We start from the raw sequence: 72089 nt of genomic DNA, 5'->3' as shown, positions 1-72089 counted from the left end.
CTCCACCCACACAAGGTCGTCTGGGTCCTGGACCACGAGGAGCACGTCGTCGGCGTACGTCGACAGGACCAGCCGCAGCTCCAGCTCCTGAAGCGCCAACCCTGTAAACTTCCGGCGGAGGAGACGGAGGAAGGGTTTGCTCGCCAGAGCGTACAGCTGGCCCGAAAGGGGGCACCCTTGCCGTACTCCCCGCCCAAAGCTGACCGGCTCGGTCAGGGTCCAGTTGAGCTTGACCAGACACTCCACGTCAGTGTACAGCACCTGGAGAAAGCCCATTAACTGGGGCCCGAAGCCGAACGCCCGCAGGATACCCAGAAGATACCCGTGGTCCACCCTGTCAAACGACTTCTCCTGGTCCAGGGACAGGAGGGCAAACGACAGACCATCCTTACGCCCCAGCTCCAAGAGGTCCCAGACCAAATACAAATTGTCAAAGATGGTCCGGCCCGGGATGGTGTAGGGGTGGATCACGTCCGCCTGCATAGACCCCAGCCGCAGCGAGATGGCCTTTGCTACGACCTTGTAGTCCGTACTGAGGAGCGAGATGGGATGCCAATTCCGTAAATCGCGGAGGTCCCCCTTCTTCAGCAATAAGGCGAGCACAGCTCGCCTGCACGAGAGAGGGAGGACCCCGCTTTGCAAGGACTTGGCCCAGACGATGACAAGGTCTGGGCCGAGGACGTCCCAGAATACGTGGTAGAACTCCACAGTCAGCCCGTCCATGCCTGGAGATTTATTAGTGGGCATGCGAGGGAGGGCTTCCGAGAGCTTGGCCAGAGAGAGAGAGGTAGCTCCAGCTGGTCTCGGTCGCCTGCGCTGACCATTGGGAGTTCGGTCCAGAGCACCCTGCGGGCATCGGCATCAGTCGGATCCGGGGAGAAAAGGTTACCGTAGAAGGCCCTGGCCCTTCCATGCATCTCCTCCAGATCCATGAGGGGGGTCCCATCCTCCACCAAGAGGCAGCTGACGTGCTTTTTGACCCCCCTCCTTTTCTCCAGGGTGTAGAAGAAGCGGGATCCATGATCCATCTCCCGAAGGAGGCCGATGCGGGATCAAACAAAAGTGCCCCGGGCTCGATGGTCCTCCAGGGCCCGGAGCTCCTCCTGCTTCTCCCAGTACGCTGCGTGAAGGAGTGGATCCTCGGGGCCAGAGGACGCCCCAAAAGACTCTTCATGGCCTGGAGGACGCGATGAAATTCCCCCCAGTGCTGGAGGGCAAGCTGCACCTTGCCCTTTGAGCCACGGGTGTCCAGCAGGAAACGGCGCAGCTCTTCGCTCAGTGCAGAGGGGGATGTGGCAGCCAACCCGTTGCCGTCCTCCGGTGAGGCCCCTAATAGATCTTTGCAGCCTGCAGAGACGGGCAGGCATGGAGCAGAACCCCGGCGCAATTGTGCTGGGCAGCCCATCCCCATCCCCGGCACAGTGCAGCCCCCATAATGTTGGGAAGAGGGGGCATGAAACCGCCCCCTGAGAATTGTCCATAGACAGATGAAACGAGACAACCTCGGGGGCGGCAATAATATGGGCGGTGACGGGGAAGGGGGCGAGCGACTAATTGGGGATGGAAATAGGATCGGGGTGAGGGTGGGGTCAGGGACGAGGACAGAAGAAGGGATGGGAGCAGGGGCAAGGGCTAATATTGGGACCGGGGCAGGAGAGGGTCGGGGAGCAGGGGTAGGAACAGGAGTGGGGACACTGATGGGTTCATGGTCCCCAACAGCTGGGCTATCGGGGTGTGGCTCCTCTTGGCCGGGAGTGGGGGACAACGGGACAGGGGTTAGAGAGGGGCCTTCACTGACACCGAGCATGGGAGCTGTGAGAAACACATCACCCGCAGCCACGGAGTCAGGCACTATGGAAACTTCAGTGGGGCCCCCTTCCAGAGGGGAAGCCAACCGCCCCGTCCGGGTGCTAGAGGGCATGCCCACAGGCTCGGGGCCCGACCGCTCGGCATCGGCCGTCACCTCTAGGGGCTTGGCTACCTCAGGTGAGGTGCCATCCGTGGCCGGGCAAATAGGGAGAGCCAGTGGCGCCCCCAGGACCAGAGCGGGGGCTACAGTTGAGAGTGAGGGGCAGGGAGAAGGAGGAGGGGGCAGGGGCATTGAGCTGCCGCCCAGATCAAGGCCCGCTGGTGGGGGGGGGTCGTCCTCCCCCTGGGTGACCGAGGTCAGACCCAGGGCCTCGATCTCCTTGAGTATGGAAGTAAATTCAGTCCCCGCAGCCCCAGAGTCCTCCCCGCCAGGAACCGGGGCAGTAATAGCCTCGCTATCGACAGCGGCAGGGGGCACAGATGGCAAAGGGGCCGGGGGAACTCCTACAGAGGCCTCCTCGGGAGGGGACTTAACAAGGGGGGCGGTGACACCTCCGTCTGCTGCCATGAGTGCCATAACCGGCATCTCTTGCTGGGCTCCCTCTGGGGGCGTGGCAGAAGACGTAAAATTGTCAGCCCCCCACAGCATTTTTTGGGGGGCCTCCTCTCCCTCTTCGTCAGAAGGGAGGGATCGAGCCCGCAATTTACGGGTGCTGTGCTTCCCCCGGACGAGCACCCAACCCTCTGAAGCGGAGGTGGAGGGCCGGTCGGCAGGGCCAGGGGGCAAGGGCGATCGTTTTGGGGCTCTGGGCGGCAAGAGTGGGACAACGGGAGGAAGGGAAACCTCCCCCTGGGGCGGGCCCTCTCCCTCAGCCGGCAGAGGTCTTGCCGCCCTCTCCTCCACGGGAGGAGTGGCAACGGCAGTGGCAGCCGGGCTGCCAGGGTCACCGGCGGTGACAGGGCCGGTGCCCTCCCGGGTCTCGGGGGTCCCGGATGCTTCTCCAGGCCGGGCCAGGGGGCAGTCCCTCCGGACGTGCCACGTCGCCCGGCAGAGAAAACACCGAGCCTCCCCTGTTGAATAATGGACCCAGTAATGGGCCCCCTGATAGGGCACCAAGAAAGACCCTTCAAGCGCCACTGCACCACACGGATCTGCACCTGCCAGCGGAAGGACAGAACGTGGCGGAGGGCGGGGTCCTTGCAGCCCAGCGGGAGAGAGCTGATGATAGAGATGGGTTTCCCCAGGGTGGAGAGGACAGGCAACAGGGCAACGTTGGGCAGGAAGGGCGGGATGGAGGTCAATACCACCCGTATGCCCAAGTCCTCCAGAGGTTCTAGAGGAACGAACATGCCATACCCTTCTCTACCGCCTCCTGAGTGGTGGCCTCCGATGCTAGGAAGAACACAACCTTACCATACATCTTGGAGGCTGCCACGACGGCTGTGGGCCCTACCACTCTCACCAACGCCCGCACGTATGTTTCAACGTGGGGCGAGGTGGACACCAGGAGGCAGCAGACGCTGTGCCTCCTGGTCAGTGAGGGGAAGGGGCCCCGGTTGCCAGAAATGGTACTGGAGGTGGCAGTCGGGGCAGATGGCGCGGCGGCATGCGGGGGGGGGGGGGCGGCAGCTACTTGGGTGTATGCTCTGGGGGCTAGGGATGGAGCGCCCCCAGAGCTGGTAGAGGGAACGGCTGGGGAGGAAGGGGCTGCGGCAGATGTTGGGGCTGCGGCAGGGAGGGCAGCCCCACCGACGGGAGGTTTTGTTTTCCAAGCGGGACTTTTGCCCTTTTTATTCCCCTGGCCCTTTTTGCCGGTGGAAGGGGCAGCCATGGCAGCGGTGGAGTCTAGGCTAGTGGTGGCCAAGAGGGTAGCCACTGGGGTGGGCAAGGGTGGTGGCAAGGGAGGAACTATGGGAGCAGTAGGGGCAGGAGCAGGGGCAAGGGTGGGGCAAGGGGCAGGGGTCTTCCTCCATAGTGGAAAGAGGCAGGAGGAGGCCCTAAATCGGGGGGTGGCAAGGGAGGAACTATGGGAGCAGTAGGGGCAGGAGCAGGGGCAAGGGTGGGGCAAGGGGCAGGGGTCTTCCTCCATAGTGGAAAGAGGCAGGAGGAGGCCCTAAATCGGGGGGTGGGACAATGGACAACTGCTCCTCCCCACTAGACGACAGGCAGGGGAGGAGGGTCCAGCAAACAGGGTATTGGAAATAGGGAAGGTGGGACAGGGCCAACCACTTCTCCCTGCTAGACTGTATGCAGGAAGGAGGGTACCAGCGTCGACGGGGGGGTAACAGTAGGGGGGCACCGGGGGCAGTGAAGAAGCAACCACTCCTCCCCACTAGGCTGCAGGCAGGGGAGGAGGGTGCGAACAACAGAAGGACACGGGGACAACAAAGGAGAGGGGGACAATCACGGGCGCAGGGCGAGGCGCTGGCTCCTCCGGCTGCACTTGGACGGGGAAGGACTACAATTTCATCAGGGGCGGTGCAGTGATCTGGGTAAACAACTTAAAAGGGGGGGGGCACAAGAGCTTCGAAAGGGGACATGGGCACACCAAACTGCGGGTTGGGCGGGGCAGCGGTCAGCAGAACAGCAAACAACTGAGGGCGGGGCAAGTAGACACAAGGAGAGGGACCAAACTCCTGGGGAAGGGCGGGGCAGGCAAAGTTACAACCTTGCAAGATTGGGGTGGGGCAGGCACACTAACAAACCCAGCAACCTAGGATGGGGTCATGGTGGGATAGGCAAACAACCAGGGAAAATTCTCCAGGGAGCTACAGGAGGAAAAAACTGGGCTGGGGGGTAACGGGGAGGCCCCTCACACAAATGCAACTAAGGCAAGATGAAGCCAAAATAACTGTGATTGCCCCAGCGTGAGTGAGACATGGTTTCTAGACTGCCTTCATCTTTCCAGGGCAGTATATCAACCTTTTCCTGTGCCCACAGCCCTGTTGCCTCAGCAAAACAGCCAGATTTATCACCCAGACCCTCATCATGATACCTGACAATGTAAGCCATAGGACTGACCGATTTAGAGAGGTCCTGTTCATTGATTAGAGTCCCCTCAGCCTGCAGTCTGGGATTGTGGTGGGCCCGCTGTGCACCCCTGACTCTCGCCCCTGCTTGCTGGGAGCTGATCAAAAAAACTAAAAGCAACAAGCTACAAGCCAAAAACTTGTGAGCAACTTTTATTTCCTACTTCTACCAGCTTGTGTTGTGACTTGAGTACTAAGTAGGGTGCTAATCAAGATTAGTGTTTAAAAAAGAAAAGAAAAAGAAGATAGTGACTCTAATGCTCATGAAAATTGTGGTATTGACAATCCTGAAGAATTAAGTGCTTTCTTTATAGAGAGAAGAGTTGCAGCATGAATTCTGGCTATGCAAGCTTCTTTACTACACCTTATCATTCGGCTTCAGATCTCCAGGGCCGTGGTGAGACGTTAATTCAGGCTCCATGCTCAGGTTCATGAGAGCAGATCTTTGCCTGTTAGGCCTTAGTTTTCATACTGATGTATGTTAAAACAAAAGCCCAAATGATCACTTGGTTCCACCATACTCTATGTATTGTAATCTGTAAAGAGCTATGAATGTCCTTTTGGGATATGAGATGATAAATGAGCAAGTTATTATCAACATAAATTGTCAGAACTCTTGACTAATTTTCTCATGGCTTTTTCATGTGTACATTTTAAAATGAACACTACAACTGCCTTACAAAAACATTTATTTTAAAAAGAATTTTCATCTTTCTTCATGTCTCTTACAGTGTAAAAGAAAAAACAAGGGAAAGGATTTTTACACACACTGCTCCTAGTTTTTGGGCTTGTCAACAGATGTATTTTATTTTTGTTTCCATGACTTCTAAATAAGAGCTAATTTTAGGAGACTAACATTTGGTTGGAATGTGATTGTGTACACTTCTTTGGAGAGCATGTATGTGTAGTACAGATTTTTTTGTACCGGGCAATAAAATGAAAATGGTTATCCACATTTATGGCCAGATTTTGCTCACACAGTAGCACCTCATGTCACAAGTAGTTTCACTGATTTCAGAGGTAAAGTATTATTTAACATGATTAAAGGGATCAAAATATCATCCTTAATTAAGAACACCTGACACATTCAGAGACTGCAAAAGTCACTTGACTATCTCATGTTTGTAATTTGCAGTGCTTCAAATAATATACCCTCGTTTGTTTCCCCTCATTTCATTTCAAGTCTGTGTATACTTTGGGTGGCAGAAGATCTTCTTAGTTTGGGCCAGATTCTGCCTCCCTTTACTCAGTCTCATGAGTTAGAAAATTGAGAGGAAGGATGGTCCAGTGCGTAGGGTGATAGCCAATGTTCCCTCTAATTTTTGACAGGCCATGTGCACAAAAAATGTCTTCTGTGCAAATCGTTGTGCGCACGGTGTTTTGCCATGTGTGCGGGGTTTAGGATCTGCGCACACACGCACAGCTTAGAGGGAACAGTGGACTAGTAGCCTGGGACTAGACACTCTATGGTCAATTCCCTGCTCTGACACTGGCTTCCTGTGTGACCTGGACAGTCTGAGTCTCTCTGTGCCTCACCTCCCATGTTGTAAAATGGGGATAATAACACTTCCCTACCTAACAAGTTCCAATGCATTAACGATTGTGAGGTGCTCCGATTCTGTGGTGATGGGGACCAGATAAGTAGCTAATCTTCCTCCTGTGGCAGGATCCCCATTACTCACAATGTAATAATACCTGGCAAACAAAGGATACTATTCAATGTGATAAAAGGAGCAGAATCTGCCCCTTCATTTTTAAAGGAATAACTTTCTGAACTAAATAGTGCTCCACTGCTCCTCCAGGCTCCAGCAGCAGCTTCTGCTCTTCCCACCGCCTGGTGGCAGAGGCTGGTTACTGCAGATAACCAGACTTTAGGTGTCTGGTCAACAGTGCTGACCAGGCACTACCAGGTTCCCTTTTCGACTGAAAACCGGACAGCTGGCAATTCTAGTTTGGGTGCATGTCCTTAAACAATCAGACTGTTACAGGAGGCTTTTGGTATAGGTGTAATTTGTTTAAGGAAGAAGAGGAGGGCTGCATTTTGTTAAGAAGCCAAGTAAAGAGAGAGAGAGAGTGTGTGTGTAAGGAGTGGGTGTGAATAATATGCATTCACTGGAGAATCCAATCCATAGCTGGAGAAACAGGCCTGGTTTTCAGTTACTCTGTTCCTGCACTTGGGGACAGAAGCTCCATCCTGGAGCCTGCTCAGCCCTGGTGTAAAGTTAGAGGCTGTAAAGCCACTCTTATTCAAGGCCTGCTTCCCGTGACCCCTTGGGAAGCGGATAGTAGCCTTAATGCAGTGCACTCCAATCTCATCCACTGGGGTCTGGAAGCAGTGCTGGAGCCTTGGTGCCAGTTCTACACCAGCTGGGAGGCCCTCTGTGCAGGGGTTATTTTCAGGGATCTGTTTCTGGCCTCTCCTGCCAGAGAGTAGTACACAGGCTTAGCATAATTGAGAATCAAGGTGTATGGGGTGGGAGAAATTTTTATTGAAGGATCTCATTTCCTATGAGAAGCTAAACAACCTGCATGATTTAAGCCCAGGCCTGGAACCAAGACACTGACTACACCTCTGGTGTTGGGAAAGTCTCCTAACCCCATCAGCCTGTCTTTCTCCATCTATAAAATGGGTATAAAAGTATGTATTTCACAGTGTTGTTGATTATTTTCATAATCATATTTTGAAAATATACATTACTATAAGTTCTAAGTATTGTTCATCTCTTTTTTTACACAACTCCCGTTCTGTGTGGGCTAACAGTGGGACGGTATTGTAGATAATGTGCAGCTCCTCTTATTAATAACTTATTTAATAATAATAATAGATGCTGGTAAATACTCAAGAAGGATTGTTAGAATAATTCTTCTCCTGCCAGACACACACACTTCTCCAGAAGATGAGTAAACATGTAATAGCTAAACAGAAAACTGAACTCATGAGATTACAAGAAACAGTTTTCACATAAACTGAAAGAAGGGTAACAATCATGACTATTGTGATGAAATCTAGAGTGGCAGTAAATGATGCTATTTATTATCCAACTACTCTACTGTATATTTTTGCTGAAAGCACAAATAACAGGACATTTGTTATGGGTAGTGAAGTGCATTTATGAAACTGCACTTTCCAGCAGCAAAACAACTTTCTTTTACCTGCAGCATGTATAACCAGAAATGGAGAGTGGTACTTGATTTTAAAAATACTGCAGTGCTACCTGCAGTAAATATTTTCCATTCCTTAGGCCACTAGCAACTTTCCCATCTATATAAGCTGGTCCCTTCAGCAAAAGTTCTGTTATGTTCACTAATGACACCCCTAAAATACAATGAGCACTTCTAGCTAAATTTATACAGAAACCACTTGCAACAAGTGGAGAAAGAGAACAAAGAAAATGAATGTTTGTTTAAATGTTCACCAGGCAATAGCTTTTTTGCATAAAGAATGCTCTAAAGCAACCTAATTGGGAAAGGCCACATATGTCACATTTGGCTATGATATTGTATGATTGTGGTACTGATTTAGAAACAAAGTAGGAACACAAAAATGTTGCTATTTTTCTGCACACTGGGAGATGCAAATGCTAGATGGCAGCAAGCATCAGTGAAGCCACTCGTTGTCAATTAAGGAAACCCAGGAACCATTTATATTCGAAAACAGAAAGGGCCAGAATCTGATACCTTACTTACATTGAGTAGTATCTTACTCTCTGAGCAGCTTCATAGTCACCAGTGGGACTAATTGCAGGGTAAAGTGTTACTCAATATTATAAGGGCATCAGAATGTAGTCCACAGAACATTTAAGATCATATCTTCCCAGGCTTTTCAATCATGTTTTCAACACAACTGAACTATCAGATCATGTTAGCAACCAATGTGGCAGCAGTTGGATCCATATGCTCAGAGTTCACACTCCATAGGCATAGACAACTTTTTTATTTTTGGGGGGCAGGGAAAGGGGTGGAAAAGGGGACTAGAGTTTTGTCTGTCCATGCACTCATTGTAGCCGTGGAGTTGGAAGATAGGTGGCTATAAGTCACTTTTCTGCACCTGTGATCCCAGGTCAGTCAGGGACCAAAACAGCCCTTAGTGTTTTTTGGAACAGCCCTGAAGATGTTCTACGTTAGGATAGCTGCAGATCTAATGTAGCACTATGCACTACTCCAACAGGCTCCCATGTGGCAGGGGGAGGGCAGGAGGTATAGAACTAGCTACACCAGGTTCGCATCACTTGAGGATTCCCCTGTTAGATGAAATTCTCAGCCTCCCCTTTAGTGCAGCTCTTCAGTTACTTTGCATGACACCACCATCCAAAGCAGATGCAAGAGGGCCCAAAGATTCAGCCCACTGAGATTAAAGTATGTCTAATGCACTAATATGAAAAAGATCTCCTGAAAAAAATCCAGTATAGATGGGTGGGCTTTGGAGTCAGATTCCACCTAGAAATTTATGTGCAAAGCTCTCATTAAAGTCACTGAATTATTCACATCTCAGGGAGGAATTTGGACCTTTGACACAATTCCTTTTTTTCTTTGGGAGCCAAACATTTTCAGTGGTAATGGAGAATATTATAGCCAGGATAAATATAATGCAGTTGGGCACTAAAATGAATAACAGTCCCTGCTCAGTTTGCTGAAGGTTGGCAGATGTGAGTTTCTTGTGGCTTGAAGAAAGAAAGCTATTTACTGCAAGTAGCACTGCAGCTTTGCTTGTATCTCAAAAAGCAATCACCCTATAAAGGGGATTGATATTCATATGTGGGCAAGACAATCAGATGGTATGTATCAACACATGAGGCTCAATACATCGAGCCCACAGTCTGTCTGTAATTTGGATGTTTTGTTGTCTTTGGAATTAAGTGTAAATAATATTTCATTAGCTTCTCTGTATGTCATATGCTTCATTATTAAAGGTGCTAAATTCCTGCCAGTCTGTCTGCAGGTTTTTGTCATTTCTAATTTTAAAAAGAATAAATAAAATTACTTGTCTTTCCATGAAGGACCTTTTAACTGAATTAAATTTTATAATACCAGAATACACAATGCACATGAAAGTAATTTCAGTTTGCAGTAATCATAAATTGTTACCATCTGATGGCTGTTTGGCCTATGCAGAATTAGCTGTTTGGTCTCTGGCCATTTTGCAATGGACTCATGTTTATATCACAACAGGAGCTAACAGGCCTCCTTATTGGTAATCTCAGCAAAGAGACAAAGGATTGAATGGAGACAGAAATGAGCTACCCTCTTACTTACAGGGTTTGATCCAGTGCCCATGGAATTCAATGGAAAGGCTCCTGTTGATTACACTGTCTTGGATCATTTCCATAGCCCCTCGAGGTGAGGGTTGACAGACTGTAGTGAGCATCTTAGGGAAGCTTCCATCACCAATGCCTATGATGTATCTGTTTTGTGGATTAACAGAAGACTTTGATCATTCATCAATTCCAAGCATTAAATTCAGTGAATGTTTGCATAGGTTCCTATATCCCCTCTTCCTCCATTGTAACAGTAGCGGAGTGCCTAACAAATGTTATTGAATTCATTTTTTCCCCAAAAATCCTGTGAGGTAGAGAAACATTCCTCAAATGGAGAACTGAGATATGAAGAAATTAACCTACTGCTTTCATACGCACATAAGGAAAGTTTATAGTGGAGGTAGGATTTGAACCTGGATCTGTCTGGGTCCTGGCGCAGTGCCTTAATCACAAAATCATCTTTCCCCACTCTATAATGGAATTTGATTGGTGTTAGGTGCCGAGGCACCCTTGAAAATCCCACTAGGTGCTTAGTTGCATCTTTAGGCAAAGAAGAAAAAAGAGCATTTTTGAATGAAAAATTTAAAAAAACAAAACAAAACAAAAAAACCTTCCATCAGCTGTAACTGTGGCTAATTAATTTTTATTTCCTTTGGGCATCAACCAGAGATGTTAAACTTCATATCCCCTCCTGAAATCTCTTATGAGATGCAGTTGCCACAGAATGACTGCTGCATTCCACTCCAGAGGTGACAGTACTTCAGTGATGGGTGCATCAGCTCGATGTATGTACCTGGTGGGCAAATGTATGTACCTTTGGGTTCCTTTGGGATAAAAGGCACTATGTAAATGAAAAGTGGTGGTGGTATGAATTTATTTGATCCTTTATTTCCCTTCTCTTCTTTTATGTAAGGACAGTTATCCTTTCCTTGTTTTCATTTTCTTCTGACATTGCATTTATTCTGATCTGCTCTTCTCATTTATTGAAAATGAAGAATGCTTTAAAATAACTGCTTGTTTACATTTTTTACTCAGAGTATAAAACTGTTGGTGTCATTGCCAATGATTAAGTATTTATAGAAAGCTGAACCCAAGGAAGAGGTGGGGAAAAGATGCTCGGTGGTTGTTGTTTTTTTAATTTCTGTGGAATTGTTATGGTACTGTGCTATATCTCCCCAGGAAGAAAGTTGCAATGAGACAAACACTATTTATTTATTTTATGTAATTATATATGAAATATATTAAAATATATGAAATATTAGTAACTACCTTCAAACAGTTATTTAGAAACCTAAATAAGTTGTCTTGTCCTTAGAAATGCTAAGCACCCACACCTCCCAGTGGGAGAGACTCTTTTCAAAGCCTCTTGTGAGGGACTTTGTCAAAGACTTTTGGAAAGTCCAAACAAACTATGCCAACTGTTTCTCATTTTTCTGCTATTTTCTTGTAGCAGTCAAAGAATTGCAGTAGATGAAAGACCTGATCTTCCTTTATGGAAGCTGTGCAGATTTGTCCTATCACATTATGTCTTATAATGTTTAAATGTTGTTTCAACCAGTTTATCTGGTACCGAAGCAGGGCTTTCAGGTTTGTGTTTCCTAGGGTTGCCCTTAGCTGACTTTAATGAAGTTACACTGGGAATGAATCTGCCCTGTTGAATTTAGAAAACTAGAAGGTAGGACAAAGATCAATCAACATCACTGATGGGTTGTCATTTAAATCCTGTTCTATGTTAAAGAAGTTAATACTGGTGTAAAACCAGTGCATATCCCCATGCTACAGATTTGATACACTGTATCATGGCAAAAATATTTTCATTAATGGTTTGATGCTGCTGATTGACATGATTCATCATGTCAAACATCTGCCCGCTAATGGTTCCATTCTGCTATTTGACATGAGGCATCATGTCACTGTTTTTCACCTTAAAAGAACCTCATGGAGCTGAAATGATTCTGTCAAAAAACAATGTGGAATATGCAATAACTGAATATTTGAGTGTTTTGGCATCTTACAGAATAAAGTAAAACACGTACTATTTTGCAAGCCTCCTGCATGTGCTACATTTAGAAATCACTAAATTACTGTACTATGCTAAAATATATCTTCCCTTGGTATAGTAAATTATATCATATTTTTTAGTTTGGTCCAGTTCTGCTTTGAGAACCAGAATATCTTCTTCACAAACCTAGCAACCTATAGACACTGTATAAAGACCACAATCCTCCTTAAGATTTAATGTAGATAAGTACTATTCGCTCTCACTTTATCTGAAAGGTGAGGAGCTGCATTCTGCCTTAGCTGAAGCTTCTGATTCGTCTTCAAGGTTAGCACCTAGTAGAACCCCTTTCATGAGATGTAGAAATTGTGAAAACTACTGTGGAGGGGGGGGGGGGAAATTAAGTGTTTTATGACCAACACATGAAGTATTTAAAATACATATATATGTAACTCCCTCAAGCCTGTAGGTCACTCCTGTCCAAAATAATTCTCAAATGAGATTTGACTTTTTCCATGATCTCTGTGAACCAGAATCTGAGTATGGTGACCCCAGTCCTGCAAACACTTTGATACACCTTCTAACCTTTGTCCATGTGAATGATCCCATTGCAGTTAAGTGATAAGAACTGAATGGGACTACTCACATGCATAAATGTAAGCACATATGTAAGCGTTTACGGCATCTGGGACGTTATCATTAGCAGGCACGGCAAAGAACAATAACTCAGTGCATCTCAGTCACTCCTTACCTTGTTCTCTGTCTGGCAGATACATCTATGGCCTGACAACTTCTGTTCAATTGGAGGGAGCCTCACTCATTCTAGATTCATTTTCAGGCACTATAAAGAGTTTCTCCTTCTAGGCCCGAAGGATTTGAGAGTGTTATATTGAGACATTTTTAAAAAAATCAAACCCCTGCCCTCCCGCAACATCGCTCACCATAAATTATTCCAACGGAGGAGCCTTGGTATACAGGACTATGAAACTAAAAGAAACCCTTCCAAGTAGCCCCTCTTCTGTCCCCTCCTTCCAACCAAAGAATAACAAGTGCAATTAGAACAAAGGTGCATGTAAAAAGAAAATGCAGTAAAACAAATCATCTACAATGAAACCTAGACTAAGGGACACATTCATCAGGCTACCTTATGCCTCACGCTACTTTAGGGTGTTCTAAAGGCTTCTTGTGCAATTTAGCTTCACTTATGTAAAGATCGCTTGGCCCACTTCTACTAGGTAGCCAATTTCTGATGGACCACCAAGGGGGTGAAGTAGGAGGTTTCTCTTCACTTGTGCAGAGAGAGAGAGAGAGAGAGAGAGAGAGCGAGAGAGAAGCAATGCTCTCATCTGAACTGGTTGCCAGTGGGACCAGAGGGAAACGAGCTCATGGCAGGATGGAGCCGAAACTTTTTCCGGGGCGTCACGGTACAAACCCTTTGCTAAGATACTCCATCGCTGAAGCTCCCTTTCGGGAGTCACGTTCGTGCCAAAGGCCGACCGCCCCCAGCGCCTGAGTGGCCAGGTGCAGCCCCGCTGCTAGCGTCTCTCTGCGGCTGGCGGGCCAGACTCCTGGCTGCTCGCTCCAACCCTCCTGCAGGCGCCACTGCCATCCTGGGGTGGTGGCTCTGGCTTCAGCGGCTGCCAAAGTGCCCAGCATCCCGCCGGACCACAAACTGACCAGGGGGCCGCTCCCGCTTGCCGAGGACACGCCCCCCTTTCTGGTCCACTCCGCTTCCGGCCCCGCCGGCCAGAGGCAAGCTCGGGTCCAACCCGCAGGCAGCGGGGCGGAGTTTCGGGACTTTGGTTCCTTCTGCCCCGCCTGCGCCGGCCGCTGGCCATTGGCAGCCCCTGGGGCTGCTCATTGTGCGTATGGTAATAAGCGGCGGCGGCGCTGCGCCCCGCTCCGGCTGCCCGCCCGGGGCTGCGCCGCTGCTGCTGCCGCCGCCCTCGCCGTTATGCGCCCGGCTCGGCCGCTGCCCCGCCGCCGCCGGGCTCCTATATAAGTGGGGAGCGGGGCCCAGCGGGCTGCTGAAGATGAGGGCTCCGCCGCCTCCGTCCTCTCTGCAGAGCTGCGCGCTTCTGGCCGGCCGCCCGGCCGCGGAGAGCCCAGCCCAGCGCCCAGCGGCAGGGGGCCGCGCGGGGCAGCGGCGCGGGGAGTAGCTGCAGAGCGCCGGCGGCCCCCCTGCCCCCGCGGCCGCTGCCATGAGCTGCTCGGACGTGGTGCCGCACCATTCCCCGGCGGCGTGCGGGGCGCCCCAGTATCTGCCGAGCCCGGGGGCGGCAGCCGCCTATTGCCCCCTTCCTGCGCCCCGCCAGCAGGTGAGCCGCCGCTCTCCCCGGGGGCCGGGGCGGGGGGCTCGCCCGGGCGCAGGGCGGGACCCCCTCGGGCCGGAGGAGCAGGAGCCGGGGTGTTGCGGGATCTCTCCATGGGAGCGGCCGCGCCGGGGGGAATCCAGCCCAAGGGGGCACCCTCTGGGCGGGCACTGTCAGGGCGCCTCGCTCGGGGACTTCCCAGCGGCCTGAAGGGGCTGAGGCGGAGCGTGTGTGTGGCCCGTGCCCGGCGCTGGCTGGCGGGGTGCGTGGAGGGAGGCTCCCTGCGCCGCGTGTGCCCGTGTCCTGGCCGGGGCCGGGGCCGGCGAGCTCGTGAGCGGCACCGCCGCGTAGCTGCCGGGCTCTTCTCTGCAGCCCCGGGGGGACCGGCTCGCGTCGCTGCGCCCCCACTCCCTGTGTCATTGCCCCCGAGCCCCTGTCCCTAGCGCGGGGGCACCTAGCAAAGGAGCAGGGAGCGCGGCTGGGCTGCGCTGCCTCTGGGATGGGCGCCGAGAGATGAGCGAGCGGGGCCTGCCATCCCCGCGGCGGGCGGCTCTCCAAGCCCCGGGGGCTGGCAGCGGGGGCCGCTTCCCCACACCCTGCCGTCAGGTCGCTGAGGGGAAGTGGCCAACCTGCGATGACAACCGGCAGAGAGGAAGCGGCGGGCGCCAGGCTCCTGGGGTGAGTGTCCCTCTGATCCCGGGGCTTGGGCTGAGCCCGCGGGGACGCAGGCAGGGCGTGTCGGTTGCGCCCGGAGACCTTGTGCCGCTAGTGGACACGTCGGGGCGATCTGGAAAGGAAAGCGAATCGCTCCGGGTTGGTGAGAGAAGCTCAGCAGCTGCCCTGGCTTTGAGAGCAGGAGTGAGTTAGCTGGCAGGGTTCACCAGTCCCGGGGAATGTACTTGGCGCTCCTGGGTACCAGCGTGTGAAATATACATGACCAGCTAGCGGAGACGTTTAAGTCTCTCTTCAGGATATCTCGGGTGTAACATCGGGGGGACGGGGGGCGAAGTAGGTGCTTAATTTGTGATGAAACAGGTGCCTGGGCTCAAGCTAAACCCCCCCTCCTTTTTTTTTTTTTTTTTTTTTTACTTTCGTAATTGAGGGGGGCAAGCCCGGAGGTGTCGCGGCTCAGCCCTGGCAAATCCTGACAAAAATTAAGCCTTGGCAGGTGTGTTTCAAAGAGACCTCTTTTAGGAACTAGCGAGGCGGGTTTTTTTTAAGCCTGGAAAGTCGTGTCTCATTTTAAAGGTGGGAGGAAGCCAATCTTGACCCCCCGTTCTCGTTTCCAGGCAGACCCCAGTAAGCCCCATCCCACATAAAGTCTGCTGCTTTAAATAAAGTATTTGGTGTTTTAATGTTACTTGTATTTGATAGTTGTCAAATCTACACTATGATTACAAAAATCACTATTCTACTGAGGCACCCGATGCGGACACATAGCTGAAGATGTTTTAGGGATAGGACAGACTACTTCATATGAAGCATCCTGTTTTCTGAATATGTATTTTGCTTACAAAAAGGCACGTAATTTTATACCCACCTAGCTTTACTTTCCAGTGTAGCTTTCAACTGGCGTAGCTGTTTAAAGTCCATAATATGTTAGTGGGGATAAGGGGAATTTTTGAACAAAACCTTGCTCTTTTGGAATATCAGCTAATTTTATACTTGGTGATCTGAATCAGGAAATTCTTATCAGGCTGACAGCATTTTTAGACTATGCAGTGCGTGGGTGAAGTGGGACTAATATTGACTTGGCCCTAACGTAGTCATCTGAGAATACATTTTTTGGTTGTTGCTGCATTCCATAAGGTTTTATCATTATTATCCATGAAGATTGTTTTCTCCATACATGGGAAGTGACCCCTAATATCAACTTGCCTGGGAGACACAAATATGGACAAAAACATTAAAATTCCTTCTGAATGTTATTGTTTCCTTTTTATTGTGTTCTGTGTGTGTGTGTGTGTGTGTGTGTGTGAGAGAGAGAGAGAGAGAGAGAGAGAGAGAGAGTTTTTGCAGACATTATAGGAAAGCTGACTTTTCCAGGTTGCTCATGTTGTTCACGGGCAATAGGAAAGTTTGGTGTTTTTATGCATTGCAACATGCTTTCAAATTGATTTTTCAAATCTAGGTCAGAGCTTGCAGAATGGAAGGATCTAACTTGTCTGGGAATTGTAGTTTTAAATTTTTTTCTTGGTGTCTGTAAGCGTACTTTAAAAATATGTACTGAAAATAAAAATGCTCCATTTGACTGGAAATCCTAAAAGCATAAAATTAGGGTTGAAAATGAAGTTTTAGGTTTTGTCTGATTTGGTTACATTGTTCTTAGGTCTTTGGTATAATGTACACAGTACTTTTTGTAAGGAAATGCATTAAACAGTCATTAGCTTTAACTAAACTACAGTTGGATGTAGCTGTTACTGCTGCTTCACACTTTAGATTGTGACTGGCTTCAAATGATAGAGAGAAAAATGAGCTTGCATTTAAGGATATCAGAGGTTTTAAATATGAATATGATGTTTGCTCATCCACTATAAGTTCCACCAAGTATAAAATGTCCCAGAAGCACCACAATGAAAGCTTAGTTGCTAGTAATCTTATTTTATTAATAAAGAGAATTGTTGTTGGGTCAACTTTTTTTACTGCTTTAACAATAAAAGGAATGGTGTTAAATATACAAGATGAGAGAACGTAGAGTTGAACCAATACAATTTATGGGTTACTGCAAATAAAAAAAAATGCTGTTATTACAAAAGTTATATCAATTCTTTGTTTTTAATCAGTTCGTCCCATTTGCACTAGCTGTCCTTAAATAGTTCACACTACTTCTGTTGGAATAAGAGGGTTCCTTATGAATTGTTGAAATTCAGGCGGTAGGACTAGAAAGTAGAGCAGTTCTAGAGCTCACTGAACCAGGAATTTTGGACGTTCGAACAGCAGTGAAGTTTGGAGCAGTTTATAAATTTACGTTGTAGTGCCCTGAAATCCAACACTTAAAAATAAAATACAAAAACTATATAATAGGTTTCTCTTCCATCTGTGCAATCATAGTGGAACAAATTGTTGTTCAGACAGTATTCCATACTGCACAAAACAGACAGGTTTCTTCAAAATCAGATTGCCAGGGATATTCACCCAATCAAGTAATTTGATTGCCTGATACTCCTTAATGCTTTATAAAAGTAGCTATCGCTGGGATTTTATTCCTCTTTTTGTGTTCACCATGTAATGCTCTTCCAAGTGCTTGGTAAAGATAAGAAATATTTTAAAGAATTTTCTTCTTTACCAGAATTAAGAGTTTTTTTTTTTTTTTTTTTGAAAAGTGCATTAATGGGACATCTTAAAAATAACTCTATATCAGAGCTAATGAGGTGGAGCTCATCCTTGACATTTCCAAGAACTCGACCTACCTTTTCCAGTGTCATTACACAACTGTTGTTGTGTTTTTTACTCAATTGGAAAAAAAATAAATTTTATGATAAAGAAGACTAATCTATAGTGGATTCCTTTTGGCCTTGGAGTTTCAGATTCTTTGCAGGGATTTGGTGGTGTGTTCCTTTTGCTGAAGTTTAAGCATCTTGAAGGATTTTTTTTGGGGAATAAAATCTGTGTTGCATACAAAAGTTTCTCTACTTGTTTTTGCTATCTGGGTTGCATCTTTTAATAGATCTAGCTAGTTCCTCAGATAGAGGAACTAATCTGTTTTACAGAAGATGAAGATCTAACCCATAATAACTATTTGGAAAGATAATCCTCACTTATTTTTATTGATATTGTATAGCAGTGTTGGCAAGTGTGCTTTTGGCATGCAACTAACTGTTGTCACGTCAGCCCTATTAGCTGTGAGAGGATTTTGAAGGATTTTTTAAAAAATGGGGTAAGAATGCGATGGCATAGTCTTTTACAGTAATCACATGATTTAAAATTATGGAATATCAAGTACTTGTTGCATGCAGAAGTGAAGTCTTGGGTAGATTTTTTTTTTTTAAAAGTAAATGATTCATCACTCCTTTAAGAATAACCCCTCTGCCCCTTTATTTCTATATCTGTAATTCTGCATGCCCTAAAATCAATGCAGAATTTCTGGAGCCTTGGCTTTTCACAATTCTGTATCCAAAAAAATCCCTTGATTGCAAACTAATTTAGCATGGGATATTAAAAAGAGTTTAAGGGGACTAGAACCCAACAGCCATCAACATTCAGTGGGAGTTGGGTCCTAACACCTTGGGGTTTTATTTTTTAATTTTACCTAGATCTGTAGGAATGTTGAAGTCCAGGGCATCCGTCCAAGCAAACAGATGGGGTATGCATGTGTGCACGCACGCACACACAAACTACCAGGTTGGACAAGTGAAAATGAGCTGCAACCCTGGATTAAGCATCAGCTTGCATATTGAGTTTTCCTTTTTTCCTCTTGCCAAAGAGTTGAAAAATACACTGTACCTGTATATGTGTGATAGTGTTATACGAGGCTCCTATTGATGTGCAGTCAGGACCCATGCTTACAGAATTCCACAATATTCAAGATATTAAAATCTGTCTTCTCACTTTTATCAAAATGCTTCCTCAGGATCTGATTCAAGTCCAATGAGAGCCTTTCCATTAACTTCATTGGGCTTTTGATCAAGCCCATAAGGGTCATCTTTAAAAGCATCTGTCAGGTTCACATTATACATATAGTTGGCCAAATCCTGCCATAATTTACACCCAATGCAATCCCATTAACATCAGAATATATGGGCTGGCATGCTGTATTCCTGCTATTGTTGCTAGTATGAGTTTCTTGCCAAGTCTACTCAGTATAAATAAAGTATATGCCCCCTCTGATTCTCATGCTCTGAGTTGGTGGTTTCTTTCTCTTCCACTTGCTTTCCTCATCAGCTGAGATTGCCAACCAGGGTGACGATAGTTGAGTGGGCCATGACTGGTTTATATGGGAACTGGAGTGAGATCTAAATTTTATAGCCTCTCCATTTGACATGGGCCACCAACATTCGGTCAGATGATGCCTACTTCCATTCATTCCATCTCAAACCAGATTTAAGATAGTGACCTAAAGAAGAGAGGCTCAGTATCCCATTCCCAATCTGCTGACCCACCCAGTGTCCCTGTGGAAATTTTATTAACCCCAAATATATATATTGTTTAATTCAGGTATCTACATCTTTCCAGGGAAACAGTTTATTAAACTATATGGCCGCCAGCCCAATACACTGTTTAACAAAGGTTCATTTTAACCGTGCCAGCCTCAGTTCCCTTTCCTCTGCACTGCAACTGATAATCCAAAGATTCAAGTGGAAAAATTACTCTAACTTTGCTGTGCAGAGCATATTCTGCATATGCTCATCTCCTTACTTATTCATTTGTAATTTTAACAATTAGCTCTTTATATTTTCAAAGCACCCTGCAAATACTAACTTGTAGCCCAGAGCTGCATTAAGAAATCTAGCTAGCTAGCATCTGATTATTTAAGAATGTCCTCTCTTTTTTTTCCCCCTTTTTTGTTAAATGCTTTATAATTTATGTACAGGAGCCTCTTTTACACAGAGTTGTGCCACAGTTTGCTACTAAAATTCCTTTTTGGTGGCTTCTACTAGAGTGACAGGCTTTTTCTTTCAAGGGGGTTATGTGCTGTTTTCTCAACCTTGTTGCACAAGATTTTCTATCCATTTACACCAATAGAAAGTTTAGCCATTTCAGTTTGATTTCTTGATCAGTGTATATATTTATCCAAAACTCTGAATGCTCTTCCAACCTGAACCTTCATATTTTTTATGGCTCACTTGTCCCTAATGATTTGCTATAGACTTTTTTTTAACTAGGCATAGTAGGATCTAAAAATGAAGAACCCTATTTTTCCCACCTGTAGGATGGGCCTACTTGTGAACTGATGTCAAAAATAATGGTGGCTGTACTTGTCCAGAAATCCAATGGCATCTGAATATGATTTGACCCACTACCTTAAATGCTATGCTGTATTCCTTGTCTATGACCTAATCTTAATAGAAGGCTACTGCAGAGACTGAATTCCCTTATTGGCCATCCTTGCTCCTGTGTGCTAAACGGAGCTTTAATTCTGCCTTCTGGCCCATGTAGAGACATAGGTTTCCAGAGACTATAAAGCTTCAAAACCAACAGGAAGGCTTACAAGCTAGAGGTGGTAGAGAAATGGAAAGGAGGACGTCATGACTAGTATATGAGCATATCGGAGATCTGCACATAATTGGAAAGTGTGTTGTGTGGGATGGGATCTGATACGTATTACTCCACATACAATGCCATACTTTTGGCTCTATCTAAAAGAGAAGACTAGCAGTCTTAGATTTTACTGGTGATATTATGCAATTTGCAGCTGTTTAAATACATGGCAGAACTGATGGTATGACAAATGTGCAAGTGAAACTGAGTTAGCACAGATTGTGGTTATCAGCCGCTTAACCAACACAAGCAAAAATATGGGTAGGCAAACTCAGGCAATGGTCAAGAATCTTGCATATATTTCAAACAGCACTGATGCAAACATAAATGCTCACGAAGAGATCACTACTCACATCCAAAGAAGCAGCTCACCAGTTAGCTGGCAGGTAGAGAAGTTTGAAGGGGGAGAGAACAATTTGATTTCTGTTAAAGGAAATCTCCTCTGAGAAGGGAGATATTATGTCACCAAAAAAGAAAAGGAGTACTTGTGGCACCTTAAAAATTTGTTAGTCTCTTTGTGGCACCTTAGAGACTAACAAATTTTTAAGGTGCCACAAGTGCTCCTTTTCTTTTTGCGAATACAGACTAACACGGCTGCTACTCTGAAACCTGTCATGTCACCATTAAGTGATCTCATTAGAGCTTCTTATTCAATAGAATACTGTATTTAGTGAAGAGAGGATTGACTGTAACTTGCATTTTGATTGTCAGAGCTTTCCACTTGTGGCATAAAATTGCATACGTCTTTTTAAAAAAACCAACCTGTTCAATAGTTTTTTCGTAATGGTAAACAGAATCATTCATAGATCCTGAAAATTTTATTTTAACATAGAGCTCTTATTCTTATCTTTGCAAGAATCATCAATTGTGACTGTCAATCATTTCACATTAATCTGTGCCCAAAAGCTTACACTTGTCAATAATCGGCAATACTGACTTAAAAAGAGAGGAAAAATACCAAAGATTCAGTGTTTGCTAAAACCAATCAAACAACCGCTTAGAATAACTTGTAATAGTTTCTCTCGTGGACTAGAGGGGGTTGGGGAGAGAGGCAGATTGAAATGGAAAATAAATCCGATTCTTTGACTGTGGTAAGCAGAACATTCCTGCACAAAGAAGCAACTTGGGAGATAAGTTTTAATTTCCTGAACTCCAGTCTCTTTATAGGAACATTGAAAGACTTCCTTCCTGATAACTGAGTCAATCCAGAGGCTATATTAAACAGTGTGTGTCTACATAATTGTGTGCATGCATATGTATTCGTACATCTGCAGTGTAAATAAATGTGGTATATCCATGATGTATATCAACTTCTACAGTGCTCTATACATACATTATTAAGGTCTGGCATATAGCCTAGGGCAGGGGTAGTCAATTATTTTTTGTCAAAGTCCAAATTTCTTGATCAAGGTATAGTCAAAGTCCAGACTCCAGAGAAAATAATAATTAAAAAAAAATAGTGATGATAATAATAAGTAAATAAAAAAGATTTCAGGGTCCATTCAAAAGTATCTGGTGGTCAGGATTTGGCCTGCAGTCTCCCTCTTGACTACTTCTGGCCTAGGGTCTGATATAGACCCTAATACGTCAATATCTGTTAGACATCTATAAAACTTTTTATCTTGGTTTAAAACAGAAACAACAATAAAAACTCGCACACTTCTGGCCTGATTTTTAATGAGAACTGGGGTTCCTCTGCACTTCTAGAGTATGTGTAATGTTATGGCACTCTCACATATATGAAGTACAAGTTGTGTACTATATATTGTAAATTCTATAACCCCATATAGTGTATTAAGGCCTGATCCTTCAGTGCTTGCTTAGACAAAAATATTAATTTCATTGGAAGTCTTGCCTGAGTAAGAATTGCAAGATCGGACATTAAGAGAACATCATTTTATGAAATTTGTTTCAGGGTTTTTATTTTAAAAATATATTAATAAGATATATTATGTTCCATTAAAAATAATTGCCTGACATAATTTAATACACAGCTAGCTATGTTTTCACTTTCAAAGTAAAGCAGTTCACTTTTAAAGTGAAACCATTCAGAGTTTTGCTATTATCTTCTGCACATTTGTCTTTCCTCCCCCAGTATGTGTGTATGTGGAAGGGGCTTGGTATAAAATGTGTGTTCCTCTAACCATATGTCTAAATAAACAATATTCCACTAAGCAATTGATCAGTAAGACTTGCTCTCTATTAGCTTGAATTGAATTTCCAAAAGTCATTTAGGATCATCTGAATGACAAATAAAATAAAGTGACCTATGGTTATTATATCCACCATAGAATTTTGGGTAACATCATCAGAATTTGAATGATGATTACTTCATTGTTGCAGTGTTCAGTTAACTAAACTATTACCTTAATGATACAATCCAAGATTAGGTTCTGCAGTATGTTGACTCTATAATAAAATTGTGGATGTCAAGCTTATAGGTTTGTTAGTTCCATTTGCAGTATTTGGGTTATGATGATTGTAGTGAATTGATTTAAATAACATGCATTTTCGAGTAATCACTTATAAGTAATACTTGTGTTTCTACTTTATTTCACAGTAATTAAATGCTGTCTTTTTAAATATCCCAAATGTAACTGATTCTGTAGTTTGCCAGATTGCAATAGAGCTTCCGATGATATAAAATATTAAAATCAATTTAGTATGCGGTTCTGTAGAAGGAAGTTCATCTAGAACTATCTAGAAACCAAAATTTGCTATATAAATAATACATTTGTAGGAAAAGGTAATAGCCATAACCATGAGAAGATACTGATGGCGCTAAAATGTTGCCAAGCAAATCGTAATAAATGGGTCAAGCTCTACTTTTTAAAAGAAGCTACTGAGTACTGATGCATGGGCATTTCAGTCATGTCTGTGTTGCTGAATCTTGTCTGTTTGTAGAGTTGGTTGTTTCAATGGCTAGCTGGCTGCGAGCTGTTGCCACTGTAGCCTATTGGTTGTGGTGAGCTTGCTTTCTGTGAAAACTGTTGTAAAGTGGAACATCTGAAAAATATGTTCCATGCAAAATTGATCTTCACACACATTTATTTTGACATTTTGGTTTGATTTGAGGGAGCAAAGAGTTGGGAATAGTTGTTCACAGGCTTCTGACTTTTTTGTTGTTGTTGTTCAAGTTTCAATATTTATTGTTTGGGGGTTTGTCAATGTGTTTTTTTTTTTTTCTTCCACAATTATGTTTAATTATTTCTGACTTGACTGTTTTTGCTACCCCCCCCCCTTTTTTTTTTTTTTTTTTTTTACAAATTGTTATGTAAAAAGAAAAATGCAACACAGGCTTGAGTGAGGGAGGAAAACAGGTTTTCTCTACTATCGGTCAGCAATACTTTGTGCTATTAAACTTCTCAAAAAAAGGTCCGATTCTGCCATCTTTACTCACGTGTAGTAGTACCTCACTCTGTAAGTCGTCTGTGAATTGATCTCGGGGCCAAAAGACTTATGAACACTTTCACTGTCGAACATTAAAACAGTGATACATAGGTTCGGGTTTTTTCTACAGAGGTACTGGTTTACTTGATTTCTTGGCAAACACCCAAAGCATTCATTTTAAAGTTGAGAGTTTATTGATCAAACAATCCCCCACCCAAGAAATTAAAACAAACATTTATATTGAAACTGAAATTGAATGATTACACAAAACAAACTTAATAAAAACTTATTAAAGTCTCTCTGCTTTTGGAGGGAAAATGTAAGCATCTCATTTTCATTAACAACTTTTTTTGATGAAAAGGAAGTGTTAATTTTACTCTCAATCCTGATGTGTGAAAGAATATTCACTTCTGTTTTTAACAGTCAGACAAAAGGTGGAAGAGAGACTGATGGGGGAAATACGGTTTTTGTTGATGTTTCTGAAACGCTGGGAGGCTGGTCAGTTAGGAATGGATGCTTTAATCTTTCAGGTTGGCCAGGACACCTGTTGCTTGGACTCAGGCTCAGATGCCAGTCAGGGATGTCATCTGGTTGGGTCCTTTCTCCTTAGACAAGACAGGACTGGGCCGTCTCGTCTTGCTATGGTAGTGCATGCAGCATAGTTGATTTCAGGATTTAGTGAAAAGCTGAGAGAGCGTAGGAGGGGGAAAAAATATTGGAGCAGAAAGTAATACAAAATGGAAGGGAGAGAGAACAGGATCTCATGTACCTTTGCAGTGCTGACAACTCAGTATCTTCACTGATGGACTGAGGACTGGATGTCATTATGATATGATGACTCTCAGGACTCGGAGGTGAAAAACAAAGTTCCTCGAATAAGAGCAAGGCCTGATTCCTTCTTCTTGGGAAGGAAATACTTCCATCTGGTCTTGGGGTGGAGGAAGGTTAGTTGAGATGAGTTGGGATGAGACAAGCTGGGAAGCCGAGTAGGGTCAAGGTGAGCTGGGATGAGATGAGGTAGATTTTGTTTTCAAAGTGTCTCTTAAGAACCCCATAAAGGGGAAAAGTGGGTGGCATAATTCACCCCCTCATTATTTTGTCCACCAATTAGAGCCACACCAATATTGGTCCATTAATTTCTGAATTCATATCGTCTTGTGTATTAAGTCCAACCTCAACAGAATTCTTGAATCCTATCATTAGGCCTTTTTTGTTTGGACTAATTTAGTTTCCCTGTCTAGTTTTCTTGCACTTGTTCAAAACATTCATTACTGAAAACAACTTGGCCTATTTTAACAACAAGCAACAAATATGATTGGGGGTATGGAACAGCTTTCATATCAGGAGAGATTAATAAAACTTGGACTTTTCAGATTGGAAAGGAGGATAGAGGTCTGTAAAATCATGACTGGTGTGAAGAAAGTAAATAAGGAAGTGTTTGTTTACTCTTTCTCATAACCCAAGAACTTGGGGTCCCCAGATGAAATCAATAGGCAGCAGGTTTAAAACAAACAAAAGGAAGTATTTCTTCACACAATTCACAGTCAACCTGTGGAACTCTTTGCCAGAGGATGTTGTGAAGACTAAGACTATAACAGGGTTCAAAAGAGAACTAGATACATTCATGGAGGATAGGTCCGTCAATGGCTATTAGCCAGGATGGGTAGGGAAGGTTTCCCTAGCCTCTGTTTGCCAGAAGCTGGGAATGGGCGACAGGGGATGGATCACTTGATTACCTGTTTTGTTTGTTCCTTCTGAAGCAGTTGGCATTTGCCACTGGGCTAGATGGACCTTTGGTCTGACTCAGTAGGGTTTTCTTATGTTCTTATTTTCCATAGTTATTTCCCAATCAGGGAAAATGTTATAGGTTATTTTGACATCTTATGAACTTTCACTTGCTTTTCATAGTTGAACTCGCAATTAAAGTGAATTTGTAGGCCCAGTTAACACAATATAATTCATCTCCTTTATGAACCATTTCTTCCCATAATTGGAAGCTTGCTCATAAACTCAGTTATAAACAAAACAAAATAAAACTTTAAATTTTCTTAACATTACATGAACGTAAATTGGCTTGGCACTACTTTATCAAATATGGAAAAATCATATTTGTACAACTATATTAAATTTCTGTAGTGAAATCAGAATAAATCAGATGTACTGCATACCTTCAGCTAAGGGTAGGAACCTTGGTCTTACATACATTAGGACGGTACAGTTTAACATGCACTGTTATGTTAAACTCATTTGTTATATTTTAAAAATCAAACACCACTGTGTTTCAGACACTTTTACATCTAGGGTTGCATAAAATGCAAAACTAAAACCTTAAAGCCAGGATGTAGCATACCCAAAATGTTTTGACACCTTATTAAGTTGTTGTTTGAAGGGTGATTTGAGGTTTAATTCACAACTAATGCAGTAGCAGACCTGAACTAAGCTGGCATTTTGTTAACGAGAGGGTTATTTCAGTAAAAGTCTGCATTAGCAACTTCAACAGTTTAAAACACTTTATTTTTACCACTTTTTGCTGCTTTTAAAAAATTACTTTTTCATTAAATCATTAAAATGATTACTAATTACAGAAACCATGAACTTTAAAACAAAACAAAAAAGAAACAAAGCATTTGTTTAAAGATTTTTTTTTTAAATTAATAACTTTAAAACCATTGTCAACGCTTTCCCTTTTTTTCTTTTTCAAGCAAAATCATTAATGGTTTGCTTTCACTCTTTTATCTCAAACAAGCCCAACACATTTAAGAATTTTAAAGCAAACTTTGGTTTTAAACTTTAAATAAAATTGCTTGTTTGCCAAGGTGCCAGATTGTAAATTCTTAAAGACCACACTGGGCACCAAAAATGGTGTATTAATTTAGATGTAATAAATGGGCCAAAACTGTTAGCATAATCCAGTCACTGTCTTACATTAGGTTTCAGAGTAGCAGCCGTGTTAGTCTGTGTTCGCAAAAAGAAAAGGAGTACTTGTGGCACCTTAGACTAACAAATTTATTAGAGCATAAGCTTTCGTGACCTATAGCTCACGAAAGCTTATGCTCTAATAAATTTGTTAGTCTCTAAGGTGCCACAAGTACTCCTTTTCTTTTTGTCTTACATTAAACAGTGTTAAACAAGTTCCGGGGTTTGGGAGACAGAGACCTCAGCCTGCTTACTACTGTGGGAACTCACCATTTTAACATTTTATTAAAGATACAGGAAAGAGGGGAAAAACAGTTAAAACATTTGAAATGTAAAATTTTAAGTAAGTCTTTTCATTTTAACAACATTTTTTGGTCTCTTTTGCTTTAGATGAGTTTTAGAAGGAAAAAGCTTGTTTGATAATTTCTTAGATATCAAAGATGGTAATAATTGTCCTTTTTTGGGAAAAGAGAAGAAGTTAGTTGCGATGGGCTGGAGCTGCTGTTAAAGTCCGATCCTGCTTCATGTCAGGTGGTGGTTGGGGTTCAGCTGGTGCTTGTAAGGATGATGATGTCATCTGGATCCCTCTCCCCAGCCTGGTTTGCATAGGACATTTCTCAGGATCAGGATGACAAAGTTCCGGGATCCCAGGAAACGATCGAGTGGCAGCCATGATGCTGATGCCGTTTCCAGCACCCCTGTCTGTTCTTTCCTCTTCTCCCCTCTCCTAATTTTTTTTAAGGAAGTGTCAGGTGGACAAGACCATCCCCTCATTATTTTGTCCACCTGTTAGGCCTAGTTTCTAACACACTAATTTTGGTTCACAGATTTTTTCGGACCTACATTTTCCTGTTTACCAATCATGATCTTAACACAGTCGTTGAGTTATGTCAGTAGGCCCTTTGTTTTGACTAATTTAGTTGATCTGTCTCCCTTTTGTACCTTTTCCCATCAACATTTGTTGTTATAGGTTTTTGTGACGTATCATGAACATTTACATACCCTCTGCCATGTACATTGGCCAAACCGGACAGTCCCTACATAAAAGAATAAATGGACACAAATCACACATCAGGAATGGTAACATACAAAAGCCAGTAGGAGAACACTTCAATCTTCCTGGACATTCTATAACAGATGTAAAAGTAGCTATACTTGGAAAAAAAAAAACTTCAGAAACAGACTTCAAAGAGAAACAGCAGAACTAACATTCATTTGCAAATTTAACACCATAAATTTGGGCTTGAATAGGGACTGGGAGTGGCTGACTCATTACAAAAGCAGCTTTGCCTCTCCTGGAATTGACACCTCCTCATCTATTATTGGGAGTGGACTACATCCACCCTGATCGAATTGGCCCTGTCAACAATGGTTCTCCACTTGTGAGGTAACTCCCTTCTCCATGTGTCATTATATAATGCCTGCATCTGTAATTTTCACTCCATGCATCTGAAGAAGTGGATTTTACCCACAAAAGCTTATGCCCAAATAAATCTGTTAGTCTTTAAGGTGCAACCGGACTCCTTGTCGTTTTTGTGGATACAGCCTAACACAGCTACCCCCTGGTACTATATACTTTTAACAACAGTTAGGTTGTTGGCCCAGTTATTACACCAGGTTCCATTGCATACCATGGTGGTAGTATGTGTCAAGTGAGGTGGTGTTTATAGGGAATGGGGATGACAAAATCTGTTCTAAAGTGACCTATTTAAAGTGAATGTTTTAAATTTATACAGTGTGTAGCCCACTCTTCTGTAAAGTTAGGGTCCATGCCTACAGTGTTTGGGGCCTATTCATAGCAGTGAAGATGAGTAAAGACTTCAGGATTGAGCTGTTATCATCTGTATTATGTTTGTTTTTTCAGAGGTGCTGAGGTACTGCAGCTCACATTAACTTTACTTGGAGTGGTGGCTGCTCAGTACCCATGAGAAATGGGACTTTAATGAGTGCTTGAGGAACAGGAAACTCTGAAGTGGGACTGGTTGAAAAATTTTGAAAACTTTCTATGAAAAACAGGGACAGTCTTTTTTGTGAATATGTTCATTAAAATGTTCCTTTTTTTTCTACCAGCTTTACTCTTAAGACATTATGCAATGTGTATATTAAATATATGTAATTTCCTTTCAGGAAACTGGGTGTTGTGCTTCCATAAACTGCCACTAGTGATGCATCTTCTTGTTTTGTTTTTGTTTTTGTTTTTAATCCCAGAAGAAGTTAGCTGTTTACAACAAGATGCAAGAGTCCCTGGAGGTGACCCTTCCCAGCAAGCAGGAGGAGGATGAGAAAGACCAGCCCGCTGAGATGGAATACCTTAACTCTCGCTGTGTCCTTTTCACCTACTTCCAGGGAGACATTGGGTCAGTAGTGGACGAACACTTCTCAAGAGCTTTGAATCAAGCCAGCAGCTTCAACCCAGAAACTGCCCTTTCAAAAAACAAGGCAGGGCTAAGTCCTCTGTGGAGAGGTAAGAGAAGCAATAGTTTGACTACATGCTGTCTAGCTTACGCAGTCGATACGTTTTATGACGACACATACTGCATTATGGCTGGAATCTTGCTGATTTATTTGCGGTGGAAATATGCCCATGCTCCAGAGGATGTGGAAGCAACAAGGAACTTCTTGGAGGTGAATGGCTGGAATTGATGGGCAGGGAGCAAGATTCAAAGATGTACAGGCTGTAGGCTTTTCAAATTCCCCCTGGCATTCAGTGGGGCAACTGAAGGCTTTGAGGAACAGGAAGGAGCTAATGTGGCTTCAGAAGGAACTGCTGTGAGATCTAAGGTATAACTTTAAGCCCCAAAGTTTGAAAAAATTGGTCATAGAGGATAAAGGGCACTAGCCAGGGACTCAGGAGGCCCTGGTTCAATTCCCTGCTCTGCCACAGACTTCCTGTATGACCCTGGACAGGGTCATTGGGTCTCTGTGTCTCAGATCCCCATCTGTAAATTGGAGATAATAGTACATTGCTTCCATGCTGAGGTGTTGTGATCATAAATATGTAAGCAGGGTGTGAATGAACTCTCCCCTGATAGCAAGCTGTGAGGGGGAGAAACTTCAGGAGCAAACTGTATTTACATGAACACACCTACTCTGCTTAGATATCCAGCAGATAGAGCAGTGATCAAAGTGATCAACTTTGGTGGTGTTGGGTATTACAAATCACTTTATTACTGAATGCAGGGATAGTGAAATGCAGTTATCAATGTTGTTGTATTTATTATATGAATAAAAGGGAGTAGAACTATGCTTAACCTGTCCCAAATGAGGGGGTCACCCTCAGCTGAAAGAACCTTGTTAAGCAAAGGGCTTGAATGCCAGAACCCTGTGAAAGTCAGAGGGGTGGTGACAGGTGTCCCAGCCAGGAAGTGTGGACTCTCCCTAAGGGTCCCTTGTTTGGTTTAACTTGTTCTTCCCCACTGTTCAAAGTCAGAGCTAAATAGGCTTCATTGGGAGCCTTTGTTATTTTAAGTGCTTAAATGAGAGATGAAATCACTTGTGGTGGGACAGCATTTCTACCCATCCTGCTAAAAGCTGAAAATCACTAAGAGCTGACAGTCACTAAGAGACTGACCTGCAGAGATCACAGCAGAGAGGCAGGTGGCAGCAGAAGGTAACTGACAGTCAGCCAGCAGGAGCAGCAAGCAGTTGGCCTGGCCGGCGAAAGTGGAATGTGCGACTGGCAGGGCAGCCAGCCAGAGCAAGCGCTCAGATGGCGGAGCAAGCAAGGTGCCTTCTTCCCTGGGTGGGAGGTGAACTCACACAGATGCACCTCTGAACCCTGGGTCCTCATTGACCAAGGACAACCACCATGAGTGGAATATGTGAGGGAGCAGAGAGGGGCACAGAAAAGGAACTTTTGCTTGTAGAACTCAAGAACATGAGGCGGAAGGTACTGCCCCACTCACTCTGGGGTGGGTGTTCTGCTCACTGTTTTATGATTATGGATCCTGCTTGTGGCATTTTCCCTAATTGTCTGGTGACTTCCCTCCTTTCATTAAACATTTCTTTTCAACATGCAGACTCTGTGCTTGCGAGTGGGGAAATACTGCCTCTCAAAGGCAATCAGGGATGGGGTGTAATTTTCCCTGGTTACTGGGTGGGGGCTTGAGCCAGTTGTATTGTTGAAAAGGAACCCCTAGATATTGACAGCCCTGGTTGCTGCTGGCTCCACCTGGCAGAAGGATTACAAATACCGTGGAGATTGTGAGGTGTTTGTATACGATAGTAATGTGGACTAAATAAGTACGTAAAGTATGTGTCTGTCAAAGGATGAACAAACAAGCAGTGTGAGTTTTATAAAGAGCAGATCTTGCCAGACAAAATAGATTCCTTGTTTTGATAGGATTACAAAATTAGTGGATGAAGACAGAGTAGTAGAAATAATATATTTGGATTTGGTAAACAAAGCATTTTATACAGTGTTTCTCACAACCTTACTCAAAATAATTGAAAGCATCTTGTGATGTTGTATTGAAATTAGCAGAAGGGCTGTAAGCCAACAGTGGTGAGAAATGGCTACATATCAAGTTGGGTTAGTGAGATGCCATGGGGATCTGTGTTGGGCTGATCATGTTTGACATCTTAATTAATGATCTGGAAGAAGGAACAAACAGCGTATTAATGAAATTCATGGTTGATAAAAGAGAGGATTTTTGAACACCATTGGGAAAAGGAAAAGGACTGTCCACATGCAGACCTCACGCATTTTGTGTTGGATGGGAAGAGTCTGTCACATCTGTGGCATCATACGCTCTTCACTCCTTCTCCAGCACCTCCCTGTGGTTCTAGGACTACAGCTGGTTAGGAATTTTCCAACTTCTTGTGTCAAAAAATGCCAATTCATTGAAACCAAATCCACTGAACCTTTTTGCAGAAAAGGGTCAGTTCTGACAAAACTTTATTTGGGAAGATTTCTCCAGTCCAGGATGAGAGATGGAAACAGATGGACACATGTGCCCCAGAATAGCCAAAATCCTGGTGGTCAGGGCACTCATCTGAGATGTGGAGACTGGGTTTAAGTCCATGCTCCAAATCAGATGGAGCAGGGACTGGACCCTGGGTCTCCTACCTCCCAGGTGAAAGCCCTGACCACTGGGCTATAGGATATTCTGGGGTGTTTCGGTCTGTTGGTTTTTTGGGGAGGGGGAGTTCATAAAATTTTTGGAAGGTCTTAGTTTGTCCCAGTGCAGAATCAGATTTTTTTTTTTTTTTTCAAATCTTAAAACTAATTCCTGATCAGCTCTATCCATGTCTCCTGAGGGACTTTGCAGGGGTACAGAATAGCCCAGCATACACATGCCTCATCCAATATTGTCTTTTGACACAGAATACCCCATGTAACCAGTGCTGTTGCAAAGATCCTTCTGCCCTGAAATTATTCCATGGATGGGGGAGGAAAGGAGGGTATGCATCCCTTCTGGCCCCTTTGCACCAGTCTAGCTAGTGTAAAGGTGCCCCCACTTGAATGCTGAAAAGAGCTCTTTGATTCTGCAGATTATAGTCAGAGAAATAAGTAGCATACTTGTTTTTCAAGGTAAATTAAGATGAAATAGATATTTGTCATGCCCAAACTAATCTCTCAGCATTCTAGTTTGAAAGAAGGAAAAAGATAGTCACTCTGATACTTCAATCTTCCAGTTCATTCATTAAGGTTAATGTGCTCTATTTAGCTAATGTATATTAGTTTGTATGGAGGAAGTTTATGCTTTGTTAGGTTGGAGATGTTAACATTATTAATAATAATCAAGGGTAGTTTGGAGTTTCATTCAATTTCATAGTCAACAAACTCCTTGAAAGGTCAGCAAAAGAAATAAGCAGTGCATTTATAATTTCCTTGTGGAAAGATACAGAGAAAAAATTGGGAGTGGGTAGGAGTGTATTGTACATTATCCTTCCTGCATTATCTCTCCTGAATCCTGAATTAGGCATAACAGTTGGATCCAGGAAATATTTAAAGAGCTCCTGCTTTTGAGATGGGGGCGAGGCGCTAGTTGTGATTAAGGTTGAATTGAGTTTTGCACTCAAAAGGATAAGGGTTGCCGTTTTGGGGAGGATGCCTTGTATTTTGCATCAATAAGAAAGAGTGCAAAATAGAAGGCATCCTCCTAAAAATGGCAAGCCTTATCCTTTTGATAGTCAAATTAATTCATAAGAAAATCATTTATTAGTTTGAACCAAAATTAATTTAGCACCAGTGTCAGACATTTTTGTCCTTAAGAAATCTGAATAACACAGGTTCTTCAAAATTCCCTGAAATCTTGGGCATAGACTACATTGCAAGATGTTTTTAAGATTAATCATATTTTTTCCCATTATTCTTCATAACTGAAAGTTTTTCTCAGGTAGCAGTAACTGAAGAGTAATGTTATACTGCAGAGAATTCTAAAAAAAATTGTCTCCTTTCTTAGCATGCAAGCCTGGTACACTGTACGCTGACCACCATTAAAAAGTTAACAATTTCCATTAGTTTACCCCTATGGTATCTCAGATATTGCAGGCTCTTGACACCTCTCCCCTCATATTGAGAAAAGGAAATGACTGTGGTAAATCTGTTGGCAAATGGTGTGTGTTTTGTTTTGTTTTTTATGGAGGCCAATGTAAGCTGATTGGTATTTTTGTTTTCTTTCATAGGGACAGTGTCAGGTTGACATCAACCAGATGGCCAAATTGACATCTCCCCTGCCCAAATGATTGTCTCACCATTAAAATGCCATCTTAGGATGTAGGTTTTTTCATAGGTATCTGACACTGTAGTGTCTGTAAAGACTATTGGTTATGTTCACTCATTCTGAAAAGTAAGGGAAAGGAACAACTTTCTGCTACAATGGAAACTGACATTCCCATGTGTGTTGTTTTTGGGCTGTGGCTCAACTGAAAGGCTTATAGAATGTATAATAAACATTTTTGTTGGTAGTGTCATTTGCTTACATAGTGCTCATAAAAAATGCTGGCTTGGTAGTCCTCCTGTTTATCCACAAGTAGAAGTACAGCATGGGCAGCCGAAGTGCAAACTTCTCCACTGATACACTTCCACCCTGAGTGGTAGGAACCACCTTGTCCACCAGAGACCTCCCTGGATGATTCAGTCCCTAGGACTCTTAACTGAGTCTGACAACAAGAGCCAACTACTGCCATTGGTCGACTTGTTCAGTGGGAACTGGCTTGCAACAACCAGATATTTGATCTACTCTATACCTGTTTCAGAGTAGCAGCCATGTTAGTCTGTATTCGCAAAAAGAAAAGGAGTACTTGTGGCACCTTAGAGACTAACAAGGGTAGTTTCATGCATCCAATGAAGTGAGCTGTAGCTCACGAAAGCTTATGCTCAAATACATTTGTTAGTCTCTAAGGTGCCACAAGTTTATCTGTTCTATATTAAAACTTTTTTTTTGCCATCATGAATTCAATCAGATTGGTAATGAAGTGGTTGAAGGTTTTTTGCCCCATTGTTAGTAACCTAGAATTATCCAAGGGATGACTAGCATTTGAACATTAATTTATTTGTTTGGTGTGTGTGTGTCTTGTTTGTTTTTATGTGGTTGTTCAGATTTGGAGCTTTTCAGCATTGATAAGAGTCACAGTATTTCACTCACACACTCACACACATGGGGATGGATTCCTCAAAATACTGGCAATGAGCTGAATAAAATAAGGGTGTATTATCTTGCAAAGAGAAAGAAGCACCGGGAGTGAGGAACACTGTCACAGGGGAGAATATATGGGTGGGGGAAGATATTAAACTCTGTTGCCAACTCTCCAGGCAAGTTATTTAAACTCTTTCCCTCAGTATGCCCATTTGTAAAATGGAGAGAATTCCTAAGTCACAGGGGTGTAGTGAGGCTTACATCAGTCATATTTCTGATGCACTTTATGATCTTCTAATATCAGGTGCTTTAGAAGAAGATTATAAAAAAAAATGGAATGCAGCCCCATTAAATAAAGACGCATGGAGTATTTTACTAAATAGCCCTGTAACATTCAAAGCAGTTTGGCATGAAGGTAACTCTTGCTTTTGTGCATATAGTGTTTGCCAAAAAAAATACCCATTATAGAAGTTTATTTCATACACAATAAGCTAAAGTTATTAATAGTGGCTAGATTCAAAGCCACTGAAGTCAACAGAAGGATTCTAATGGACCTTGAATCAGCCCATAAATATGTCTTAATGGTGCAGACAAACAAACAAAGCAATCTTACAGTTTTTATTTTTAAGACTGTTTTTGTTTAAAGTCAGCAGAGTGCAGTTTAATGGCTTTTGAAGCATCTATTCATTTTAAAAGAATTCTTCACCTAAGTCTCTTCGGGGATCCTTGTAAAAAATGAATAGTTCTCAATTAATGTAAGTATTGTTATAAACTTTATATGGGGCACAGAGGATTCCCTGACTTGTCAAACATAAAACTTCACCAACTTCCCCCCCCCATTGGGTATTTTTATGACTGTGTTCTTTCATAACAGGGTGGAGTCCCATATTTTAATCTATTTCAATCTTTGGCCCCAAACCCCCTCTATTCAAAATGGGGCTATTCTTTTAAGTAATACTTAAAAAACATGAGTTTTTTGACAAGGAAGCTAGTAGATTGGAGGTATTAGTCACTGAATCAAAAACACTAACCACTGCTTACAAAGAGGGACTGTTTAAATGTGATTTTATGATACAATGGTATTGGAATTCTCCTTCAGCATAAATTGAACCCCAATTGTGAATGTAAATAGGTCTTTTATTTCAGATTTTTGAATCCACTTCCAATTAAATGGTTTGTCCTATTAAAGTTCTTTAGCTGGAGTTCACCCAAAGTTGTGTAACAAACTAAAGTTCTTCTTGGTAACTTGACAGAGAGAGGACTCAGAATATGAAAAGACAGATTTATTTTGCATGCAGCTTTTGAGGTTTATACCTTGTTTTTAGTAAAGTTGCAGGATAACAGCAATTGCACACTAGACTTAGAGCCAAATTGCAATTCTATAAGGAAGTAACAAGATGTATCATGCATGACCTACCCCACCAATTTAACAAGGTAATCAATTTAACAAGATCTTTTATCCTGCCATTATCCATATACAGAACTAGTAGCAAATGTCTATTTCAGACATCTCTATTCACCAGCCTAGGAAAAGCTTTATACTGTAGCAGTAGTGGTGGATTCTCAATCATTCAAAATCTCTAAATGAAGACTGGATTCTTTCTAAATTATTTGCTCTAGTTCAGACAGAAATTATGAGCTTGATGCAAGAATCATTGGGTGAGATTCCATGGCCTGTGATGTACAGGAGATCAAACTAGATGATCAAAAGGGTTCCTGATGTTCTTGAGGTATATTAATCTAACCTGTTACTTAAGGAAGGATAGATTAGAAAGACCATTCAATGAGCCTCGTGTGGACTACTCCACAGGTCCTGACTTGTTCCTGTGTAATGCAAACTGGTGACAAGCTACTTCATCCACTACTTGTGCTGTGTTTTTGTTTTTAACTGGTAGTTCTAATCTGTCAATTGCTTTCAGTATTTATACTTTTTTTTTTCCAGAGAGCTCAACAATTTCAAGCCAACGGAGCAGTTTCCCAACTTCATTTTGGACCAGCTCTTATCAACCTCCACCTCCACCATGCTTGAGTGGAGTCCACCCTGACTTCCCAGTCACTGCACCAGGCACCTTCCACACAGCAGATCCTAGCAGCTGGCCAGGACATAGCCTTCATCAGACTGCCCCACCTCCTCCCTCTACTGCATCCGAATCCTGGCATTATCCTTTAGCATCTCAGGTTAGCCCTTCATATGCGCACATGCATGATGTGTACATGCATCACCATCACCCCCATCCACACATGCATCATCACCATCCCAGCTCTCACCTTGACCCACGATATGGATCCCTATTGATGCCTTCAGTACGTGCAGCCAGGATTCCTGCTCCACAGTGTGACATGACAAAGACAGATCCTACTACTGTCACCAGTGCTACCTCAGCATGGGCTGGAGCCTTTCACGGAACCGTAGATATTGTGCCAAGCTTCGGGTTTGACACAGGTAAGGTGATTTGCTCATTTCTGTGGCTTGACTAACTGGAGTTATTTGCAGTGACTAAATAGATTCCCTGCACTTAACTCAGAGCCCCTAATCTAATCTTTCAAATACTTTTCTGCTTGTGACTGTGACGGGTTGGGTCACAGAAAACCCCTTGGGAACTGCCAACTGATGTGCTGAGACTACTTCTAAGTCTGTTTTCCCTGGCAGCTTGGGTCTTCAGTGCCCTGCCTGGTTTGAACCAGACATGCTAGCTGGTTGCAACCCCAGACCCAGGTCTGAACCACATCCCCTAACAGCTGCAGGCTTAACCAAAAGTGGCTTAAGAAGTGTTCCTGTCTCTAACACTCGGATACCCAGCTCCCAATGGGGTCCAAACCCCACATAAATCTGTTTTACCCTGTATAAAGTTTATAAAGGGTAAACTCATAATTTTTTTGCCCTTTATAACACCGATAGAGAGGTATGCACAGATGTTTGCCCCACCTCAGGTATTAATAATATGCTGGGTTAGTTAATAAGTAAAAAGTGATTTTTTTTAAATACAAAAAGTAGGATATAAGTGGTTCCAAGTAATAAGACAGAAGAAAGTGAACTACCAAGCAAAATAAAATAAAGCATGCAAGTCTATGACTATACAGTAAGAAAACTGAATACAGATAAAACCTCACCCTCAGAGGTGTTCCAGTAAGTTTCTTTTACAGACTAGCCTCCTTCTAGGCTGGGCCCAGCAATCACTCACACTCTCCTAGTTACTGTCCTTTGTCCCGGTTTCTTTCAGGTATCCTTGGGGGTGGAGAGGTTATCTCTCTTGAGCCAGCTGAAGACAAAATGGAGGGGTTTCCTAAGGCTTTACATAGTTTCTCCTTGTGGGGCTAAACCCCTCCCTCCACCTGTGCAGAATTACAGCTACAAAATGGAGTTTTGGAGTCACACGGGCAAGTCACATGTCCATGCATGACTCAGAACTTTACAAGCCAAGCCACATAGCCAGGAAAGCTCAGATGTGGATTGGCATCTATCAAGGTCTATTGTCAGCTTAAGTGTTTCTTGCTTGGGCACTTAACTTGCACATTCCTCTCTAAAGAAGCTATCCAAATGCCTTACTAAGGCTACTTAAAATCAAACAAGTATACAGCCAATATTCATAACTTTGAATACCAAACTGATACATGCATACAGATAGGATGAATAGATTCAGTAGATCATACCCTTTACAGAGATACATTACATGGCATATGTAGCATAAAACATATTCCAGTTATGTCATATATACATTCATAAGCAAATTTCCATAAAGCCTTATGGGGTGCAACATCACAGTGACTTCTTCCTACTGATGCTCTCACTGACTTTCAGTAGGAACTGGGCTCCTAGCATTTGGCCTGACCCAGCCAAATGATTTACAAGAAGCATTTTGTTTTTTAAAAAAACCTTGCAGGAAATAATGAATGAATTCATAAAGAAGTATCCAGGCAGTTTATGTATTCATTTTACATAGGGTGCCTGATTACCACACCTATCTTCTGTAAAATGGAACAGTTTGCAGCCTCCTTCATCTGTAATATGGGGATGGAATGTAAAGAGACCACAAGTGCCAGCAAGCACTGTCTTCATCCTAAAAGTCTTGATAGGAATCATGTAGACTCCAGACTGATGTCTTTATATTAGACATCGTTCCATAATGACTGTACTGCACTCTTCATAGGTGAGATGATAGCACCTACAGGCCACACTTAGAATACAGTAACTCCTCACTTAAAATCATCCCAGTTAACGTTGTTATGTTGCTGATAAGTTAGGGAACATGCTCATTTAAAGTTGTGCAATGCTCCCTTGTAACGTTGTTTGGCAGCCACCTGCTTTGTCCACTACTTGCAGGAAGAGCAGCCTGTTGGAGCTAGTGGTGGGGGGCTTGAAACCAGGGTGGGCTGGCAGCCCCCCATCAGCTCCCTGCTCCCCTAAGTTCCTGGTGGGGCAGCAGGCTATCAATTGCCAGACAGTTCAGATGTCCCTCCCCCCACTGCCATGTGCTGCTCCTGCCCTCTGCCTTGGAGCTGCTCCTGGGAGCCTCCCGCTTGCTGTGCAAGCGAGGGGGGAAGAGGGGTGCTAATGTCAGGGTGTCCCCCTCCCTCCGCTCCTTTACCCCATCCACAGCCAGTGCAGGGGGACGGGACACGACGGAGCTCAGGACTGAGGGAGCTTGCTGGCAGCGGCTGCTGTCTCAACTTGCTGATCTACTTAAAAAGGCAGTGTATTTAGAGGGGGGTCAGCGTTCTTAAAGGGGCAATGCATGTCTCTCTCACACAGGGTATATGTCTGTCTCTCTCTGCCATGCTGTTTCCCCTCCTTCCATTCCTGCTGCCTTGTAGAGTGTGAGGCTACATTAACAACCTGTTAACCCTTGAGGGCTCAGCCGAGTGCTAGTTCATCATTTAACTGTAAGGCATTCCTTGGGAAATATCCCGCCCTCTGATTTCATCATCTCAACCAAGCTTCACAGTCATCATTGCTGGGTAGAGTATTAAATTGTTTGTTTAAAACATATACTGTATTTACATATATGATGGCTTTTGTCTGTTGAAAAAAAATTCCCTGGAACCTAACCCCCCCCCCATTTACATTAATTCTTATGGGGAAATTAGATTCGCTTAACATCGTTTCGCTTAAAGGAGCATTTTTCAGGAACATAACTACAACGTTAAGCGAGAAGTTACTGTACAACAGGTCACACTTGACTTGCAGGCTGTAGTGTAGCTACGCCTTATTGTAGCAGAACTTCAGTTTCAGTAGCAGTCTAGCACCATTGTTAGCATCTGTATGGGAGCATGTGTGCAGGGCACTAATGACTGATAAGTATTATACTGTCATGCTTTTCCTTCTTTGATGGGTGTTTATCTGATCTGTTATCTACCAGCAGCAATGCAGACCATATGTTACTTTTGGAATCCCTTCCATGCAATTATTTGGAATATTAGGTTCCTCCAGCTCCCCTTTCCTTGAGATGTTTGTTGGATTCAGTTGAGGAAGGGTTTTTCATACCTCTGGTTGACTGATCTATTTGCTAGAGTATGATCCACTCTCTTACTTTGTCTAATGTGTGTCAGGGGGAAAAGAACAGGTGGGGAAGGCTTGCGCCAGATGAACACACTGTTGGATCTATTTTCAGTCAAAATAACATGAAACCAAAACTCAATTATAATTAAGCTAAAGTCAACTGCTAAAAATCTCTTTAACATTTCTTTGTCTCTGTCTCCTATATTAACTGCTACAACTCAGCAGACCCCAGCCAGGATCCTCCTTTATACAACATATAGTCAAACTGTGCTTCATCATGACTATAACAGTTTTCAGAGTAGTGTTAGTCTGTATTCGCAAAAAGAAAAGGAGTACTTGTGGCACCTTAGAGACTAACAAATTTATTTGAGCATAAGCTTTCGTGAGCTACAGCTCATTTCATCGGATGCATTCGGTGGAAAATACAGGGGGAGATTTATACATACACAGAACATGTTCTCTGTGTGTAAATCTCCCCACTGTATTTTCCACCGAGTGCATCCGATAAAGTGAACTGTAGCTCACAAAAACTTATGCTCAGATAAATTTGTTAGTCTCTAAGGTGCCACAAGTACTCCTTTTCTTTTTGTCTATAACAGTGTTTAAAAAAAGAACTAGATAAGTTCATGGAGGATAGGTCTATTAATGGCTATTAGCCAGGATGGGCAGGGATGATGTCCCTAGTCCCTGTTTGCCAGAAGCTGGGAATGAGCAACAGGGGATGGATCACTTGATGATTACCTGTTCTGTTCATTCCCTCTGGGGCACCTGGCATTGGCCACTGTCGGAAGACAGGATACTGGGCTAGATGGACCTTTGGTCTGATCCAGTATGGCTGTTCTTATGTACTTGTTGCCTCAAGAAATTAAGAAAAATAGCATAACAGGATTCTTTAAAGTACTGGAAAATTTTATGGCCATTAATAACATCTGCAGCAGTGCAGATGATACAAGGGTAATTATGTTTCACATTATAAACTGATAATCTGCCAGGATTGGGAACAAATGTTTTCCTCCTCATATGATGTGGTTTTAGGCAAGTTACATTGAGAGGATTTTACCTCCTTCTGAAGGATCAGCAAATTGCCATTGTCAATGATAGACTGGTGGACTGATTCAGCATGATAGCAATTCCAGCAGTGATGAAGGCAGGCAGTTGACTCAACTCCCTATATCATCCTCAAAGTTATTTAAGGAAGCATAGATCAGAAAAAACATTTTTTTTGTCACGGTGTGGATTACTCCATAGGTCCTGACTTGTTTTATGTTCAATGCAAACTAGTGGGAAGGTGATTTACCAATACTTGCTTTTTGTTTTTGTTTTTTCATTTTAAACTTGTAGTTTCAACCTACCAATTGCTTTCACTCTTTTCTTTGAGAACAGAGTGCTAACTGTTCAGCGTAGGTCAGAGCTTAGCACCTCCTTACTGGTTTAATCGGGCCTGAAACATGCTGCCTTGCTCCTATGTGTAAATCCCTGGTGCACAGGTACAGTTGGTGGATAATTCTGATTTGGTAGTATTTACATGCATTTTGCATAGGTGTAAGTGACTACACAAGGCGCAAGGCAATGAAGAGAACCTGGACTATAATTGCCAATCTATGCCCAAAGCTCAACTCTGTAGTGCTATGTTAGACTCGGACATTAAGGTCAGAAGGGACCATTATGATCATCTAGTCTGACCTCCTGCACAATGCAGGCCACAGAATCTCATCTACCCACTCCTGAAATAAACCTCTCACCTATTTCTGAGCTATTGAAGTCCTCAAATCATGGTTTAAAGACTTCAAGGTGCAGAGAATCCTCCAGCAAGTGACCTGTGCCCCATGCTACAGAGGAAGGCAAAAAAACCCTAGGGCCTCTTCCAATCTGCCCTGGAGGAAAATTCCTTCCTGACACCAGATATGGTAATCAGCTGAACCCTGAGCATGTGGGCAAGATTCACCAGCCAGATACCCAGGAAAGAATTCTCTGTAGTAACTCAGATCCCACTTCATCTAACATCCATCACAGGCCATTGAGCTTATTGACTATGAATAGTTAAAGATCAATTAATTGCCAAAATCATGTTATCCCATCATACCATCTCCTCCATAAATTTATCAAACTTAATCTTGAAGCCAGATAGGTCTTTTGCCCCCACTGCTTCCCTTGGAAGGCTGTTCCAGAACTTCACTCCTCTGATGGTTAGAAACCTTCTGTTTAGACTTGAAGTTAGACTTCCTGATGGCCAGTTTATATCCATTTGTTCTTGTGTCCACATTAGTACTGAGCTTAAATAATTCCTCTCCCTCCCTGGTATTTATCCTTCTGATATATCCCTCTGGAAACCTATGAGAAAGCTGATCCATTTGCAGAAGCATCAGGATTCAAACTGACAGATGTTTTACTTGCTTCTTACTATTCAGAATGCCATGTGCTGTAAATACAGTCATGCAGACTCACTGGAATGTCCCCAGTTTGGTATATAACCAGTGCTTAATTTGTAATGAAAGAGATTCCGGGGCTCAATCAATTATTTAATTATTTTCATAACTGATGCAGAAAGCCCTGAGGTGCCAGGGCTATGAATTGCCAAGACTACAGGTGCCAGGGCTCAGCCCTGGCAAGCCCAGGCACAAATTAAGCACTGTGTATAACCCTTTATAATGGGGGGGGAAGGCTGTGCAACTCAGAGTAATGGCTCATGAGACACAACAGTCTAACATTGTATTGAAATATTTGCATCATCATGACTCAACATAGTTGTGTATTGATGCAATAAAGACATTGAACGGCAATGGTAGGATGTAGCATCATGATTATCTTTTCTCTCTGACTCTATTCAATATTCGGTCTCTCTCTCTTTTCTTCCCTTCTACCCCCTTTCTGGTTGTTGGAAAGGGCATGGCTTGGAACTGATTCCTCCAGCTTTGCCTGAGTTGGGTGGAATGTGGGAGTGCTCTTGTGACTGGCATTCTGCATAAGATCAAGCAGAGCAAAGGAATTTTAATCATGTGCATGCACTCCCCCAGAGCCTTATACACAGCCCTAAAGCTATGTCATTCTAAGGCCTTGGGTTGACTATGACTACTTTACTTTTTATCCTGCATGGGAAGGGGAGTGGGCTGCCCAGGAGAACAGTAATGGCATATGGAGCGTTTCACTTCTAAATCAGTGGTTCGCATCTAGCTCAGGCTGGCAGCAACCAAGTTTATATCAATTGGCAACTGTTCAGGGGCCTACCTGAAAATTGATTCTAAGTGGATAAGGGTAAGGATAATGACATTTGGCATTAATTGGCAGACATGCTGGCAGTATCAGCAGAAAGGCCAAGAACTCAATGGCTGTGAAGAATGAACTAGCCTCTTTCAGAGAGATGGTCCATCCAGAACAGGATAGCGGCATATTGGCAGGAAAACTTGAACTCTAGCTGTCATTGCTTGTACCTCTTTGGTGAAAAGAAGGACATCAGCCTCTATAGTTGTCAAGTATCACATCCCATGACCTTTAAATTATTAGTATAAAAAATCATTTGGCATACATTTTACAGGCATGCAGATATTTAAGCAATTATCCTTTTCCTAATAATTACTGTGGGCCACACTTTTTCTGCTGTCACATGTGATTATAAAAAAATTATTTTGCAAAATTCTTCATTCTGAATTATGTTGAATGAGGGCGCTCTGATCACCAGAGGAGACCAGCCTGTAATTTTACCAATGCCGGCAACACTGCTGCAATTCTGCTGTTCTAAGTCAGATCTCTGGTCTCATGAGTAGATGATGCCAAAATACTTCAGTGACTAACGTCATGAAGAGGGGATTCCTTTGTATATTATCAACACCCAGGGAATTTGTGATTCAAAACATTGTTAGCTCCATGAACAATGATTCAGTAAAGTACTGATCTCTGTTTTGCACATCTTCTTACACTTCCATGGATTCAGTTTTAGTGTGTGGGGGTGGGAGTTAGATACCTCGCTCCCATTAAATGTAGTTTAATTCCCACGTGCTGAAAATTAACATGCCTACAAACTTTCACTTTAACACTGTGGGTTTTTTCTTAAACAATTTTTAAGCAAAATCAAAATCTCTTAATACATTATAAACTGGTGGCCTTGGGTGAAGAGTGCCCTACTGAAGTTTCAAGAGCCAAGAATTTGGAGGAAACTGACTTACTGCTGTTACGGTGCGTTATGTGTAACTGGTCCTGAGTCTCTGCTCTGACACTGGTGTAACTCCATTGACTTCAATAAGCTTTAGATCAGGCTGTAACAGAGTAGCCTACCAGCACTTGCTGCCTGTGCAAAGAGAGGTCATTGACTAGGCCATGACCCCTAGTGGGCACCTTTGAGGCTTTTGCTTGGATTAAATCCTTTTTGTCTATGTGCAGGTCCAACAACTTGGCTGTGCACTTAGCCAGGGTCCCAGGAGAAGGGGGAATCCACACCCTACCCCTCAGACTACAAAGCTGTTCCACAGCTGTCACAACTTTGCAGTAAGCTGTGACTGCCTTGCGTCCCAGTCCTGGGGAGTGGCTGCTGGAACTTGTGGTCCAACCAGTCCCACCCTCAGAATCCACTCCTCACCTCCCCCCATGCACTGGGATACAGCATGCCTGTGACAGAACAGTGCTGTACAGTACCCAGGGAGTGTAGGCATCCTTCATCCTGTCCATCCACCCCCCTGTACAGTGGACCCATACTCATTCTGCTGCCTCCAGAACCATCGGTAGTCCAGGGGGAATGGGAACAGGATTATTTATCCATTAAGAGTGTGCTAGAAGCGCTGCTGCTATACAGATGTTCTGGGAGTAGAAGAAGAGCTTTCCTACACCCACGTAACAGAGGATTTTAGAGTATTTGAGGTCTATATCTCAATATTGAAGGTGAGGATCACACGAATAAAATACAATTTAAGCAAATCAACTGTAGTCTTGTCTCCTTGTCCAGCTGCCTATGCAGCCCTCCTTTTGGAAATATTTAGAAGCCCCTGTGGAAAATTCAATGTATGCTTAAGTGAGCACAGCCTATGGTCTTCAGGAGAGTTGACTCCATTTACACCTGCCATAAATTTGACCCTTTGTCTTTGAATTTCACTAGCTGGGTTAGACTTCTTCTAAATGACTTGATTTTTGAATACAAGCAGTAATTAGTCACAGTGCCAGCGTTTCGCAGATAGACACTTCTCTCAAATGCGGAAATACTGAGTCATGCAAGACAAGTGAAGACATTTTTATAAAGAGGAAAATGTTTGCTCAATCACCCTATTATCGGTTAAAGCACTGTTATTCAGAAACTTGGCTAGACTGGGACAGCATGCTAGTAGAACTGCAGATTGTCTTCCAGTAAAAGAGGTGGGGAAATAATGAAGAAAAGACGTATAAACTGTTCCATGCTCAAGTTTTATAAGTGAAACTTTATTTTTTTGTTTTCAGTAGCTATGAATTATAGATGCATGGGCTTAATTACTGTCCCTCGTCTACATTAAAATTCCTATCTGTTTACTGCAAAGCCACCTAGTGGAAAGGGTGGAGCTGATCAGTGAGTTAGTCCCTTGCTATTGCATTCTGTTGACAAACCTACATCCTCTTAAACAGATGTCTTTGTTTTTAAGACTGTTAGAACTGTATTAACTCCTTTCCCCACACCCTCTTTTACTGCCTCTTAGTAGTCCTTAGTGCTTGCTGGGGCACCTTAATGACTTTCTTACCCTCTAATTGTGTCTGCCTGGCTAATGACTCCCTCTTGTTTTATAAAATATTTCTGTAGATGGAAGGGGAAAATAACACATAATCACAACAGCTGGTTTTGAAGTAACTTTAAAAAAAACTCTGTATTTTGGGTTGGGTGTGTGTGTCACTCCCAGGGAAGCAAAATTTGACACCTAAACAGAATGAGAGTGTCATCACATAACCAAGTCCCGTAGCCTCAGTCTCATGGTGAGGTTTAAAGACAGATACTTTAAATCAGGGATGCCCAAACTTTGTTTAACTGAAGGGAACAATGAGAGTTTGATAGGAGATGTAAAATGGAGCAAGCAACAACCTCCCTCCTCTTTAATATGGAATTATGGCCAGCAGAGTCCACAGATCCCAGCATGCTGTGTTCGATCCAGATCTAGGCAGCTGGACCTGGCACCCTGGGACCAGTAGTCTTATTAAAGGTTAGGTAGGCATATGCTTCATTTGGCTCGTCTGTAAGCTGCATTTGTTCCTGGATCACACTTCTGCCATCCCTATGTTAAGCTGAAGATCAGTGCTTGGCTGGTGATTAAAGCAGAGGACCAACAGTTGGACAGTCTGGGTTCTATTCTTGGCATAATCACAGTCACGAAACCTCTCTGTGCTTCAGTTTCCCCACCTATCAATTGCAGCCCTCACAAATATATGTAAACGCCTTTGAAATCCTCTGATGGATGGAGCAATATATTTTTCTTCTCTTCCACTAGCGATAACTGGTAACTTTGTAACTGGCTTCTGAGGTGCTATTGATCAGCAGTTTAGCTATATACATTCATGGGGAAAAGAGGTGGTGGTATGATACAATACATGTTAGTTAGGTTTAGGCAAATCAGGACTGGGGCTTAAATATGATGATGATAAAAATAAGCTGTTCTCCTGACATTTTTGCCAAATGGGAATTTGCACCTGCTTAGGCCAGTGGTGAATTTACAACAGATGAGTTAGTGGCACTGTTCATTTACTAAATAGGAAGACAATACTATTTATAGCTCAATATAGAGAGAAATGCTGCTGAATATTTCTCATGTTGATAACTGTCATCTTATGGCTATAATGGGAAACATCCTTCAATTTTCACCTTGTCTTTAGCTGTGACACTCTGAGTACCTTTCCCAGATCTGAAGAAGAGCTCTGGAGCTCAAAAGCTTTTCTCTTTCACCAACAGAAGTTGGTCCAATAAAAGATATTACCTCACCCACCTTGTCTCTCTCACTCTGCTTAAAGTAAGAGGACATCAAAGCACTTAGCTTATATTTTTTGCTATAACTAACCTAGCAAGTACATTTTTTGTATGTATTTTTTCTACACTTTGTATTATCTGTTTCTAAGTGCTAGCTCTCTCCTGATGTAACCCTAGCAAAGAGTAAATCCCTCTGGACTAGATAAATTCCAAATTACAGCACAGATTCCACTGCTATAACATGAAAGCCCCTGCACAGCACATTTATTGGCTGGTCCTTGATGTTTATAAAGGAACATATCAGAGAAACTCATACCAAAGTCAAGCTGAAAGTCATTTATTTTCCCTGTGTGAAAGCACAAGCAATTTTTGGCTAAAAATCTGACGTGCTGTAGGTGAAATTGCTTGATATTTTCACCTGCTGTGGGAATTCCCCCCACCCCTGCCACCCTCTATTCGAGGTGAAAAACTGCAGATGGCTCTGAGATCCTAAAATGTTAAAATGTATCAGGATTTCTGGAAAAGAGGTAAAGTTCTAGTAGAACCATGAGCTAATTCTGTGAGAAAACTGGTTCTTCTCCATGAAGACCCATCTATACTACAAATACAACACTTAGATTACACTGATTACAACTCCCAATGAAGTTAAAACATGATACAGTTTTGTTCAGTGTAAACTATCAGCATTACTGAAGTATGCAAGCATGTCTAAGGCTTTAGTGTAGTTTACAACACTGCTGTACCCCCAGGATAAGCAAGTATCCCTAAACAGGTCCCCCCAACCCAGTTGTAGTGTAGATGGACTGTTAATACAGGATTTTTATAAATATATTTACCCTAGCTCACTTTCTTTGGGTGAAGGGAATGTTTTATCAAATGTTAATTCATTTTCCCCCTTCCCTAAAACTAGGTCTACAGCATCAGGACAAGAGCAAGGAATCTTCTTGGTTCTGAAGATCAGATGCATCTTAGCACCGGATAGCATCCCCACAGCTGGGATGATGATATTGAAACGGTTGACTGTTTCTGCATGGGGGCAGAGGACACACCGCTAAGGAGAAGATGAAGAGCCAGTCATTCTGGTTTTGCTATTGAGCCTTTTCTTTGGCAGGCCACTTCTGGGTCCCAGAACATAGAAGAAAAAACCCTTGTTTTTCTTTCTTTCCTCATCTGAGCCCTGCTGCAGCTGTGCAACCTAACTCTGTTTTGCTCCTTTCCCAGTGTTTTGTTTTGTTCATTCTGATTGGTTTTTTTATGCACAGCCTTGATTGTAGGGAAAAGACTGTGCCTTGACTACAGTGCTCATCCTTTCAGGAACAGGGTTTTGGCAGCGCTTTGTGTGTCGATTTTTGTAGAAATACAGAAAGTTTGGGCAAGGGTTGATGGACTATTTTAGGATGACATATTTTTTTAAAAAAAATCGTTAAATTGTTAAGTTCTGTTTAAAGAACTTGCTCTCAGAGAAGCACTGACAAAAATGTATAAAATGCTTATTTTTAGATGTTTGTATTTGTGTGTTTGTTTTGTTACCTCAATTGTCTTTTTTTTTTTTTTTTAAAGAGCAAACCCTTTCCTAGTCCAATCCTTCATTGTTTCCGTTTTGCAAGATTTTGCAGCTTGTCCTTTATTCTAGCTTAAACAGCTATAATTTACTCTTAACATTTCTGCTAAATATTTTTCCTGCCTGTCAGATTGTAGAAATGGTGTCTATATTTTTTTTCTTGCTTCTGAAAATGGCTTTGTGCTGGCTGTGCTGACTATGAGAAGAAATGTGTGAAACTTTTAGCATGGGGCAAAGTCTGACGTTGTTATAGGAACTATATTATCAACCCATTCATTCTTTCAAAATGGACCAAATATTTATATGGACTTAAAGGAGAAAATGAGCCTGGCCCTGGCCCAGTGTCCATCAAAGTGAATGGAAAGTCTCTAGTTGACATCCAGGGACTCTGGATCAGGCCCTCTTTCTGTGATAACCATCAACACATAAATTGGTATTTTCATTTCTAATAACTTTGGGAGGCAGGAGTTTCAGTTTAGGCAATCTAAAGAGTGGTATTTTTCACATGAACATTCAAGGATAAAATACAGGTTTTGCAAAGAGCTACAACTCGTGGAAACAAAGTGTTTTCATAAGGCCAGATCTTGCAATTTGCTGAATAGCTTGTATGAGTTGCTTGAGTGCCTTCAACTCCTATTGAATGAAACTTGGGCTGAAGTTTTCAAAAGTTGGCCTCTGATCTCTGGTCCCTCATTGTGTGGTTGCCCAACCTGAGACATGTTAGGGACTGAATCTGAAAAGGGCTAATCGCCTGCAGCTCCTATGGACTTCATGTGCGGTTGTGAATTTTTAGCCTTAGGCTGTCCATTTAAGAATCCACTCTGAGATAACTTTTTGATAATTTTAGCCACAGAAGTTTGCAAGAGGATTGCTGGATTGGGCCTGATCCAGAAGCCCCCCCTCCCCCCCACACACATGAGGAGTCCTTTTTGAAGCCAGTGTGAGTAAGGATTAATTCCATGAATAAGAGCTGTAGCATTGCATATTAAAAAACAAACAAACCAATCCTGCAATTATCTTGGTGTAGGTGGAGCTATGTGCAAAGCTCCCTTGACTTCAGTGGGGTTTTTATAGGGTCAGGAATCTGCCTGTGTAGTGCTCACTGAAGAATGAGGGCTGACGTTGGTAATGCAGTAATTGTTTGGAAATGTTGCCTTTTTGCTCCATTCAGCTTTTAAAATACATATTTAAGCTTTCCCTCATTTTTCAAAATATTCCTATCATGTATTCTATTTTTGCTAACAGCCTTCCCAGCCAAAACATTCAGAAGATGAACAAAAATAATCTAAGTGTGATCAGTACTGAGACAGAGGTTGACTTGTCTTTAGGGCAGTGAACATCTTAAATGTGGGGTTTACAAGTGCAGAGGACCCACAACTCCAAGTGAAGTGAATGGAAGCTGTATGTGCTCAACCTCCTGAAATTCAGTTCTATATCTTGATTAGACAACCTTCCTCTACACTCTTAGGACTTGGTGCTGTGAGGTGCTGAGCAGTTTCCACTCCCATGGAAGCTCGCTGGAAATGGAGGCACTCAGAATCTCAGGAGTAAGCCCTTAATGCTAAAGCACATGTTTTGCTGATTTGGAGCATTAGGCCCAGTTTTTTAGTGGTAGTTAGGCATTGCAACGCCTGAAGATCTGAGTCCCAATTACAACATCCTTAACTCCTTCCTCCTATCTCCCCTAGTCATTAACATTTTTTTCCTGATGCTGAACTTCACTCCCACTATATTTTCATAGCAATGCTGTTCTCCTGGGGGAGCTGGTTTGTTGCTCAATGGGTTAGTTAGCAATGGGAAAACCTCAAGGGTAGGAAGCTAGCATACGCTTCTAAAAGTTTGGCTACTTATAGGAAAATTGCAGTTCAAGAAATACTGCAAGATCAGACTCCCTTGTGACAGTGCCTGAAGGTCCTGGGTTTCGCTTTGCTGGAAATGGTGAAAAACAGTTTTTCGTAGATTTGGCTAGGCCTGCCAGAGAGAGGTTCTAACCACACCTTTTGAACTAAAAACAAACCAAGAAAGAAGTTCTTTTTTGAATTTTGGTTGGTTCTTATTGTATCTGAATTGGCTCACCTCTTTTTAGTAATAGTGGCCAATTGATTGCTCTCCACTTTGCAACAAAAGAGCATGGAAGGACTTGCTCCTGTTCCGATTGGAGTCCATGGCAGAACTCCCAGTGACTAAAAAGGCAGTAGGACTAGGTCCAAAGTTTCTGCTTGAATCTCAATTAGTGTTGTTTTTATGGGTTAGCAGGTAAACAAGATATGAATGAGTGAAGATCCTATCACCTCCTGCTCCCACCATAAGGGCTGTGTCCACTGGCTAAACCTGAGAATAAGTCTAAAGTACTTCTGCCACTCTGCAGGGTAAGGTAGACAGAGTGACAATAAAAATACGCTACTGGCATAAGAGTTAATGCATCCAATCAGTTGACTTAAAGGTTTATTACATTTTTTCCTTGTCAAATTTGCTTTCACTAAACTGAGCAACTAAACTGATCTTTGCTAAGAAATCGGCTGGAAAAAAAAAATGAAACCAAAGCCGTAGTAATGTGGTTGCTCATACAGTCTAAAACTTGAAGGACAGGAACAAATCTTCCACATAACAAACCTTTACAGTTGAAGTCAGCAGATTTACTTCACCAAAAAAAAAAAAAAAAAAGAAAGAAAAAGAAAAGAAAAAGGGCTTATGAGAAGCAGATGTTGGGTTGATATCCATTCCTGAAGGAGCAGATTCTGTACTCACAACATTTCAGTTTAAGAGTACTGATGGCAGTGAAAATAAAAGGGAAAGGTTCTGACGTAAGAGAAAAGGTCTGTAAAAACAGGGGTCAATCAGTCCACAAGTCTTAATATACTGCAAAAGGAATCATCTCATTGCTTATATGCTAAATTCTACTGCCCTCCCAGGAAAATGGGAGATTTATTTTGTGAGGGCCTGTACTAACATAATGTATTTTATTACTGTTTCCCTGAGGAGATGCCAAAATGATTTTTGTGTCCATACAATCAAATTTATATGATTAAGTACTTAACTCTTTTTTTGTAGAGGTTTCTGCCTTCTGAGTTATCTGGGGTCTGATCCAACCCCCTGTGAAGTAAACTGGACCACTCTCACAGATTATAAGTAGGAACAGGACCCGTCAACTGGATTGAACCATTCCTGAGATTCTGTTTGTCCATTAGTTTTTAAACTGAACTCCCCAATAGTTTATATAGGGGGAGTTTCCAGTTTAAAAACTGATGGTACAAGATGGCCCTTAGTTACACAGCAGACACAGTTGTTGGAAATTTTGAATACCTTTCTCCTGGTAGGAGCAGACCTACTTTTGTTCTGATTCTTCAGATTTTTCAGTACTAGAAACATAATTCTGCAAGGTAATCAGAGAGAGAGAGAGAGAGTTTTATAACATGGAAATCTGGGATGTTTCCCCCCGTTTTTTTTAAAAAAAAGTTTCTTCCTCAAAACATGCTTTTTAAATAACACTGACTTTTTCCCATATTTTTTGGAGTTGTTATACAGTATATTTTATCCCCTTCTCCTCCCGTCACTTCCTCTAGAAATTAATTGGAATTGTATGGTAAATCCCATCTGACCCTGAATATTTAGACATTTGCATTTAATTATGTTCTCCATGACTTCAGGGTTGTGTGAAATTCTTTTGTCTGTACAAAAGGCTTTCAAATGCTCTTGATAAACCCTGATTGGTTGTACCTACAAATGTGACCAGGCAGTCAGCAGGTGTATATAAACAGAGGTGCAATGTGTTTTCATGTGGTGGACAAGTGCATAACTGCTGACGATGGGTCATTCTACTCACTTCAGGCACAATTCTTCTAAGCAATAGACCATTAATTTACATTTCTGTTCATCTAAAATCTTTAAAATATTTTTTTTAAAAATATTCCAGCCTCTTGAGATTTCTAAAGCGTGTTTGAACTATTAATATTAGAGGCTTTAAAGAAGAAAAGGTCACTTGACATATATGACTTTTAAACTGAACTCCCAGGTCCAGCAAGAAGGGATTTTTTGTTTTTTAAGGAAACATTGCCTTTTAGTATTAGTCCTGTGGGCACAGTCTGCAGTTGTGACTCGGGCAAAGCACCCATTGAAGTCAATGGGACTTTTGCCTGAGCAAGATCAAACCCTTTAATAGTGACAGGAGTGCTAAAGGTTGTTTTCTTACAAAGCTTGATCCTGACATGCTTGGAGCAGAGAAGAGTACCTCTTGCATTTCATGCGGATGCTTGGACAGCCCCTGCCTAGTGCTGTACCCAATCCCCTTTTTACATGGGCAAACAAGACCCAACAGGGGAACTAGATATTCCTGAAACTCAGTGTTGCTGACCCCTTAATCCACACTCTGAGGTTCTTGGCATCCCCTGGCTAGAAAAAGTGTTTCTTCTGTTTAAGAACACTGAACTGAGCAGTCTGTAGTGGCTCTCCTGGGGGGCTGCATCTTGTAAGGTGCTTAGAGCTTCCTGTGAAGTGCTGAGTGTTCTCAGCTCCCATTGGAGATGAGGGGTGCTCAGAATGTCATAGCAGACATTCAACATTTTGCAGGATCTGCTACCTAATGCCCACCACTATGCAAGATCAAGCCCTAGAAAGGGAATAGCTAAATAAAGGTCCTTATTTTATTTTATTTTATTGAGCAGGGATCCTAGAAACCCATTTGCCATGGAAAAATGCAGAGTTTGTGTTTTTACAGAGATATTTAGTTTTTATATTTTGTGGAAAAAAAATAAAAACATATACAGTGGAATCTTGATTATCTGATCTAACTGGGACCAGGGCCAGATTGGATAACCAAAAATTCAGATAATTAGAAGAATGGGTGGGGCTCAGGTTGTCAGCCCCAAGTGGTGGGGCTTGGGTTGTCAGCTTAAAAATTGCAACTATATCAATAAAACATTGTGTTCACCTGATAGCTGTCTATATTGTGTGTAGGAAAACTAAAGTTCAGTATTTCATTTTAATCACAGGGAAATGCAAATGTTTGTGCTTGTTTTTTTTATTGGAGAATTTTTTTGGGGGGGTGAGGGGATTAGCATGGAAAACTAGGATACCTGCTCATGAAAGACCTGATTTAGCTTTCACTGATGTCAATGGAAAGGCTTCAGTGACAGCTGTGTCAGCAGGATCAGCCTCTAATGCCTGATCTCCATCCCACGGTGCTGGTGGGCACAAAATGTTGACTTTGTGTCTTATCCATAGTCCGCTGAAGTCAGTGGGAGGCTTTTCATTGATTCCAGTGAGCTTTGGATCAGGCCATTTAGTATTTATGCAACAGCAATTTTATAGTAACTGAAGTTTACATGCTTTATTAGCAAATTTGCAAATTGTTGTTGTGCTGAATGAATCCCCTTTCCCATCCAAGATTTTAGCTGTTGTTTAAAACCATCAATTAAATCAGGTGCCTCTCCCCTCCCATCCACATTCAAACCTTACTTTCCCCAAAACTCCATTTAACTCTTTTGTGCCCCTCATCAAAATTGATGGGGGACATGATGTAAAGAAAAGTGTTGTTTTTTTTTCCATTGTTTAATAATTTAATGTGAATTTTTTATTGTTATATTTTTATGTAGCATTTTTGGTTTTGTCTGTATTTCTTGACCATTAGGTAATGCTTTCATGTTTTATTCTTATGCAACTAAAGAATTCATAAATCTCTTTGTAAATTACAGCATCCTGGGGTTTTTATTTTTTTTTCCCACAAGGTTGATTTTTAGAGCTAAGGAATTTGTTTTCTGAGGAAAAGCGTGTCGGGAATTGTAAATGAGACTCTTCCCTGAAGGTACTTGCTCTTGATTCCATACATTATCATCTGACTCAACTGGGATTATTTGTTTTAGATTGTTTATGTTTTGCTGACTTCACTGGGACACATGGAGCCTTCAACAATGTTCTTTCTTCCTTTCCAGGATGTAACACTGTAATTAGGTTCATCAGAAAAAGGTTGTTTTACTGTATAGTCTTTTAATACATGCTAGAGGCTATATTATAGATGAAGGCGGTAGCACCATCTGTTGTTAAGGTTGCTTGACCTTTCAGTTGGAAGATCCTGTTTTCAATTGCTTATAAATCTGTAATCATTCAGTCTGAAACTTCCCATGTTAGGTGTCTGCCTCAGACTGCATTTTTTCTAGGAAGTTTCAGTAAAAATGGTTCAGCCATTTCTGAGAATGAGATTAGCAGAAAATGTTTTGCCTATGTTTAAAAAAAAAAAAAAACTACTTACAACCATTTTGATGAGAAAATCTTGTGCTTCTGTGTTTTGGAACAGAGACTTGACATTTGGCGGTGGGGGGAGAGGGCACAAGAGCTGGGCAGTAGATACAGGACAAGGAGTCTCTGAGAGAAGAATGAGAGTGGGAGCCAGGGTACTGAGACTTGCTGAATAAGATGCCTGGAAATGGGAGCAGGCAAACTGAGAGGAGGAGGGATGGGGACTGGGAGCCAATGTGCAAGGGAGCATGAGAAGATTAGGAATGGTGAAATATAATATATAGGTATAACTTGACTAAACCATGGAAAGGGGCAGGAGGTATATGATCACACCGATCATATATTTGTTGATGGTTAACACCAAAAAGTGAGAGAACTTGTTCAGTGGGTTTATTATAAGCTAGGAGTAATCAGGGTCAAGAAAAATTCAGAATGAATCACAGGAAAACACTTCTCCAAAAAATCTGTTATACTCCATAGTAGTCCCTAATGGACACCCCATTGCCCTGAGGCAGCTATGAAATATCAAAGGATCAAACTGATTAACTCCTACTTCTTCTTCTGATTTCTATTATTCTTTCCATAACAAGGGCTTCAGTTATGTTATCCCAGGCCTCAACCTCCATACATTCAAGAACCCATACCCCAGGGTCTCAACTTGCCCATATAGGTGCCACTGTAACTATCAAGAAAGGACAGTACGGGAAATAAACTTCAGGAAATATGATGTTGACAGACCCCGTTCGTCAGCAGGCAGGATCAAATCTGGGACCTGTGGAGCTAAATGCATGAACCTCTAATGCATGAGCTCAAAGCCCAATGGCTCTTAGGTAAGGCTGTAGCAGACTCACTAATCTGTAAATGGTCTAGGTGCCACTAGAGGAGGACAGAGCCCACACCACCAGGCATGGATTACAGAAACAGCAGTGTACAGGTTGATTTTAAATGTACTGGGCCAGATCCTCAGCTGATATCAATCAGTGTAGCTCCACTGAGTTCAGTGGTACTTTACACCACTTGAGAAGCTTGCTGTAATCTCCAAATGTTTATTTTAAACTTGTACCAGTTTAAGGCTGAATTCCAGTGCTTGAGGGCATAGAAAGGTGCTTCTCCCCATACAACATGCAAGACAGAGTACTTTCATCGTGCACATGTAACCCACATGCCTCCTGGGTGTGGTGCTCTGTCCTCTCTAGTGGCGCTAAGACCACTTAGAGAGAGATTAATAAATCTGCTCTATAGCCTTAGCTAAGAGCCACGTGGCTTTTAGCTCATGCAGTAGAGGCTCATGCATTTATCTCCAGCGGTCCCCCGCTGACGACCGGGAGTCTGTTGGTGTTACACATAGCAACACATGCCACACATTCCACAGGAAATGTTCCGCGCAGGGGAGCAGCAACCAAGGCAAGGTGCCACTGAAGCTCTTGGTGGCTGGCACATTCCCTTAACAGAAAATGCCCTGAGCTCCGCCTCTGGTCTTTATTGGCCCTCATGTTTGAGATCAGGATCATCTTTGTGAAGCCTCTGAATTCAAAAGGTTGGGTTGTCATCTAAAACACACAGTATACAGGGTGGAGACCGAGCCATCTGGTGAGAATTCTTCATAGCTGAAGTGTGTGTTCTATTGGGACACCAACTACCACTGAAATGATTATTTCTTTTTGGAACCTGCAATCATCCAGTAAATTCCTACATTTTGAAACATCATTTTTGGCCTCATCAAAAGCAATTGATAACTATTGTAAAAACCCTAAATCAGAGGGTCTTTGCTTTGACAATAGCTGCACATCTGCAATTGGTTTATTACTCGGGGAAGAAAGCAATTGAGCAATAAAGTTTTGATGCCAGACATAGCATGTAACAGAGGTATCTCTGGCTTTGAAAATGAATTGTCATGTGAATGCCCATGGTAGAACCAAAGTTCAGAGAGCAGGGTTTTGGTTTTTTCCATGCCCGCTTAGTTTAGACAGAATGAAGAATACCAGCTCTAATTTCCCACTGCCAACCAGGCACCAGAGAGCACTGCATTGGAAGCCAAATGTAGCAACAAAGGTTTCTGTATCTAGTCAAATACTTAAAAGCTGTTCTTTAAGCGTAACATGCTGTTCTTTTCATGTGGCTGAAAATAAAAGAGAAACATTCAGTCGTATGCTACCCAGCTCCTTTCATTGGAAGCACCCTAATCTCTTTCAAAGGGGCAGGTCCTGAATGTAGTGATGTTCTTGTTGTTTGTGTAAAAAACCCATTTGAAGAATTGTATAGGAATTCCACACCCCCAAAGTATCCCTAAGCTCCAAGGCCAAACTCTTCCATGTTTGGCTGGCTCAATTAGGACAAAGCGCCGTGTTATCATCTTACAGATGTTTTGACAGAAACCTTGCACCACCCCCAGGAAGAAACCTGTCTCTCACTGGAGACACAAAGAGTCATGATGCTGCCTTTGCTTTCTCTGCACCGCAACCTTCTGCTGGGGGAAGTTACTGTACACTTTTCTGTTGAGTGGCTTACTCCTTGCCTAGCTCTTCATGGTCTGATCGGCTACTCTAGTAGGTTGTGGGGTATGGATCAAGGCTTCTCCCAGCCCCTGCCCCTTTTTTCCCCTCCCCCACACGCGTCCACTTGCTCATGCTCCTCAGGTGAGCAGCCCTGTTCTCCTTCCCATGGACAGGATTTCAACCTGAGCTGCGCCAAGCAGAGGAATAAGTAAGGAACTTGCTCTCCCCTGAATGGGCAAGTAAAGGCTGTGGAAACACAGGCTTAGTTAAAGCACTAGATTGGAACACAGGCATTTCTGAGGGCTAAAATACTTTAGCCTAAATGAAGTTAGCAGGTTCAGTAGAGAGGTATTAGCCTGTATAGCACAGGCCATAAATTTCACCTGTCAAACTGGATGATCCAGTGGGCCTTCCAGCCTTATGTTCTCTGATATGATGAAATGAACCCTGCTGACCATCAATCCACCTGTCCACCTTTTCTGAAATGGGGATGATAAAATCTACCCTAAGCCTGTGGGAGCCGGGGCAGGGAGTGGAGGGTAAGTTTGAGTCTGAAGTTCTTTTAAGATGGGAAGCAAATCCCAAGCCCTTCCCTCTCCTGGATCTTAAGAAGGCTGCCCGTCTCTGCTCCATTTGAGTGGAACATCAGCTGGGAAAGGCTATTCAATTTCTGGAGGGGTTGTTTTGGACAATTTGCTTCCACCCCCACCCACTCACCCACCCATACCCCCCATTTCTTGTGTTAGCATTTTGTTATAGGAAAACAAAAATCCCTCCCTTAAATACAGAGACTGTCCTTATTTGTGAAACCCATGCCTCAGCTGTTTTTGGGCGAGTTGGCTGAAGGTTGGCACTGTAATAGGGGGCCTGATCCCTCTCCTCTAGAAGTTAGTGGGAGTTTTGTTATTGATTTCAGTGGGAGCAATGGGAGTATATTAAAAACAGTTGGAGCAAAAGTCGCCCAGTGACTATATGTCCACTGGGTCTCTTTTGCCAGACATTTCAGTGATGGATTTTAAAATAAACACGGGGATGTTTGGAAATATTTTGTATCTGTAAATATGTAAAGTATGCAAAACAAAGCTAACAGCTGTGGGGTGTACTCTGGCCACGTGAGGAGGATTTGTGTAATGGTGGGTTTTTTCCATTGCCTTGTCTTTTTTTTTTTTTTAAGCGTCTGTGTTTTTGCCAAGAGAATCACTTTGCTGCCATTCCCAGTGGAAAAGGCGGGAGGCAGTGAGATGGGCTCGTCCAATGGTGAGTGATGGCTCTACAGACTGCCTCAACTTCAGTGAAGGGCCTTGTAAGTCGCAGTGAAACTTCCTTTCCACGTAACATGCAGACGCTTTGAACTCCACGTTCAATAAAAACTTTGCCTGGAAGTGGGGTGGAGTGTGGTTTTAATTGAATCTGGCTTTTCAAGAGCAGTAACAGAAGGCAGAACATCACATGGGGTGAGGAGAGGGGGGCACGTTTTCTGTAGCAGTTCTCAGTTACCTGAGACAAGTGACACCAAAGTGTTAACCACTGGTATGCAATTCATTTCCTAAAGTGAATTCATTGTTTATGAAAGGGGATGGATTGATACCCTTGCAGCCCGCAGTTCTCCATTTTATCCACACTTAATGGTCCCATTGATGACAATGAATGATATGGGAGTTTCGCCATTGACTTCCATCGGATCAGGATTTCACCCAGTCTAACCATGGGGCTAAGGAGAGCAGGATTTGATCCAGACCAAGCACAGGCTGTCAGCCACCCGTACGCACATTATTTTTTAGTGGGCCTATTCGCTCCATATGGTACTGCTCAGGAGCATTAAGGGCATTAGAAGCCCTAAGTAAGTGGCAATGTGCACCAGCCAGGAGGTGGCCCTGGGAGACGTAACGACTCACTCAGAGAGTTGACTTTTGCTCTGGTGGGGGAAGTAAAGTGCTGCTGTCCTGAAAAATGTGCAAGTGTCCCCCACCCCAGTCAGTTCCATGGGCCACCACATGGGGCTAGGGAGGGTAGAGGCACGTTTTTTCTTGCTCCCAGTCCCTTTCCACCTCCTTCTCTATCCACTTCCTGGTGGGCTGGGGAGAAGGGCGTTTCCCCACTTCCAGAGCAGCTCTACATCTCCATTTCATGGAGCAGGTAAAACTACCCCACTTCCACCATCTACATGTCAGGAAAAGACTTGGCCTTGCTATAAGAGGTGCATGGACATTTTGCCTCCCAGGAGCCACCACAATGAATGCAGGGCAGATCCCTGAATTAGTGATAGCTGAGTCTAATTGTCTGCTGTCTTAGACTGAGGGGCTTGCATCACATTGTTTGTATGGTACTGCAGGATGATGGTGTAAGTCTGTTGAAAGTTGTTATCTTCTTGGGTCCTTCCTTCAGTCCTTCCTGAAAAGAAAAGAAAACCATGTTCATCTCATGAAGCTGCTGCAATCAGCAAACTCTGAAATAAGTAAATAAATAAATATGAGATTCCCATGTCCAGGGCTCATGGAAGCCTGAAGTCCTTACACATGACCTAATGTACATAGCTGCATCAGGGGAATAAGGTAATCTGGGACCCTTAGGCCCAGACCCTCAGGAATGTAGACACCTAACGCACGTTGAAATTAGGCACCTAAATACCCTTGAGGATCTGAGCCTTAACATCTACATATGGTGTTAAACCATGTTCTCAAAATTAAAAAGAAAAAGCAGGCACAAAGTTCAGCACCGCCCTAATAACAACCCCTCCCCCTCGTCACAAATACCCCACTGACAACCAGGCTAGATATCTCAGAAGGGTGTTTCACACCACGGCCAAGTCTATGGAAGAATTTGGACACTGTTATGCCCCCACACAGTGTCCAACTTGGTGAACTTTTTACCTTACCTGTGACAAGGGTGTGTGAATTTAGTGCTTATAAAAGCTAGCCTATCTGAGGGCCCTTTAGAGACAGAGGGCCCTCAGGAGGGCATGAAAGGTGCATTGGACAGTATGGCACAGGCCGGAGGCCAACGCCTCAATGATATTTAGGCATTGATATTAGGTTCAATGGAAGTAAGGTGCCTCAATACCATTGAGGATTAGTCCTAGGTGACCAAGCTTCTCTACACTGCTCTGCAAGTGCTTTCACCCTGAGCTTGAGAGACAAGATCTAGAGGTGAGAGGGTACTTCCATCTTCACTCCTATTTGATCCTTGGCCTCTCACCACAGCCAGCCAGCAAAGGTGCCATTTACCTTAGGTCCAGATCCTCAATATGGGCACTTACATCCCATGAATTTCTCTAGCTCCTCAGTGCGAATTAGGTATCTGAATACCCTCAAGAATCTGGTCCTGAGTGGTTGGTTTTTGTGTTGTAAGCTGAAATCACCGACTTTGTGGACAGTGTTCACCAAACATTGATGACTTAAGGTCGCTATTAACCAGTGATTTAGCTGTGATAGGCCTTCATTACTAAATCCATAAGCCTAAGTGTCCCCCTGCAAACTAGCATTTGTAACATAAATGACTGATGATAATCAGGAAAGAGCACTAGGTTTTTGAGGGATGAAGCTATAGCTATGCCTAAAATGTGGGAAAGTTGAAAGGAATACTGTAGTTGTACCATGACAGGTTTCAGAGTAGCAGCCGTGTTAGTCTGTATTCGCAAAAAGAAAAGGAGTACTTGTGGCACCTTAGAGACTAACAAATTTATTAGAGCATAAGCTTTCGTGAGCTACAGCTCACTTCATCGGATTGAATGCATCCGATGAAGTGAGCTGTAGCTCACGAAAGCTTATGCTCTAATAAATTTGTTAGTCTCTAAGGTGCTACAAGTACTCCTTTTCTTTTTGTAGTTGTACCATATAGCTAATAACTAAACTCTTCCTTATGGCTAATAAATTACTCCATTCTTATGGTTTGGGCTATATTTCAGTGACTGTTAGCAAAAGAGAAAGGAGAAGAATGTTAGTAGCCATAATCCATGACATTCCTACAGCAGTTCAAGCCAAACACTTCTGATTACTTTGTAGATAGCTGACTGACAGTTTGAAGATGGTTGAAAGGCAATATTGGCAGCCCAGCCTAATGCAGTGTCAAACTTCCTGTTCCCCCATGCTCAACTTAATCCACAATTACAAGTCCTTTTCTGCAAATCACAAACCTGTCATTTTCTTTCTATGAAATCAGCAATCACTATAATTTCCTCTCAGCTGGAATATCTTTTTTCTCCCCCCCCCCTCCCCTTTTGATGGGTCAGATTTAAACCATCTGCAGGCAGATGGAAAGGAAAAGTAGAATTATTGTTTTCACTGAAAACTTTTGCAGCTGTCAGGGTGTGTTTGAGACAGGCCTGATGGCTGAAAACAAAGACAGGACACACTGTCCCGGCTGGGTGTAATAGGAGCAGAACTCCTTATAGCCAGCTCTTACTTGGAAAATTTGGGGCTAAATGAGGTGAACAAAATTATTACTGAGTAATTCTGAGAGGCTTTCCAGTGTGGATTCTTCACAGATCTGTTCTGCTTTTGTTGGGCCTACATGAGATCCTTGTCTGTGTGGGAGCCTTTCTAAGTGCCTGATGTGAAAAAGAAGTGCATTGTTTTGTAACTTTCACACCACTTGGTGGTCAGGGGGCAGTAATCATTGACTCCATGTTACACTCTCATGAACCCCAGTACTGCAATCCCAAGCCACCAAAAAATAACCTACAAAACAAGACATGTAGGTAGGTTATCAATTAAAACTTGTAATAACCATGAACTGGTTAGGTCAGGAACAGTCTGAACAAAACACGAGAACAGTCTGAACAGAAGATATGTAGCAGAAGACCATGAGTAGCTTCACACACTCAATGCTATGCACATGTGCATGTGCATATACACACACAGAGAGAGCCTTAAATAGGAAGAGGAACACTGAGTGTAGGGAGAAGGAACCATGAAACAAAACAGGAATGGGGAGCAGGAAGCAAGAAGGCAAATTCCTTTACTTCACTCCAAAAATTTAGCAGTATCTGGCTGGAAGCAGCAGGTGATCCTGTGGTCTTAGGATATACCTCTGATTCACAACTTCCTCAACTGGCCAGATGACATCATCATATGCAGAAAAATTGTCCTATTCCCTATCTGTTCCCCTTCCAGTAGGCAGTATATCACGCTGGCTAACAACGCGCTCTCCCTGTGGTAAACACACTCACCACGCTCAGTGCCTTGCAGCCTACAAAGTCATGTCACAAGTATCACTTCCAGACCCTCCCCTAAAATACACTGCTTGTTCAGGTTAGAATGCCTGGAATCTTGCATGGCTACGTTTGTTGAAACATGAATATTTCCTAGTCACATCAGTCGGCTTTGAGGATGGGAAAGGGGCAGGATGAACTTTTTCCGTCAGTATAGATAACTTGCTCTATCAATTGGTTGAAGAGTCCATGGAACGGGGTTTCTCCAATACTTCCTAGAAATGTACTTGGAATATGATATAAAGCATGACAATGCAATAGGGAAAGATGTATCTGATATGCCTCCAGTATGAGAGCTACATGCTTCTTCAGAGCTCCATGTAGTCTCTCCACTATCCCACGTCCTTAGGAATGGTTCACAACAGATTTATAAAGTACTGTGCCCATATTTGTCAGAAAGCCTTCAACTCTCTTGATACAAAAGGAGTTCCAATATCTGAAACAAGGCTCTCTGGTAGGCCAAACATAGCAAATAAAATGGTTAGGCAAGAAATGAGCTCCTTTGAGGTGCCTTGTGAAATTATGACTGCAAAGGGGGTAAGGTAAGTAATAGTCTATACCAATCAACAGTGTGTAACCAGCCTGTACAATTGAGGGACCAATAAAGTCTACTGCAATTCTCTCCCTGGTCTGTCTACGACTGCCTGTTTCAAAGGGGCCAGAGGAACAGCAGTTCTAGACGTTGTGAAGACTGAACGTACCTTCACGACACTCAATGTTTGAGCACAGCTCTTGCCACCAAGCATAGCTACATAGAAATTACTTCTGCTTCATAACTCCGAAAAGTCATTCATGACCCACGTGAAGTGTGCTTGTTGCAATGCTGCTGGAACAATCAACTGGGCTTCTCTGCATAAGATATGTTGAGTAGCACCTATCTTCACTGTGACTCAGAACTAATTTTGTGAAATGTAGACAAAGTTTTCTTAAGGTCTGGGGCCATCCAACCTGCTTGTACAGGACATAGCACTTGGCACAGTTCAGCCTCTTAAGGTGTGGTGTCAACTGCCATATCTTTTAGTGAAAAGCACATGGTGGATGCTGCCATTTCTGCATATAAGGGTGCCAACCCAGAATTTCTCAAAATAGTATCAGCAAGTAAATCTGCCTGTGATATATATCATATCAAAGTCATACTGCTGCTACTGGCCAATCCACAGTTGCAGCATCACACACAGTAGCCTTATAATAGAGAGGCCTAGAATAGGCAAATGATTAGACTCTACGGTGATACGTCTTCCCACTATGTATCCCTGGAAGCATACAATAGCAAAAACCATCTCCAAGAACTCCAGTGCAATTTGAGAGAACTTTGCTTCCACTGGGGTGAGTATACAGGATGCAATGTAACCAGGTGTCCCTCTTGGAGTACAACTGAATCCAGATCCTGATTGCATGCATCAGTTTCAATCACTATAAGCAGTAATGGATCAAAATAAGGCTTATTCTGCCTCTGTCAATTACAACTCTCTCTCTCTCCCTGATCATGCCACCACTTCATGTGCTCTCAACAGTCCTTTCTGCAGAAGTCTATTTGGTTGAAGGGGCAGATCTACCACCTGGAGCCTGTATTGGCTGTTTCTGGTGTTTTTTGTTGTGAGTGTCTGGGTGGGTGTATGTTACTTCTGCCTGCAGCATTCTGGATGGCTTCAAGAAACACAGAGCCAGCATCCAGATTGTTCTCCTCCTCCATTGTCCTCAGTTTCTTGGGCCGGACTGATACTCGGGTATAGTTATAACATATGACTTGCGGCATATTAGTTTAGCTATTGGTAGCAGGTTGTCAGCCCCTTTCTGGAAACAGAACTTTCTAACATTCTCTTTCAATTGCAATGTGGACATTCTTGTAATGACATCTCTTCATTTTCTTGGTATGTAGTGCTTCTCTTTTTTATTTTTTATTTTAATTTTTTTAACAACTTCAGGGTTAAGTTTCTGCTGCTCATGAAGCTTGTTAGATTTGGCACTAAAGTTTTTGTCCTTCTGCTCATGAGTCTCTGAACTGATAATCCCAAGAAAGCATTACAAACTGTGTTGTGTAAGTGGTAACAAGGATCCTTTTAGTCTGCCAGAGCCATTGTTATCAAGTTTATTGCTATTCATTTTGTGTTTTTCTTGCTAATCCATTTGACTCTGCATAGTGAGAGCATGGTGTGCTTGGGCTCATCTATCAAAGAGAATGGGCAGAATATGGCACTCATGAATTGTGCACTATTATCTGTTATGAAGTCATCTGGACCCCTGCAATGAACAGTTTGTGCATTACAATGTGTTATTATATTGTTACTGAATGTGTTGTGCAACACTTCAACTTAAAAACAATTTGAGAAATAGCCCACTAATAAAAAGTATTATTTTTCATTCAAGTCAAAAGAACTGCACTGAGCTTGAACCAGGGGAAATCAGGAATCCCATTGCTGTGGGGTTTTCTGCATTCTGTTTCAAGCTTGCATTTTGGAGTTAAACAGGAAAAATAATGATGAAAAGGCAGAACCAAATAGAAATATGCTGATAACAGCTGCTTTGAGGAGACTGAGAAAGGTAAATCATTACAGACTAGAGCTCAGATCCTGTTCAGGTTAGTCACATGAGGCCTCAGTGGATTTACCTACGTAAGTAAGAAGAGCAGGATTTAGCCCTGAATCTGGTAGGCCTAAGTTTCCACTGCCTGGCTCCTTTGAGCAGACATTTACTCACGTACAAAATAAGTGTAAAATTTTAGCAAATAAGAATCTGCCATCCTTTTGCTTGATATGCAGTGGGGAATCAGTCCCACTATACACAATTTTAGCTAGAGAATGTAGCCTGATTCTCTATTGCCTTGCGCTGTGTGTAGTCATTTACCCCTGCACAAAGAGGGCATAACATGCTACTATTCTGATTCAGTTTGGTTCATATACAGACATTCAATATATGTGTAAATGTGCAAGACAGTGGAGAACCAGGCCCAGCATCCTCCTGGTGCTCAGGACCAACTCAGGTCAAGCTTCCTGAACTGACAAACCTAGCTCATAAGTATAACTGGTTTTATTATTGTGTCTCAAAGTTTCATCACCTCCTACAGTGAGCAGTATTAATGAAAAGAGAGGGAATTAGATCAGGCTGACCCAGCTCTGTTCCTTTGACAGCTGTGTGTACGTAGGAGTATTGTTTTCTGCATTGCTTTCTTTGGAGTGCTGAAAAAAATAAACATCTGCTTACGATATTTGCTCCCATTAGTGTCTATAATAATGTTTATAAATTAAAGAGATGTAGGTTATAAATGTGTAGAAGCTAATACTGTTCTGCCAACTCAAGGCTATTAATATTCCTGTATCTATATTCTAATTTTACTGTCTCTAGGCTTAACAGAACAGATTCCTTTTCATACAAGGTATCCAAGTTTACATTCTGCATTCACCTGGATTCTTTGGGTAGTTGGAGTTTACAGAAATCTCAACCACTAAGGGGAGCTGGGGGATGGGGGAACCACCCACAACAGCCATGTCCAGCTCTGGTTGAATGGAAGGTGTGGTTAGCCCAATCAGGGGCTTTTGAGAAGTAAGAGTGGAAACCCAGTCCTGAACTAAAATGGAACACATCTGAGGTGAACATGCAGAAGAAGCATGCCAAAAAATTATTCATGAGTATATCAGGATCAAAAACAAGAACACAAGAAATAAAACTAAGAAAGCAATGGTCACTATTGTAATTCAGGAGATGCTACTTTATGTAGCTGGAAATTAATCTGTTAATAACAATACTTGCACTTCTCTACCACCTCGTACACAAGGATCTCAAAGAGGCCATCAGAGGTCACAGATTAAGAAGGGAAAGAAAGACAGAAAACCTGAGGCTCTCAATAAGCAGTTAATGAAGAAAGCATGCTGAGTTACAAATGCAACTTCTAGGTGCTATAACTGCTCCACCCCTTTTGTTCCTCAGGAAAAGCACACATTTATATGTTACTTCTCCAGTTAATGGTACAGACTTAGCACCGATTCATTATTTGTCACAATGTAGCTGCCTCTATACTGGGTGTTAGGTTGGCATAGATAACCTGGATTTTTCACACCTCTGAGCACTGTAGCTATGTTGACCTAAATTTTAAGTGTAGACCAGGCCCAAAGAACATTAGCTACCTCAACAATTAACTCTTCCATTGACATAGCTGTGTCTACACTGTGCTTTTTTTTCCACTCCCTGATGGACCTAATTGTGCCAACATAACATTTAAGTATAGATCACACCTGGGATAGAGAATCGGAAGGTTTATGCTCTATTCCTTGCTTGCTGTATGATCTTGCATACATTAATTAGGGATTGAGCAAAAACCCACCAAAATCAGTGAAAAGATCCCAGCCATTTCAATGGGCTCTAACCCCTCTGTGCCTCAGGGCCTCCTCATGTAAAATGGGATTACTATTATTTACTTTCTTCATAGATATTTTGCAGTGCTTAATTCATTAATGTTTATCAAACTTTTTGAGCTCTTTGAGATGGAGGTGCCATAGAAGTACAAAGTATTATCATTATCAACCTGTTACATCTGTGTTTTGGAGTATAACTGATGCTACTCATATCTTTAGGTACCTCAACAGTCAAACTTGCAATTTCTATAGTCACATTTTCATTTTTTCCCTGGAAATATGCAAATCTGTCTACATTTGAAACAAAACTGCTCTGTAGGCATAGATATGTTGGTATTACGTCCATTGTTTAAAAAAATAATAAAAGGAAGCATGATCTATTCACTTCTGGGGATTCAGATGGCAGGACAAAATCACCGATTGCAGTTTTAGATTTTTTGATCCTACTGAAGCAATAAGAATTTTGACACTGACATCTGTGGGGATCAGGATTTCACCCTTTGTCTTACGGTGTACTTTTTCATGGCTCTTAAGAATACTTGGTGAAGCTGCTTGCGGAATGTATTCATATGGGATTGATAAGCATGTACTTTCTGATGTTGTAAAATAGTCCAATTGTTTTTATCACAAAACTCATGACCTAACCTATGATTAAGATTTTGGGTTCATTATAAGAGAAATTCTGCTGCCAAAGAAAGCTACAATACCATCAGCAGATGAAGCACAAGCTTCTGAGAACCTGAATAAAAAAGGACTACTTGATGCTCGTAGAATGCTGAGTATATTGTCTTAAAGAATAAGTAATAATATAGTAAATCAAGGTATCAAACATATTAGTTTGTTAGTAAAAAGGCCAGTATAATTAATGATTTATTATTACTTATTTGTATTATTGTAGCATCAAAAGCTCAGGATCTGGTCCCCATTGTATAGGCACTACATGCACACAAATAAACATGGTTGCATGATCAAATACCTCCTTCCCAACTGGAATGAAGCCAAGATGCTCTGAGAGAAAATACTCACCTCTTATACTGCTAGGAAGCAGAGGGGAGCACTAGGAGCAGCAGGTGAATGCAGACTACAGTCATCTTTGCAAAGGGCTGCCTGTGGTGTCAACCCACTGGGAGCAATGGGTGATAGCGACCATGCTGAAGAAGACAATTCTTTGGAAGTTTCCCTGATGAAGAATATTTTGTGTGTCAGCCTCTGGTGAAAGAGATACTTTTATTTTTAAGAACCATGTCAAAAAAGGATCACGAATCCTAAAAATTTATTTTTAAAAAATCTACCCATTGCACCAGGGCTACTCAAGATTCACCTCTGCCAACTGTTGTGTAGCTAGGCAATGCATGAACTGTTGACCTAGCTCTGTCTATACGCTATAGTCCTAACAATAAGCACCAATGGTTCTTAACAACTTAGTTTAATTACAACCTAATTTCTTCTACAGTAGCCTGTGCACAAGATTTCAATGAGGTATCATTGTACAGAAAGTTTGAAGTGTTTTTGTTGTTCCTTTATTTGCTTGATTTTAACTCAAACTCAACTTAATTACAGACACCTGACTGGCCCTCCATATTTAATAATAGAGGCAATAACAGGTGTCATGACACTGACCATTTAATATGAAAAATAACTGTTAGAGGGATTTGGAAAACCAAGTCTGTAAAGGTTTTAGCTGTGCTTTCTGAAGAGTTAGCAAAAATGTAAAATACAAAACTACTTTACAAAATATATACAGGACTGTACATGTGTCAACAAGCTTTGCAGAGACATGTATATGGAATTTAACTTGTGTGATGCTCTGGCACACCAGATAGTTCATCTCTCTTTAAAATAGCTTTAAATATTGAGCTAACTTTCCCCTCTTATGCAAACAAAATATCATTTCCAGTAGGGTGAAATCCTCCAGATGTCTGTGGATTGGCTATGAACAGTAGGTCAACTGGTCTTTATAAAAAAGAGTCAAACTAGGAAACCAGAAAAACAAGCAGAGGGGTGTAACTTACATCTAAATTAACACTACAGAGAAGACAGAAATGGCCTCATATTTTACCTACACTTGTTTTGACAGTGCATTTTCCCACATACCAATAGCTTAACATCAACTTTTGTGACAGAATACATTGACCATGTCACAAGCATGCTGAATATATAAGTAGAGGCATGTGGCCTGGATCCCAGGTATGACTGTAGAGCGTGATATGAACCAAAACCTTGGCTCAGAACATCCATGAACTTTTTGGGAGAGGAGAAATGGAGAATCTGAACCCTTCTGTCTCTAATGGTCTAAACTAGTGGTTCTCAACCTATTTACCATTGTGGGCTGCATATGCAGCTCTCTATGTGTTATGGCCCTGAGGATGTAACATGGGCCGCACCTGTGTGCTGATTGGGCCGTAAATGGCCTGCAGGCCAGAGGTTGTGAACCACCAGTCTAAATCAAAACCTCAAATCCAGCCTCCACCTCATAACGCTTAGTGTTCGAAATATAGATCTAGAGCTGGATTTTCCAGCCCATGGTCCTGTCATGGAAAGTCAATGGAAAGGTTTCAGAGTAGCAGCCATGTTAGTCTGTATCCGCAAAAAGAAAAGGAGGACTTTTCTTTTTTCAAAGGAAAGAGTTTGCCAACATCGAATCAGTCACATACAGTGAATCCCACCCTGACTAGCACAGTAATCCTGCAATTCACTCTTGTGTAACTCCAAAGGGACAGCTGGGGTATAATGAGCTGAGTACAGGGCTAAGAGACCTGGATTCTCTTCCTGATTCTGCGTTGGACTTTGTGGTCTCTGTATGAAAGTTGCTAAATAAGGATTAAGTGTTATTAGTACTGCTGTCAAAAGGTCCTGTCCTGACATATTTAATCAGGCATTGACTTCAATGGAAGTCTTGAGTTTAGGCTCCAGAGACCAGATTTTTAAAGGTATTTAGGTGCTTAACAGCCATTGAAATAGTCCCACTGAAATCAATGGGAGTTAGGCACCGAAATACCTTTAAAAATCTGGCTCTACATTCCCAAACAAATGAACAAGTCTCCTGGTCAGGATAATTTTGTACCGTAAATAAAGAGCAAAGGAAAAAAGCCAGGATAGTTGTCTTCTTACTGAAAGTTAAGGGTATTATGAAAATGTATTTCATCACTATTTTTTCTTATATTTTTCACACCAAGTGGAACAAAGGATTATTGTCAGCCAGGCAGCAGAATATGCATTGCTTTGTCTGCAGCAGAGACCCTATGGTCATGGTGGGAAAGCAAATAAACTCCCTGGCAGCCCAGCTGCAAAGAAGCCAACGCTTAATAGGTGAGACACTCTACCAATCTCCCTACGGGCAAACTTAAGACTTAGCCACAGACCATTAACAAAGTTTTACCTAGTTATTGTAAGATACTGAATTGTTCAAAATTCCCAGCAATTGAAAGGAAGATTGCAATCAGGCATGACCACATTGAGGAGACAGTTTGTGAGCAGATTTATCATTCTTTCTGGATGATATAGTGATTACTGTAAAATCTTTGGCAGCTAGGAAATCATCAGAATGTTTCCCTTGTTGTATGGGGGGGTGGGGGAAAGGGGAGAGCATGCTGCCTCCAGAATGTCCAGCCAGCATTTCTGGAAAGCAAATTGGAAAGATGAGGGGTGGATAGCCAGGACTATGCCTATTTCCCACTCTCTTTCTGCTACCTTTTGGCCAATTCCTCCATCGAGGAAGCTACTTAGTAGGAGCCCTTCATTCTCTTGGGTACAAGGGCTACAGATTTGACTGGCCCTTATACAGACCATGCAGAAGGGAGGTAGGAGGTTCCCTCTGCCCAGCACACATGGGATATGGGTTGGCACAGTGTGTCTCTCTATAAGATATACTGAGAGCAAAATAAAACTCAGTCAATGCTTTCACTAATAAATAAGCAAAACTGGAAATTCTCCATATTTTCATAAACATCATGGTTCCATTTTTTTCAATGATTTAACACTAGGAGATAGAAAGGGGCACACTACAAGATGGAAGAGATTCTCTAAGCTAGCTCCATAATATGGATAGGGATGACTCCTGTCTGCACTGAGCCACTTGTTGCCTGTCCTCAGAAAATCTTTCAGTGCTGTAGGATTGAGTGAGTCTCTCAGGCTATGTCTACACTACAAAGTTAAGTTGACTTAAGTTATGTCAACAATCATCCACTGCTGTCATTAAACTGCTTTTTCATGTCACAAAATGCTCGTTGTGACAGTGGAGTGCATCCACAGTTGGTGCGCTTGCATCAAAAGAGAGAGTAGTACACCATGGATAGCTATCCCACTGTGCAACTTGCCACCATCTGCCGCTGGGTGTTCTGGGACAGGGTCACAGTGCCTCATGGGGGCATGCTAAGTGTCCCATAATGTAACTTTCTCCGTCCCATCATTCCATGGGCATATGACTACATTTTGTGCTGCTTTTCAACAGCCTCTGTAATCTGTGTGCTCACCATCTCTTTCAGAAAGCACGGATCCAGCACTGCTCTCCACTCTGGCGATGAGCATTATGAACACAACGTGGCTGATCCTACAGTGTTTCATGAGCTACAATTCAAGTAATGACACTGTGGTGTCTGCCCTGCAGTATGCAATGGAAAGAAACAAGTCAAGATTGCTGTTGGCATTCAAGGAGCAGTTGCACACGGTGGACCATTGTTACTGGGCTTAGGAAACTAGCACTGAGTGGTGGGACCATATCATGATGCAGATTTGGGATGACGAGCAGTGGCTGCAGAATGTTCAGGTGTGCAAAGCCACCTTCCTGGAACTGTGTGTAGAGCTGCCCCTGGCACTTCAGCACAAGGACACCAAAATGAGAGCTGCCTTCATGGTGGAGAAGGAAGTGATGATTGCTGTGTGGAAGCTGGAAACTCCAGACTGCCTACCAATCAGTCGTGAATGAGTTTGGAGTGGGGAAGTTCACAGTGGGGTTGCAGTGATGCTAGTGTTCAAGGCCATTAATTGCCTTCTGCTCTGAAGGACTGTGACTCTGGGCAATGTGGGGGAAATAGTGGATGGCTTTGAGGCAATGGGTTTCTCTAACTGCGGCAGAGCAATAGATGGTACTCATATCCCAATTTTGGCCCCAGACTACCTTGCAATGGAGCACATTAACAGAAAGGGCTACTTTTCCATCGCATTACAAGCACTGGTGGATCACTGGGCTTATTTCAGCAACATCAGCACGGGATAATTAGGAAAGGTGCATGACACACAGCTCTTCAGGAACACTGGCCTGTACAGAAAGCTGCAAGCAGGGACTTTCTTTTCAGACCAGAAGATTCAAATTGAGGATTTGGAAATGCCAATTGTGATCCTGGGAGACCCAG

The 72089-nt window shown here is 42.7% G+C and overlaps 1 protein-coding gene across 2 annotated transcripts; it reads left to right on the top strand.

Moving 5' to 3' along the window:
* The first annotated feature begins 13929 nt into the window (after nucleotides 1–13929).
* VGLL3 (vestigial like family member 3) lies at nucleotides 13930–54229 on the top strand. Of its 2 annotated transcripts, XR_006279500.1 has the most exons (5): nucleotides 13950–14411; nucleotides 29118–29373; nucleotides 36435–36935; nucleotides 47804–47966; nucleotides 54219–54229. XR_006279500.1 is itself a non-coding variant. In XM_038388087.2 (4 exons), exons 1-4 carry the CDS (start codon nucleotides 14295–14297, stop codon nucleotides 47845–47847), a joined length of 918 nt encoding a protein of 305 aa, XP_038244015.1. In that variant the 5' UTR covers nucleotides 13930–14294; the 3' UTR covers nucleotides 47848–53385. The 2 variants fall into 2 exon arrangements, 1 of the variants encoding a protein (XP_038244015.1); XM_038388087.2 differs by lacking the exon at nucleotides 54219–54229 and having other exon boundaries at nucleotides 13930–14411; nucleotides 47804–53385.
* Nucleotides 54230–72089: the final 17860 nt, after the last annotated feature.

The sequence above is a fragment of the Dermochelys coriacea genome, chromosome 1 (assembly GCF_009764565.3).
Source record: "Dermochelys coriacea isolate rDerCor1 chromosome 1, rDerCor1.pri.v4, whole genome shotgun sequence".
NCBI lineage: Eukaryota > Metazoa > Chordata > Testudines > Dermochelyidae > Dermochelys > Dermochelys coriacea.
Note: the sequence above shows the minus strand (reverse complement) of the source record. Positions and strands in the feature narration are given on the sequence as shown.

Excerpts from the sequence above, each read along its gene's own strand:
- VGLL3 (XM_038388087.2), top strand. The coding sequence starts at position 14,295 with ATGAGCTGCTCGGACGTGGTGCCGCACCATTCCCCGGCGGCGTGCGGG. Across the intron at positions 29,374-36,434 it reads GCTAAGTCCTCTGTGGAGAG|AGAGCTCAACAATTTCAAGC; the intron begins GTAAGAGAAGCA and ends TTTTTTTTCCAG. Across the intron at positions 36,936-47,803 it reads AAGCTTCGGGTTTGACACAG|GTCTACAGCATCAGGACAAG; the intron begins GTAAGGTGATTT and ends CCCTAAAACTAG.